We start from the raw sequence: 72089 nt of genomic DNA, 5'->3' as shown, positions 1-72089 counted from the left end.
GAATTTTACATTATGACATCATAATGGAATTTTACATTATGACATCATAATGGAATTTTGCATTATGACATCATAATGGAATTTTACATTATGACATCATAATGGAATTTTGCATTATGACATTGTAATGGAATTTTTACATTATGACATCATAATGGAATTTTGCATTATGACATCGTAATGGAATTTTTACATTATGACATCATAATGGAATTTTGCATTATGACATCATAATGGAATTTTACATTATGACATCATAATGGAATGTTGCATTATGACATCATAATGGAATTTTACATTATGACATCATAATGGAATGTTGCATTATGACATCATAATGGAATTTTACATTATGACATCATAATGGAATGTTGCATTACGACATCATAATGGAATTTTACATTATGACATCATAATGGAATGTTGCATTACGACATCATAATGGAATTTTACATTATGACATCATAATGGAATGCTGCATTATGACATCATAATGGAATGTTGCATTATGACATCATAATGGAATTTTACATTATGACATCATAATGGAATTTTACATTATGACATCATAATGGAATTTTGCATTATGCCATCATAATGGAATTTTTACATTATGACATCATAATGGAATTTTGCATTATGACATCATAATGGAATTTTACATTATGACATCATAATGGAATTTTACATTATGACATCATAATGGAATTTTGCATTATGATATCATAATAAAATTTTTACATTATGACATCATAATGGAATTTTGAATTATGACATCATAATGGAATGTTACATTATGACATCATAATGGAATGTTGCATTATGACATCATAATGGAATTTTACATTATGACATCATAATGGAATGTTGCATTATTACATCATAATGGAATTTTACATTATGCCATCATAATGGAATGTTGCATTATGACATCATAATGGAATTTTGCATTATGACATCATAATGGAATGTTGCATTATGACATCATAATGGAATTTTGCATTATGACATCATAATGGAATTTTACATTATGACATCATAATGGAATTTTACATTATGACATCATAATGGAATTTTGCATTATGCCATCATAATGGAATTTTTACATTATGACATCATAATGGAATGTTGCATTATTACATCATAATGGAATTTTACATTATGCCATCATAATGGAATGTTGCATTATGACATCATAATGGAATTTTGCATTATGACATCATAATGGAATGTTGCATTATGACATGATAATGGAATTTTGCATTATGACATCATAATGGAATGTTGCATTATGACATCATAATGGAATTTTGCATTATGACATCATAATGGAATTTTACATTATGACATCATAATGGAATTTTACATTATGACATCATAATGGAATTTTGCATTATGATATCATAATAAAATTTTTACATTATGACATCATAATGGAATTTTGCATTATGACATCATAATGGAATGTTACATTATGACATCATAATGGAATGTTGCATTATGACATCATAATGGAATTTTACATTATGACATCATAATGGAATGTTGCATTATTACATCATAATGGAATTTTACATTATGCCATCATAATGGAATGTTGCATTATGACATCATAATGGAATTTTGCATTATGACATCATAATGGAATGTTGCATTATGACATCATAATGGAATTTTGCATTATGACATCATAATGGAATTTTGCATTATGACATCATAATGGAATTTTTACATTGTGACATCATAATGGAATTTTACATTCTGACATCATAATGGAATTTTGCATTATGACATCATAATGGAATGTTACATTATGACATCATAATGGAATGTCACATTATGACATCATAATGGAATTTTGCATTATGACATCATTATGGAATGTTACATTATGACATCGTAATGGAATTTTACATTATGACATCATAATGGAATTTTGCATTATGACATCATAATGGAATTTTACATTATGACATCATAATGGAATTTTGCATTATGAGATCATAATGGAATTTTACATTATGACATCATAATGGAATTTTGCATTATGACATTGTAATGGAATTTTTACATTATGACATCGTAATGGAATTTTTACATTATGACATCATAATGGAATGTTGCATTATTACATCATAATGGAATTTTACATTATGCCATCATAATGGAATGTTGCATTATGACATCATAATGGAATTTTGCATTATGACATCATAATGGAATGTTGCATTATGACATGATAATGGAATTTTGCATTATGACATCATAATGGAATGTTGCATTATGACATCATAATGGAATTTTGCATTATGACATCATAATGGAACTTTACATTATGACATCATAATGGAATTTTACATTATGACATCATAATGGAATTTTGCATTATGATATCATAATAAAATTTTTACATTATGACATCATAATGGAATTTTGAATTATGACATCATTATGGAATGTTACATTATGACATCATAATGGAATGTCACATTATGACATCATAATGGAATTTTGCATTATGACATCATAATGGAATGTTACATTATGACATCGTAATGGAATTTTACATTATGACATCATAATGGAATTTTGCATTATGACATCATAATGGAATTTTACATTATGACATCATAATGGAATTTTGCATTATGACATCGTAATGGAATTTTACATTATGACATCATAATGGAATTTTGCATTATGACATCGTAATGGAATTTTACATTATGACATCATAATGGAATTTTGCATTATGACATCATAATGGAATTTTACATTATGACATCATAATGGAATTTTGCATTATGACATCATAGTGGAATTTTACATTATGACATCATAATGGAATTTTGCATTATGACATTGTAATGGAATTTTTACATTATGACATCATAATGGAATTTTGCATTATGACATCGTAATGGAATTTTTACATTATGACATCATAATGGAATTTTGCATTATGACATCATAATGGAATTTTACATTATGACATCATAATGGAATGTTGCATTATGACATCATAATGGAATTTTACATTATGACATCATAATGGAATGTTGCATTATGACATCATAATGGAATTTTACATTATGACATCATAATGGAATGTTGCATTACGACATCATAATGGAATTTTACATTATGACATCATAATGGAATGTTGCATTACGACATCATAATGGAATTTTACATTATGACATCATAATGGAATGCTGCATTATGACATCATAATGGAATGTTGCATTATGACATCATAATGGAATTTTACATTATGACATCATAATGGAATTTTACATTATGACATCATAATGGAATTTTGCATTATGCCATCATAATGGAATTTTTACATTATGACATCATAATGGAATGTTGCATTATGACATCATAATGGAATTTTACATTATGACATCATAATGGAATTTTACATTATGACATCATAATGGAATTTTGCATTATGACATCATAATGGAATTTTACATTATGACATCATAATGGAATTTTGCATTATGACATTGTAATGGAATTTTTACATTATGACATCATAATGGAATTTTGCATTATGACATCGTAATGGAATTTTTACATTATGACATCATAATGGAATTTTGCATTATGACATCATAATGGAATTTTACATTATGACATCATAATGGAATGTTGCATTATGACATCATAATGGAATTTTACATTATGACATCATAATGGAATGTTGCATTATGACATCATAATGGAATTTTACATTATGACATCATAATGGAATGTTGCATTACGACATCATAATGGAATTTTACATTATGACATCATAATGGAATGTTGCATTACGACATCATAATGGAATTTTACATTATGACATCATAATGGAATGCTGCATTATGACATCATAATGGAATGTTGCATTATGACATCATAATGGAATTTTACATTATGACATCATAATGGAATTTTACATTATGACATCATAATGGAATTTTGCATTATGCCATCATAATGGAATTTTTACATTATGACATCATAATGGAATTTTGCATTATGACATCATAATGGAATTTTACATTATGACATCATAATGGAATTTTACATTATGACATCATAATGGAATTTTGCATTATGATATCATAATAAAATTTTTACATTATGACATCATAATGGAATTTTGAATTATGACATCATAATGGAATGTTACATTATGACATCATAATGGAATGTTGCATTATGACATCATAATGGAATTTTACATTATGACATCATAATGGAATGTTGCATTATTACATCATAATGGAATTTTACATTATGCCATCATAATGGAATGTTGCATTATGACATCATAATGGAATTTTGCATTATGACATCATAATGGAATGTTGCATTATGACATCATAATGGAATTTTGCATTATGACATCATAATGGAATTTTACATTATGACATCATAATGGAATTTTACATTATGACATCATAATGGAATTTTGCATTATGCCATCATAATGGAATTTTTACATTATGACATCATAATGGAATGTTGCATTATTACATCATAATGGAATTTTACATTATGCCATCATAATGGAATGTTGCATTATGACATCATAATGGAATTTTGCATTATGACATCATAATGGAATGTTGCATTATGACATGATAATGGAATTTTGCATTATGACATCATAATGGAATGTTGCATTATGACATCATAATGGAATTTTGCATTATGACATCATAATGGAATTTTACATTATGACATCATAATGGAATTTTACATTATGACATCATAATGGAATTTTGCATTATGATATCATAATAAAATTTTTACATTATGACATCATAATGGAATTTTGCATTATGACATCATAATGGAATGTTACATTATGACATCATAATGGAATGTTGCATTATGACATCATAATGGAATTTTACATTATGACATCATAATGGAATGTTGCATTATTACATCATAATGGAATTTTACATTATGCCATCATAATGGAATGTTGCATTATGACATCATAATGGAATTTTGCATTATGACATCATAATGGAATGTTGCATTATGACATCATAATGGAATTTTGCATTATGACATCATAATGGAATTTTGCATTATGACATCATAATGGAATTTTTACATTGTGACATCATAATGGAATTTTACATTCTGACATCATAATGGAATTTTGCATTATGACATCATAATGGAATGTTACATTATGACATCATAATGGAATGTCACATTATGACATCATAATGGAATTTTGCATTATGACATCATTATGGAATGTTACATTATGACATCGTAATGGAATTTTACATTATGACATCATAATGGAATTTTGCATTATGACATCATAATGGAATTTTACATTATGACATCATAATGGAATTTTGCATTATGAGATCATAATGGAATTTTACATTATGACATCATAATGGAATTTTGCATTATGACATTGTAATGGAATTTTTACATTATGACATCGTAATGGAATTTTTACATTATGACATCATAATGGAATGTTGCATTATTACATCATAATGGAATTTTACATTATGCCATCATAATGGAATGTTGCATTATGACATCATAATGGAATTTTGCATTATGACATCATAATGGAATGTTGCATTATGACATGATAATGGAATTTTGCATTATGACATCATAATGGAATGTTGCATTATGACATCATAATGGAATTTTGCATTATGACATCATAATGGAACTTTACATTATGACATCATAATGGAATTTTACATTATGACATCATAATGGAATTTTGCATTATGATATCATAATAAAATTTTTACATTATGACATCATAATGGAATTTTGAATTATGACATCATTATGGAATGTTACATTATGACATCATAATGGAATGTTGCATTATGACATCATAATGGAATTTTACATTATGACATCATAATGGAATGTTGCATTATTACATCATAATGGAATTTTACATTATGCCATCATAATGGAATGTTGCATTATGACATCATAATGGAATTTTGCATTATGACATCATAATGGAATGTTGCATTATGACATCATAATGGAATTTTACATTATGACATCATAATGGAATTTTGCATTATGACATCGTAATGGAATTTTACATTATGACATCATAATGGAATTTTGCATTATGACATCGTAATGGAATTTTACATTATGACATCATAATGGAATTTTGCATTATGACATCATAATGGAATTTTACATTATGACATCATAATGGAATTTTGCATTATGACATCATAGTGGAATTTTACGTTATGACATCATAATGGAATTTTGCATTATGACATTGTAATGGAATTTTTACATTATGACATCATAATGGAATTTTGCATTATGACATCGTAATGGAATTTTTACATTATGACATCATAATGGAATTTTGCATTATGACATCATAATGGAATTTTACATTATGACATCATAATGGAATGTTGCATTATGACATCATAATGGAATTTTACATTATGACATCATAATGGAATGTTGCATTATGACATCATAATGGAATTTTACATTATGACATCATAATGGAATGTTGCATTACGACATCATAATGGAATTTTACATTATGACATCATAATGGAATGTTGCATTACGACATCATAATGGAATTTTACATTATGACATCATAATGGAATGCTGCATTATGACATCAAAATGGAATGTTGCATTATGACATCATAATGGAATTTTACATTATGACATCATAATGGAATTTTACATTATGACATCATAATGGAATTTTGCATTATGCCATCATAATGGAATTTTTACATTATGACATCATAATGGAATTTTGCATTATGACATCATAATGGAATTTTACATTATGACATCATAATGGAATTTTACATTATGACATCATAATGGAATTTTGCATTATGATATCATAATAAAATTTGTACATTATGACATCATAATGGAATTTTGAATTATGACATCATAATGATATGTTACATTATGACATCATAATGGAATGTTGCATTATGACATCATAATGGAATTTTACATTATGACATCATAATGGAATGTTGCATTATTACATCATAATGGAATTTTACATTATGCCATCATAATGGAATGTTGCATTATGACATCATAATGGAATTTTGCATTATGACATCATAATGGAATGTTGCATTATGACATCATAATGGAATGTTGCATTATGACATCATAATGGAATTTTGCATTATGACATCATAATGGAATTTTACATTATGACATCATAATGGAATTTTACATTATGACATCATAATGGATTTTTGCATTATGCCATCATAATGGAATTTTTACATTATGACATCATAATGGAATGTTGCATTATTACATCATAATGGAATTTTACATTATGCCATCATAATGGAATGTTGCATTATGACATCATAATGGAATTTTGCATTATGACATCATAATGGAATTTTTACATTATGACATCATAATGGAATTTTGCATTATGACATCATTATGGAATTTTACATTATGACATCATAATAGAATTTTTACATTATGACAGCATAATGGAATTTTGCATTATGACATCATAATGGAATTTTTACATTATGACATCATAATGGAATTTTGCATTATGACATCATAATGGAATTTTACATTATGACATCATAATAGAATGTTGCATTATGACATCATAATGGGATTTTACATTATGACATCATAATGGAATGTTGCATTATGACATCATAATGGAATTTTGCATTATGACATCATAATGGAATTTTGCATTAGGACATCATAATGGAATGTTACATTATGACATCATAATGGAATTTTGCATTATGACATCATAATTCAATTTTTACATTATGACATCATAATGGCATTTTGCATTATGACATCATAATTCAATTTTTACATTATGACATCATAATGGAATTTTGCATTATGACATCATAATTGAATTTTTACATTATGACATCATAATGGAATTTTACATTATGACGTCATAATGGAATTTTTACATTATGACATCATAATAAAATTTTGCATTATGACATCATAATGGAATTTTTACATTATGACATCATAATGGAATTTTGCATTATGACATCATAACGGAATGTTGCATTATGACATCATAACGGAATGTTGCATTATGACATCATAATGGAATTTTTACATTATGACATCATAATGGAATTTTGCATTATGACATCATAATGGAATGTTACATTATGACATCATAATGGAATTTTGCATTATGACATCATAATTCAATTTTTACATTATGACATCATAATGGCATTTTGCATTATGACATCATAATGGAATTTTTACATTATGACATCATAATGGAATTTTTACATTATGACATCATAATGGAATTTTGCATTATGACATCATAATAGACTTTTTACATTATGACATCATAATGGAATTTTGCATTATGACATCATAATGGAATTTTACATTATGACATCACAATGGAATTTTACATTATGACATCATAATGGAATTTTGCATTATGATATCATAATAAAATTTTTACATTATGACATCATAATGGAATTTTGCATTATGACATCATAATGGAATGTTACATTATGACATCATAATGGAATGTTGCATTATGACATCATAATGGAATTTTACATTATGACATCATAATGGAATGTTGCATTATTACATCATAATGGAATTTTACATTATGCCATCATAATGGAATGTTGCATTATGACATCATAATGGAATTTTGCATTATGACATCATAATGGAATGTTGCATTATGACATCATAATGGAATTTTGCATTATCACATCATAATGGAATTTTGCATTATGACATCATAATGGAATTTTTACATTATGCCATCATAATGGAATTTTACATTATGACATCATAATGGAATTTTGCATTATGACATCATAATGGAATGTTACATTATGACATCATAATGGAATGTCACATTATGACATCATAATGGAATTTTGCATTATGACATCATAATGGAATGTTACATTATGACATCGTAATGGAATTTTACATTATGACATCATAATGGAATTTTGCATTATGACATCATAATGGAATTTTACATTATGACATCATAATGGAATTTTGCATTATGACATCGTAATGGAATTTTACATTATGACATCATAATGGAATTTTGCATTATGACATCGTAATGGAATTTTACATTATGACATCATAATGGAATTTTGCATTATGACATCATAATGGAATTTTACATTATGACATCATAATGGAATTTTGCATTATGACATCATAGTGGAATTTTACATTATGACATCATAATGGAATTTTGCATTATGACATTGTAATGGAATTTTTACATTATGACATCATAATGGAATTTTGCATTATGACATCGTAATGGAATTTTTACATTATGACATCATAATGGAATTTTGCATTATGACATCATAATGGAATTTTACATTATGACATCATAATGGAATGTTGCATTATGACATCATAATGGAATTTTACATTATGACATCATAATGGAATGTTGCATTATGACATCATAATGGAATTTTACATTATGACATCATAATGGAATGTTGCATTACGACATCATAATGGAATTTTACATTATGACATCATAATGGAATGTTGCATTACGACATCATAATGGAATTTTACATTATGACATCATAATGGAATGCTGCATTATGACATCATAATGGAATGTTGCATTATGACATCATAATGGAATTTTACATTATGACATCGTAATGGAATTTTTACATTATGACATCATAATGGAATTTTGCATTATGACATCATAATGGAATTTTACATTATGACATCATAATGGAATGTTGCATTATGACATCATAATGGAATTTTACATTATGACATCATAATGGAATGTTGCATTATGACATCATAATGGAATTTTACATTATGACATCATAATGGAATGTTGCATTACGACATCATAATGGAATTTTACATTATGACATCATAATGGAATGTTGCATTACGACATCATAATGGAATTTTACATTATGACATCATAATGGAATGCTGCATTATGACATCAAAATGCAATGTTGCATTATGACATCATAATGGAATTTTACATTATGACATCATAATGGAATTTTACATTATGACATCATAATGGAATTTTGCATTATGCCATCATAATGGAATTTTTACATTATGACATCATAATGGAATTTTGCATTATGACATCATAATGGAATTTTACATTATGACATCATAATGGAATTTTACATTATGACATCATAATGGAATTTTGCATTATGATATCATAATAAAATTTGTACATTATGACATCATAATGGAATTTTGAATTATGACATCATAATGATATGTTACATTATGACATCATAATGGAATGTTGCATTATGACATCATAATGGAATTTTACATTATGACATCATAATGGAATGTTGCATTATTACATCATAATGGAATTTTACATTATGCCATCATAATGGAATGTTGCATTATGACATCATAATGGAATTTTGCATTATGACATCATAATGGAATGTTGCATTATGACATCATAATGGAATGTTGCATTATGACATCATAATGGAATTTTGCATTATGACACCATAATGGAATTTTACATTATGACATCATAATGGAATTTTACATTATGACATCATAATGGATTTTTGCATTATGCCATCATAATGGAATTTTTACATTATGACATCATAATGGAATGTTGCATTATTACATCATAATGGAATTTTACATTATGCCATCATAATGGAATGTTGCATTATGACATCATAATGGAATTTTGCATTATGACATCATAATGGAATTTTTACATTATGACATCATAATGGAATTTTGCATTATGACATCATTATGGAATTTTACATTATGACATCATAATAGAATTTTTACATTATGACAGCATAATGGAATTTTGCATTATGACATCATAATGGAATTTTTACATTATGACATCATAATGGAATTTTGCATTATGACATCATAATGGAATTTTACATTATGACATCATAATAGAATGTTGCATTATGACATCATAATGGGATTTTACATTATGACATCATAATGGAATGTTGCATTATGACATCATAATGGAATTTTGCATTATGACATCATAATGGAATTTTGCATTAGGACATCATAATGGAATGTTACATTATGACATCATAATGGAATTTTGCATTATGACATCATAATTCAATTTTTACATTATGACATCATAATGGCATTTTGCATTATGACATCATAATTCAATTTTTACATTATGACATCATAATGGAATTTTGCATTATGACATCATAATTGAATTTTTACATTATGACATCATAATGGAATTTTACATTATGACGTCATAATGGAATTTTTACATTATGACATCAGAATAAAATTTTGCATTATGACATCATAATGGAATTTTTACATTATGACATCATAATGGAATTTTGCATTATGACATCATAACGGAATGTTGCATTATGACATCATAACGGAATGTTGCATTATGACATCATAATGGAATTTTTACATTATGACATCATAATGGAATTTTGCATTATGACATCATAATGGAATGTTACATTATGACATCATAATGGAATTTTGCATTATGACATCATAATTCAATTTTTACATTATGACATCATAATGGCATTTTGCATTATGACATCATAATGGAATTTTTACATTATGACATCATAATGGAATTTTTACATTATGACATCATAATGGAATTTTGCATTATGACATCATAATAGACTTTTTACATTATGACATCATAATGGAATTTTGCATTATGACATCATAATGGAATTTTACATTATGACATCACAATGGAATTTTACATTATGACATCATAATGGAATTTTGCATTATGATATCATAATAAAATTTTTACATTATGACATCATAATGGAATTTTGCATTATGACATCATAATGGAATGTTACATTATGACATCATAATGGAATGTTGCATTATGACATCATAATGGAATTTTACATTATGACATCATAATGGAATGTTGCATTATTACATCATAATGGAATTTTACATTATGCCATCATAATGGAATGTTGCATTATGACATCATAATGGAATTTTGCATTATGACATCATAATGGAATGTTGCATTATGACATCATAATGGAATTTTGCATTATCACATCATAATGGAATTTTGCATTATGACATCATAATGGAATTTTTACATTATGCCATCATAATGGAATTTTACATTATGACATCATAATGGAATTTTGCATTATGACATCATAATGGAATGTTACATTATGACATCATAATGGAATGTCACATTATGACATCATAATGGAATTTTGCATTATGACATCATAATGGAATGTTACATTATGACATCGTAATGGAATTTTACATTATGACATCATAATGGAATTTTGCATTATGACATCATAATGGAATTTTACATTATGACATCATAATGGAATTTTGCATTATGACATCGTAATGGAATTTTACATTATGACATCATAATGGAATTTTGCATTATGACATCGTAATGGAATTTTACATTATGACATCATAATGGAATTTTGCATTATGACATCATAATGGAATTTTACATTATGACATCATAATGGAATTTTGCATTATGACATCATAGTGGAATTTTACATTATGACATCATAATGTAATTTTGCATTATGACATTGTAATGGAATTTTTACATTATGACATCATAATGGAATTTTGCATTATGACATCGTAATGGAATTTTTACATTATGACATCATAATGGAATTTTGCATTATGACATCATAATGGAATTTTACATTATGACATCATAATGGAATGTTGCATTATGACATCATAATGGAATTTTACATTATGACATCATAATGGAATGTTGCATTATGACATCATAATGGAATTTTACATTATGACATCATAATGGAATGTTGCATTACGACATCATAATGGAATTTTACATTATGACATCATAATGGAATGTTGCATTACGACATCATAATGGAATTTTACATTATGACATCATAATGGAATGCTGCATTATGACATCATAATGGAATGTTGCATTATGACATCATAATGGAATTTTACATTATGACATCATAATGGAATTTTACATTATGACATCATAATGGAATTTTGCATTATGCCATCATAATGGAATTTTTACATTATGACATCATAATGGAATTTTGCATTATGACATCATAATGGAATTTTACATTATGACATCATAATGGAATTTTACATTATGACATCATAATGGAATGTTACATTATGACATCATAATGGAATGTTGCATTATGACATCATAATGGAATTTTACATTATGACATCATAATGGAATGTTGCATTATTACATCATAATGGAATTTTACATTATGCCATCATAATGGAATGTTGCATTATGACATCATAATGGAATTTTGCATTATGACATCATAATGGAATGTTGCATTATGACATCATAATGGAATGTTGCATTATGACATCATAATGGAATTTTGCATTATGACATCATAATGGAATTTTACATTATGACATCATAATGGAATTTTACATTATGACATCATAATGGAATTTTGCATTATGCCATCATAATGGAATTTTTACATTATGACATCATAATGGAATGTTGCATTATTACATCATAATGGAATTTTACATTATGCCATCATAATGGAATGTTGCATTATGACATCATAATGGAATTTTGCATTATGACATCATAATGGAATTTTTACATTATGACATCATAATGGAATTTTGCATTATGACATCATTATGGAATTTTACATTATGACATCATAATAGAATTTTTACATTATGACAGCATAATGGAATTTTGCATTATGACATCATAATGGAATTTTTACATTATGACATCATAATGGAATTTTGCATTATGACATCATAATGGAATTTTACATTATGACATCATAATAGAATGTTGCATTATGACATCATAATGGGATTTTACATTATGACATCATAATGGAATGTTGCATTATGACATCATAATGGAATTTTGCATTATGACATCATAATGGAATTTTGCATTAGGACATCATAATGGAATGTTACATTATGACATCATAATGGAATTTTGCATTATGACATCATAATTCAATTTTTACATTATGACATCATAATGGCATTTTGCATTATGACATCATAATTCAATTTTTACATTATGACATCATAATGGAATTTTGCATTATGACATCATAATTGAATTTTTACATTATGACATCATAATGGAATTTTACATTATGACGTCATAATGGAATTTTTACATTATGACATCATAATAAAATTTTGCATTATGACATCATAATGGAATTTTTACATTATGACATCATAATGGAATTTTGCATTATGACATCATAACGGAATGTTGCATTATGACATCATAACGGAATGTTGCATTATGACATCATAATGGAATTTTTACATTATGACATCATAATGGAATTTTGCATTATGACATCATAATGGAATGTTACATTATGACATCATAATGGAATTTTGCATTATGACATCATAATAGACTTTTTACATTATGACATCATAATGGAATTTGCATTATGACATCATAATGGAATTTTACATTATGACATCACAATGGAATTTTACATTATGACATCATAATGGAATTTTGCATTATGATATCATAATAAAATTTTTACATTATGACATCATAATGGAATTTTGCATTATGACATCATAATGGAATGTTACATTATGACATCATAATGGAATGTTGCATTATGACATCATTATGGAATTTTACATTATGACATCATAATGGAATGTTGCATTATTACATCATAATGGAATTTTACATTATGCCATCATAATGGAATGTTGCATTATGACATCATAATGGAATTTTGCATTATGACATCATAATGGAATGTTGCATTATGACATCATAATGGAATTTTGCATTATGACATCATAATGGAATTTTGCATTATGACATCATAATGGAATTTTTACATTATGCCATCATAATGGAATTTTACATTATGACATCATAATGGAATTTTGCATTATGACATCATAATGGAATGTTACATTATGACATCATAATGGAATGTCACATTATGACATCATAATGGAATTTTGCATTATGACATCATAATGGAATGTTACATTATGACATCGTAATGGAATTTTACATTATGACATCATAATGGAATTTTGCATTATGACATCATAATGGAATTTTACATTATGACATCATAATGGAATTTTGCATTATGACATCGTAATGGAATTTTACATTATGACATCATAATGGAATTTTGCATTATGACATCGTAATGGAATTTTACATTATGACATCATAATGGAACTTTGCATTATGACATCATAATGGAATTTTACATTATGACATCATAATGGAATTTTGCATTATGACATCATAGTGGAATTTTACATTATGACATCATAATGGAATTTTGCATTATGACATTGTAATGGAATTTTTACATTATGACATCATAATGGAATTTTGCATTATGACATCGTAATGGAATTTTTACATTATGACATCATAATGGAATTTTGCATTATGACATCATAATGGAATGTTGCATTATGACATCATAATGGAATTTTACATTATGACATCATAATGGAATGTTGCATTATGACATCATAATGGAATTTTACATTATGACATCATAATGGAATGTTGCATTACGACATCATAATGGAATTTTACATTATGACATCATAATGGAATGTTGCATTACGACATCATAATGGAATTTTACATTATGACATCATAATGGAATGCTGCATTATGACATCATAATGGAATGTTGCATTATGACATCATAATGGAATTTTACATTATGACATCATAATGGAATTTTACATTATGACATCATAATGGAATTTTGCATTATGCCATCATAATGGAATTTTTACATTATGACATCATAATGGAATGTTGCATTATGACATCATAATGGAATTTTACATTATGACATCATAATGGAATTTTACATTATGACATCATAATGGAATTTTGCATTATGACATTGTAATGGAATTTTTACATTATGACATCATAATGGAATTTTGCATTATGACATCGTAATGGAATTTTTACATTATGACATCATAATGGAATTTTGCATTATGACATCATAATGGAATTTTACATTATGACATCATAATGGAATGTTGCATTATGACATCATAATGGAATTTTACATTATGACATCATAATGGAATGTTGCATTATGACATCATAATGGAATTTTACATTATGACATCATAATGGAATGTTGCATTACGACATCATAATGGAATTTTACATTATGACATCATAATGGAATGTTGCATTACGACATCATAATGGAATTTTACATTATGACATCATAATGGAATGCTGCATTATGACATCATAATGGAATGTTGCATTATGACATCATAATGGAATTTTACATTATGACATCATAATGGAATTTTACATTATGACATCATAATGGAATTTTGCATTATGCCATCATAATGGAATTTTTACATTATGACATCATAATGGAATTTTGCATTATGACATCATAATGGAATTTTACATTATGACATCATAATGGAATTTTACATTATGACATCATAATGGAATTTTGCATTATGATATCATAATAAAATTTTTACATTATGACATCATAATGGAATTTTGAATTATGACATCATAATGGAATGTTACATTATGACATCATAATGGAATGTTGCATTATGACATCATAATGGAATTTTACATTATGACATCATAATGGAATGTTGCATTATTACATCATAATGGAATTTTACATTATGCCATCATAATGGAATGTTGCATTATGACATCATAATGGAATTTTGCATTATGACATCATAATGGAATGTTGCATTATGACATCATAATGGAATTTTGCATTATGACATCATAATGGAATTTTACATTATGACATCATAATGGAATTTTACATTATGACATCATAATGGAATTTTGCATTATGCCATCATAATGGAATTTTTACATTATGACATCATAATGGAATGTTGCATTATTACATCATAATGGAATTTTACATTATGCCATCATAATGGAATGTTGCATTATGACATCATAATGGAATTTTGCATTATGACATCATAATGGAATGTTGCATTATGACATCATAATGGAATTTTGCATTATGACATCATAATGGAATGTTGCATTATGACATCATAATGGAATTTTGCATTATGACATCATAATGGAATTTTACATTATGACATCATAATGGAATTTTACATTATGACATCATAATGGAATTTTGCATTATGATATCATAATAAAATTTTTACATTATGACATCATAATGGAATTTTGCATTATGACATCATAATGGAATGTTACATTATGACATCATAATGGAATGTTGCATTATGACATCATAATGGAATTTTACATTATGACATCATAATGGAATGTTGCATTATTACATCATAATGGAATTTTACATTATGCCATCATAATGGAATGTTGCATTATGACATCATAATGGAATTTTGCATTATGACATCATAATGGAATGTTGCATTATGACATCATAATGGAATTTTGCATTATGACATCATAATGGAATTTTGCATTATGACATCATAATGGAATTTTTACATTGTGACATCATAATGGAATTTTACATTCTGACATCATAATGGAATTTTGCATTATGACATCATAATGGAATGTTACATTATGACATCATAATGGAATGTCACATTATGACATCATAATGGAATTTTGCATTATGACATCATTATGGAATGTTACATTATGACATCGTAATGGAATTTTACATTATGACATCATAATGGAATTTTGCATTATGACATCATAATGGAATTTTACATTATGACATCATAATGGAATTTTGCATTATGATATCATAATGGAATTTTACATTATGACATCATAATGGAATTTTGCATTATGACATTGTAATGGAATTTTTACATTATGACATCGTAATGGAATTTTTACATTATGACATCATAATGGAATGTTGCATTATTACATCATAATGGAATTTTACATTATGCCATCATAATGGAATGTTGCATTATGACATCATAATGGAATTTTGCCTTATGACATCATAATGGAATGTTGCATTATGACATGATAATGGAATTTTGCATTATGACATCATAATGGAATGTTGCATTATGACATCATAATGGAATTTTGCATTATGACATCATAATGGAACTTTACATTATGACATCATAATGGAATTTTACATTATGACATCATAATGGAATTTTGCATTATGATATCATAATAAAATTTTTACATTATGACATCATAATGGAATTTTGAATTATGACATCATTATGGAATGTTACATTATGACATCATAATGGAATGTTGCATTATGACATCATAATGGAATTTTACATTATGACATCATAATGGAATGTTGCATTATTACATCATAATGGAATTTTACATTATGCCATCATAATGGAATGTTGCATTATGACATCATAATGGAATTTTGCATTATGACATCATAATGGAATGTTGCATTATGACATCATAATGGAATTTTACATTATGACATCATAATGGAATTTTGCATTATGACATCGTAATGGAATTTTACATTATGACATCATAATGGAATTTTGCATTATGACATCGTAATGGAATTTTACATTATGACATCATAATGGAATTTTGCATTATGACATCATAATGGAATTTTACATTATGACATCATAATGGAATTTTGCATTATGACATCATAGTGGAATTTTACGTTATGACATCATAATGGAATTTTGCATTATGACATTGTAATGGAATTTTTACATTATGACATCATAATGGAATTTTGCATTATGACATCGTAATGGAATTTTTACATTATGACATCATAATGGAATTTTGCATTATGACATCATAATGGAATTTTACATTATGACATCATAATGGAATGTTGCATTATGACATCATAATGGAATTTTACATTATGACATCATAATGGAATGTTGCATTATGACATCATAATGGAATTTTACATTATGACATCATAATGGAATGTTGCATTACGACATCATAATGGAATTTTACATTATGACATCATAATGGAATGTTGCATTACGACATCATAATGGAATTTTACATTATGACATCATAATGGAATGCTGCATTATGACATCAAAATGGAATGTTGCATTATGACATCATAATGGAATTTTACATTATGACATCATAATGGAATTTTACATTATGACATCATAATGGAATTTTGCATTATGCCATCATAATGGAATTTTTACATTATGACATCATAATGGAATTTTGCATTATGACATCATAATGGAATTTTACATTATGACATCATAATGGAATTTTACATTATGACATCATAATGGAATTTTGCATTATGATATCATAATAAAATTTGTACATTATGACATCATAATGGAATTTTGAATTATGACATCATAATGGAATGTTACATTATGACATCATAATGGAATGTTGCATTATGACATCATAATGGAATTTTACATTATGACATCATAATGGAATGTTGCATTATTACATCATAATGGAATTTTACATTATGCCATCATAATGGAATGTTGCATTATGACATCATAATGGAATTTTGCATTATGACATCATAATGGAATGTTGCATTATGACATCATAATGGAATGTTGCATTATGACATCATAATGGAATTTTGCATTATGACATCATAATGGAATTTTACATTATGACATCATAATGGAATTTTACATTATGACATCATAATGGAATTTTGCATTATGCCATCATAATGGAATTTTTACATTATGACATCATAATGGAATGTTGCATTATTACATCATAATGGAATTTTACATTATGCCATCATAATGGAATGTTGCATTATGACATCATAATGGAATTTTGCATTATGACATCATAATGGAATTTTTACATTATGACATCATAATGGAATTTTGCATTATGACATCATTATGGAATTTTACATTATGACATCATAATAGAATTTTTACATTATGACAGCATAATGGAATTTTTACATTATGACATCATAATGGAATTTTGCATTATGACATCATAATGGAATTTTACATTATGACATCATAATAGAATGTTGCATTATGACATCATAATGGGATTTTACATTATGACATCATAATGGAATGTTGCATTATGACATCATAATGGAATTTTGCATTATGACATCATAATGGAATTTTGCATTAGGACATCATAATGGAATGTTACATTATGACATCATAATGGAATTTTGCATTATGACATCATAATTCAATTTTTACATTATGACATCATAATGGCATTTTGCATTATGACATCATAATTCAATTTTTACATTATGACATCATAATGGAATTTTGCATTATGACATCATAATTGAATTTTTACATTATGACATCATAATGGAATTTTACATTATGACATCATAATGGAATTTTGCATTATGACATTGTAATGGAATTTTTACATTATGACATCATAATGGAATTTTGCATTATGACATCGTAATGGAATTTTTACATTATGACATCATAATGGAATTTTGCATTATGACATCATAATGGAATTTTACATTATGACATCATAATGGAATGTTGCATTATGACATCATAATGGAATTTTACATTATGACATCATAATGGAATGTTGCATTATGACATCATAATGGAATTTTACATTATGACATCATAATGGAATGTTGCATTACGACATCATAATGGAATTTTACATTATGACATCATAATGGAATGTTGCATTACGACATCATAATGGAATTTTACATTATGACATCATAATGGAATGCTGCATTATGACATCATAATGGAATGTTGCATTATGACATCATAATGGAATTTTACATTATGACATCATAATGGAATTTTACATTATGACATCATAATGGAATTTTGCATTATGCCATCATAATGGAATTTTTACATTATGACATCATAATGGAATTTTGCATTATGACATCATAATGGAATTTTACATTATGACATCATAATGGAATTTTACATTATGACATCATAATGGAATTTTGCATTATGATATCATAATAAAATTTTTACATTATGACATCATAATGGAATTTTGAATTATGACATCATAATGGAATGTTACATTATGACATCATAATGGAATGTTGCATTATGACATCATAATGGAATTTTACATTATGACATCATAATGGAATGTTGCATTATTACATCATAATGGAATTTTACATTATGCCATCATAATGGAATGTTGCATTATGACATCATAATGGAATTTTGCATTATGACATCATAATGGAATGTTGCATTATGACATCATAATGGAATTTTGCATTATGACATCATAATGGAATTTTACATTATGACATCATAATGGAATTTTACATTATGACATCATAATGGAATTTTGCATTATGCCATCATAATGGAATTTTTACATTATGACATCATAATGGAATGTTGCATTATTACATCATAATGGAATTTTACATTATGCCATCATAATGGAATGTTGCATTATGACATCATAATGGAATTTTGCATTATGACATCATAATGGAATGTTGCATTATGACATCATAATGGAATTTTGCATTATGACATCATAATGGAATGTTGCATTATGACATCATAATGGAATTTTGCATTATGACATCATAATGGAATTTTACATTATGACATCATAATGGAATTTTACATTATGACATCATAATGGAATTTTGCATTATGATATCATAATAAAATTTTTACATTATGACATCATAATGGAATTTTGCATTATGACATCATAATGGAATGTTACATTATGACATCATAATGGAATGTTGCATTATGACATCATAATGGAATTTTACATTATGACATCATAATGGAATGTTGCATTATTACATCATAATGGAATTTTACATTATGCCATCATAATGGAATGTTGCATTATGACATCATAATGGAATTTTGCATTATGACATCATAATGGAATGTTGCATTATGACATCATAATGGAATTTTGCATTATGACATCATAATGGAATTTTGCATTATGACATCATAATGGAATTTTTACATTGTGACATCATAATGGAATTTTACATTCTGACATCATAATGGAATTTTGCATTATGACATCATAATGGAATGTTACATTATGACATCATAATGGAATGTCACATTATGACATCATAATGGAATTTTGCATTATGACATCATTATGGAATGTTACATTATGACATCGTAATGGAATTTTACATTATGACATCATAATGGAATTTTGCATTATGACATCATAATGGAATTTTACATTATGACATCATAATGGAATTTTGCATTATGATATCATAATGGAATTTTACATTATGACATCATAATGGAATTTTGCATTATGACATTGTAATGGAATTTTTACATTATGACATCGTAATGGAATTTTTACATTATGACATCATAATGGAATGTTGCATTATTACATCATAATGGAATTTTACATTATGCCATCATAATGGAATGTTGCATTATGACATCATAATGGAATTTTGCCTTATGACATCATAATGGAATGTTGCATTATGACATCATAATGGAATTTTGCATTATGACATCATAATGGAATGTTGCATTATGACATCATAATGGAATTTTGCATTATGACATCATAATGGAACTTTACATTATGACATCATAATGGAATTTTACATTATGACATCATAATGGAATTTTGCATTATGATATCATAATAAAATTTTTACATTATGACATCATAATGGAATTTTGAATTATGACATCATTATGGAATGTTACATTATGACATCATAATGGAATGTTGCATTATGACATCATAATGGAATTTTACATTATGACATCATAATGGAATGTTGCATTATTACATCATAATGGAATTTTACATTATGCCATCATAATGGAATGTTGCATTATGACATCATAATGGAATTTTGCATTATGACATCATAATGGAATGTTGCATTATGACATCATAATGGAATTTTACATTATGACATCATAATGGAATTTTGCATTATGACATCGTAATGGAATTTTACATTATGACATCATAATGGAATTTTGCATTATGACATCGTAATGGAATTTTACATTATGACATCATAATGGAATTTTGCATTATGACATCATAATGGAATTTTACATTATGACATCATAATGGAATTTTGCATTATGACATCATAGTGGAATTTTACGTTATGACATCATAATGGAATTTTGCATTATGACATTGTAATGGAATTTTTACATTATGACATCATAATGGAATTTTGCATTATGACATCGTAATGGAATTTTTACATTATGACATCATAATGGAATTTTGCATTATGACATCATAATGGAATTTTACATTATGACATCATAATGGAATGTTGCATTATGACATCATAATGGAATTTTACATTATGACATCATAATGGAATGTTGCATTATGACATCATAATGGAATTTTACATTATGACATCATAATGGAATGTTGCATTACGACATCATAATGGAATTTTACATTATGACATCATAATGGAATGTTGCATTACGACATCATAATGGAATTTTACATTATGACATCATAATGGAATGCTGCATTATGACATCAAAATGGAATGTTGCATTATGACATCATAATGGAATTTTACATTATGACATCATAATGGAATTTTACATTATGACATCATAATGGAATTTTGCATTATGCCATCATAATGGAATTTTTACATTATGACATCATAATGGAATTTTGCATTATGACATCATAATGGAATTTTACATTATGACATCATAATGGAATTTTACATTATGACATCATAATGGAATTTTGCATTATGATATCATAATAAAATTTGTACATTATGACATCATAATGGAATTTTGAATTATGACATCATAATGGAATGTTACATTATGACATCATAATGGAATGTTGCATTATGACATCATAATGGAATTTTACATTATGACATCATAATGGAATGTTGCATTATTACATCATAATGGAATTTTACATTATGCCATCATAATGGAATGTTGCATTATGACATCATAATGGAATTTTGCATTATGACATCATAATGGAATGTTGCATTATGACATCATAATGGAATGTTGCATTATGACATCATAATGGAATTTTGCATTATGACATCATAATGGAATTTTACATTATGACATCATAATGGAATTTTACATTATGACATCATAATGGAATTTTGCATTATGCCATCATAATGGAATTTTTACATTATGACATCATAATGGAATGTTGCATTATTACATCATAATGGAATTTTACATTATGCCATCATAATGGAATGTTGCATTATGACATCATAATGGAATTTTGCATTATGACATCATAATGGAATTTTTACATTATGACATCATAATGGAATTTTGCATTATGACATCATTATGGAATTTTACATTATGACATCATAATAGAATTTTTACATTATGACAGCATAATGGAATTTTTACATTATGACATCATAATGGAATTTTGCATTATGACATCATAATGGAATTTTACATTATGACATCATAATAGAATGTTGCATTATGACATCATAATGGGATTTTACATTATGACATCATAATGGAATGTTGCATTATGACATCATAATGGAATTTTGCATTATGACATCATAATGGAATTTTGCATTAGGACATCATAATGGAATGTTACATTATGACATCATAATGGAATTTTGCATTATGACATCATAATTCAATTTTTACATTATGACATCATAATGGCATTTTGCATTATGACATCATAATTCAATTTTTACATTATGACATCATAATGGAATTTTGCATTATGACATCATAATTGAATTTTTACATTATGACATCATAATGGAATTTTACATTATGACGTCATAATGGAATTTTTACATTATGACATCATAATAAAATTTTGCATTATGACATCATAATGGAATTTTTACATTATGACATCATAATGGAATTTTGCATTATGACATCATAACGGAATGTTGCATTATGACATCATAACGGAATGTTGCATTATGACATCATAATGGAATTTTTACATTATGACATCATAATGGAATTTTGCATTATGACATCATAATGGAATGTTACATTATGACATCATAATGGAATTTTGCATTATGACATCATAATTCAATTTTTACATTATGACATCATAATGGCATTTTGCATTATGACATCATAATGGAATTTTTACATTATGACATCATAATGGAATTTTTACATTATGACATCATAATGGAATTTTGCATTATGACATCATAATAGACTTTTTACATTATGACATCATAATGGAATTTTGCATTATGACATCATAATGGAATTTTACATTATGACATCACAATGGAATTTTACATTATGACATCATAATGGAATTTTGCATTATGATATCATAATAAAATTTTTACCACATGACATCATAATGGAATTTTGCATTATGACATCATAATGGAATGTTACATTATGACATCATAATGGAATGTTGCATTATGACATCATAATGGAATTTTACATTATGACATCATAATGGAATGTTGCATTATTACATCATAATGGAATTTTACATTATGCCATCATAATGGAATGTTGCATTATGACATCATAATGGAATTTTGCATTATGACATCATAATGGAATGTTGCATTATGACATCATAATGGAATTTTGCATTATCACATCATAATGGAATTTTGCATTATGACATCATAATGGAATTTTTACATTATGCCATCATAATGGAATTTTACATTATGACATCATAATGGAATTTTGCATTATGACATCATAATGGAATGTTACATTATGACATCATAATGGAATGTCACATTATGACATCATAATGGAATTTTGCATTATGACATCATAATGGAATGTTACATTATGACATCGTAATGGAATTTTACATTATGACATCATAATGGAATTTTGCATTATGACATCATAATGGAATTTTACATTATGACATCATAATGGAATTTTGCATTATGACATCGTAATGGAATTTTACATTATGACATCATAATGGAATTTTGCATTATGACATCGTAATGGAATTTTACATTATGACATCATAATGGAATTTTGCATTATGACATCATAATGGAATTTTACATTATGACATCATAATGGAATTTTGCATTATGACATCATAGTGGAATTTTACATTATGACATCATAATGGAATTTTGCATTATGACATTGTAATGGAATTTTTACATTATGACATCATAATGGAATTTTGCATTATGACATCGTAATGGAATTTTTACATTATGACATCATAATGGAATTTTGCATTATGACATCATAATGGAATTTTACATTATGACATCATAATGGAATGTTGCATTATGACATCATAATGGAATTTTACATTATGACATCATAATGGAATGTTGCATTATGACATCATAATGGAATTTTACATTATGACATCATAATGGAATGTTGCATTACGACATCATAATGGAATTTTACATTATGACATCATAATGGAATGTTGCATTACGACATCATAATGGAATTTTACATTATGACATCATAATGGAATGCTGCATTATGACATCATAATGGAATGTTGCATTATGACATCATAATGGAATTTTACATTATGACATCATAATGGAATTTTACATTATGACATCATAATGGAATTTTGCATTATGCCATCATAATGGAATTTTTACATTATGACATCATAATGGAATTTTGCATTATGACATCATAATGGAATTTTACATTATGACATCATAATGGAATTTTACATTATGACATCATAATGGAATTTTGCATTATGATATCATAATAAAATTTTTACATTATGACATCATAATGGAATTTTGAATTATGACATCATAATGGAATGTTACATTATGACATCATAATGGAATGTTGCATTATGACATCATAATGGAATTTTACATTATGACATCATAATGGAATGTTGCATTATTACATCATAATGGAATTTTACATTATGCCATCATAATGGAATGTTGCATTATGACATCATAATGGAATTTTGCATTATGACATCATAATGGAATGTTGCATTATGACATCATAATGGAATGTTGCATTATGACATCATAATGGAATTTTGCATTATGACATCATAATGGAATTTTACATTATGACATCATAATGGAATTTTACATTATGACATCATAATGGAATTTTGCATTATGCCATCATAATGGAATTTTTACATTATGACATCATAATGGAATGTTGCATTATTACATCATAATGGAATTTTACATTATGCCATCATAATGGAATGTTGCATTATGACATCATAATGGAATTTTGCATTATGACATCATAATGGAATTTTTACATTATGACATCATAATGGAATTTTGCATTATGACATCATTATGGAATTTTACATTATGACATCATAATAGAATTTTTACATTATGACAGCATAATGGAATTTTGCATTATGACATCATAATGGAATTTTTACATTATGACATCATAATGGAATTTTGCATTATGACATCATAATGGAATTTTACATTATGACATCATAATAGAATGTTGCATTATGACATCATAATGGGATTTTACATTATGACATCATAATGGAATTTTGCATTAGGACATCATAATGGAATGTTACATTATGACATCATAATGGAATTTTGCATTATGACATCATAATTCAATTTTTACATTATGACATCATAATGGCATTTTGCATTATGACATCATAATTCAATTTTTACATTATGACATCATAATGGAATTTTGCATTATGACATCATAATTGAATTTTTACATTATGACATCATAATGGAATTTTACATTATGACGTCATAATGGAATTTTTACATTATGACATCATAATAAAATTTTGCATTATGACATCATAATGGAATTTTTACATTATGACATCATAATGGAATTTTGCATTATGACATCATAACGGAATGTTGCATTATGACATCATAACGGAATGTTGCATTATGACATCATAATGGAATTTTTACATTATGACATCATAATGGAATTTTGCATTATGACATCATAATGGAATGTTACATTATGACATCATAATGGAATTTTGCATTATGACATCATAATTCAATTTTTACATTATGACATCATAATGGCATTTTGCATTATGACATCATAATGGAATTTTTACATTATGACATCATAATGGAATTTTTACATTATGACATCATAATGGAATTTTGCATTATGACATCATAATGGAATTTTACATTATGACATCACAATGGAATTTTACATTATGACATCATAATGGAATTTTGCATTATGATATCATAATAAAATTTTTACATTATGACATCATAATGGAATTTTGCATTATGACATCATAATGGAATGTTACATTATGACATCATAATGGAATGTTGCATTATGACATCATAATGGAATTTTACATTATGACATCATAATGGAATGTTGCATTATTACATCATAATGGAATTTTACATTATGCCATCATAATGGAATGTTGCATTATGACATCATAATGGAATTTTGCATTATGACATCATAATGGAATGTTGCATTATGACATCATAATGGAATTTTGCATTATGACATCATAATGGAATTTTGCATTATGACATCATAATGGAATTTTTACATTATGCCATCATAATGGAATTTTACATTATGACATCATAATGGAATTTTGCATTATGACATCATAATGGAATGTTACATTATGACATCATAATGGAATGTCACATTATGACATCATAATGGAATTTTGCATTATGACATCATAATGGAATGTTACATTATGACATCGTAATGGAATTTCACATTATGACATCATAATGGAATTTTGCATTATGACATCATAATGGAATTTTACATTATGACATCATAATGGAATTTTGCATTATGACATCGTAATGGAATTTTACATTATGACATCATAATGGAATTTTGCATTATGACATCGTAATGGAATTTTACATTATGACATCATAATGGAATTTTGCATTATGACATCATAATGGAATTTTACATTATGACATCATAATGGAATTTTGCATTATGACATCATAGTGGAATTTTACATTATGACATCATAATGGAATTTTGCATTATGACATCATAATGGAATTTTACATTATGACATCATAATGGAATTTTGCATTATGAGATCATAATGGAATTTTACATTATGACATCATAATGGAATTTTGCATTATGACATTGTAATGGAATTTTTACATTATGACATCGTAATGGAATTTTTACATTATGACATCATAATGGAATGTTGCATTATTACATCATAATGGAATTTTACATTATGCCATCATAATGGAATGTTGCATTATGACATCATAATGGAATTTTGCCTTATGACATCATAATGGAATGTTGCATTATGACATGATAATGGAATTTTGCATTATGACATCATAATGGAATGTTGCATTATGACATCATAATGGAATTTTGCATTATGACATCATAATGGAACTTTACATTATGACATCATAATGGAATTTTACATTATGACATCATAATGGAATTTTGCATTATGATATCATAATAAAATTTTTACATTATGACATCATAATGGAATTTTGAATTATGACATCATTATGGAATGTTACATTATGACATCATAATGGAATGTTGCATTATGACATCATAATGGAATTTTACATTATGACATCATAATGGAATGTTGCATTATTACATCATAATGGAATTTTACATTATGCCATCATAATGGAATGTTGCATTATGACATCATAATGGAATTTTGCATTATGACATCATAATGGAATGTTGCATTATGACATCATAATGGAATTTTACATTATGACATCATAATGGAATTTTGCATTATGACATCGTAATGGAATTTTACATTATGACATCATAATGGAATTTTGCATTATGACATCGTAATGGAATTTTACATTATGACATCATAATGGAATTTTGCATTATGACATCATAATGGAATTTTACATTATGACATCATAATGGAATTTTGCATTATGACATCATAGTGGAATTTTACGTTATGACATCATAATGGAATTTTGCATTATGACATTGTAATGGAATTTTTACATTATGACATCATAATGGAATTTTGCATTATGACATCGTAATGGAATTTTTACATTATGACATCATAATGGAATTTTGCATTATGACATCATAATGGAATTTTACATTATGACATCATAATGGAATGTTGCATTATGACATCATAATGGAATTTTACATTATGACATCATAATGGAATGTTGCATTATGACATCATAATGGAATTTTACATTATGACATCATAATGGAATGTTGCATTACGACATCATAATGGAATTTTACATTATGACATCATAATGGAATGTTGCATTACGACATCATAATGGAATTTTACATTATGACATCATAATGGAATGCTGCATTATGACATCAAAATGGAATGTTGCATTATGACATCATAATGGAATTTTACATTATGACATCATAATGGAATTTTACATTATGACATCATAATGGAATTTTGCATTATGCCATCATAATGGAATTTTTACATTATGACATCATAATGGAATTTTGCATTATGACATCATAATGGAATTTTACATTATGACATCATAATGGAATTTTACATTATGACATCATAATGGAATTTTGCATTATGATATCATAATAAAATTTGTACATTATGACATCATAATGGAATTTTGAATTATGACATCATAATGGAATGTTACATTATGACATCATAATGGAATGTTGCATTATGACATCATAATGGAATTTTACATTATGACATCATAATGGAATGTTGCATTATTACATCATAATGGAATTTTACATTATGCCATCATAATGGAATGTTGCATTATGACATCATAATGGAATTTTGCATTATGACATCATAATGGAATGTTGCATTATGACATCATAATGGAATGTTGCATTATGACATCATAATGGAATTTTGCATTATGACATCATAATGGAATTTTACATTATGACATCATAATGGAATTTTACATTATGACATCATAATGGAATTTTGCATTATGCCATCATAATGGAATTTTTACATTATGACATCATAATGGAATGTTGCATTATTACATCATAATGGAATTTTACATTATGCCATCATAATGGAATGTTGCATTATGACATCATAATGGAATTTTGCATTATGACATCATAATGGAATTTTTACATTATGACATCATAATGGAATTTTGCATTATGACATCATTATGGAATTTTACATTATGACATCATAATAGAATTTTTACATTATGACAGCATAATGGAATTTTTACATTATGACATCATAATGGAATTTTGCATTATGACATCATAATGGAATTTTACATTATGACATCATAATAGAATGTTGCATTATGACATCATAATGGGATTTTACATTATGACATCATAATGGAATGTTGCATTATGACATCATAATGGAATTTTGCATTATGACATCATAATGGAATTTTGCATTAGGACATCATAATGGAATGTTACATTATGACATCATAATGGAATTTTGCATTATGACATCATAATTCAATTTTTACATTATGACATCATAATGGCATTTTGCATTATGACATCATAATTCAATTTTTACATTATGACATCATAATGGAATTTTGCATTATGACATCATAATTGAATTTTTACATTATGACATCATAATGGAATTTTACATTATGACGTCATAATGGAATTTTTACATTATGACATCATAATAAAATTTTGCATTATGACATCATAATGGAATTTTTACATTATGACATCATAATGGAATTTTGCATTATGACATCATAACGGAATGTTGCATTATGACATCATACCGGAATGTTGCATTATGACATCATAATGGAATTTTTACATTATGACATCATAATGGAATTTTGCATTATGACATCATAATGGAATGTTACATTATGACATCATAATGGAATTTTGCATTATGACATCATAATTCAATTTTTACATTATGACATCATAATGGCATTTTGCATTATGACATCATAATGGAATTTTTACATTATGACATCATAATGGAATTTTTACATTATGACATCATAATGGAATTTTGCATTATGACATCATAATAGACTTTTTACATTATGACATCATAATGGAATTTTGCATTATGACATCATAATGGAATTTTACATTATGACATCACAATGGAATTTTACATTATGACATCATAATGGAATTTTGCATTATGATATCATAATAAAATTTTTACCACATGACATCATAATGGAATTTTGCATTATGACATCATAATGGAATGTTACATTATGACATCATAATGGAATGTTGCATTATGACATCATAATGGAATTTTACATTATGACATCATAATGGAATGTTGCATTATTACATCATAATGGAATTTTACATTATGCCATCATAATGGAATGTTGCATTATGACATCATAATGGAATTTTGCATTATGACATCATAATGGAATGTTGCATTATGACATCATAATGGAATTTTGCATTATCACATCATAATGGAATTTTGCATTATGACATCATAATGGAATTTTTACATTATGCCATCATAATGGAATTTTACATTATGACATCATAATGGAATTTTGCATTATGACATCATAATGGAATGTTACATTATGACATCATAATGGAATGTCACATTATGACATCATAATGGAATTTTGCATTATGACATCATAATGGAATGTTACATTATGACATCGTAATGGAATTTTACATTATGACATCATAATGGAATTTTGCATTATGACATCATAATGGAATTTTACATTATGACATCATAATGGAATTTTGCATTATGACATCGTAATGGAATTTTACATTATGACATCATAATGGAATTTTGCATTATGACATCGTAATGGAATTTTACATTATGACATCATAATGGAATTTTGCATTATGACATCATAATGGAATTTTACATTATGACATCATAATGGAATTTTGCATTATGACATCATAGTGGAATTTTACATTATGACATCATAATGGAATTTTGCATTATGACATTGTAATGGAATTTTTACATTATGACATCATAATGGAATTTTGCATTATGACATCGTAATGGAATTTTTACATTATGACATCATAATGGAATTTTGCATTATGACATCATAATGGAATTTTACATTATGACATCATAATGGAATGTTGCATTATGACATCATAATGGAATTTTACATTATGACATCATAATGGAATGTTGCATTATGACATCATAATGGAATTTTACATTATGACATCATAATGGAATGTTGCATTACGACATCATAATGGAATTTTACATTATGACATCATAATGGAATGTTGCATTACGACATCATAATGGAATTTTACATTATGACATCATAATGGAATGCTGCATTATGACATCATAATGGAATGTTGCATTATGACATCATAATGGAATTTTACATTATGACATCATAATGGAATTTTACATTATGACATCATAATGGAATTTTGCATTATGCCATCATAATGGAATTTTTACATTATGACATCATAATGGAATTTTGCATTATGACATCATAATGGAATTTTACATTATGACATCATAATGGAATTTTACATTATGACATCATAATGGAATTTTGCATTATGATATCATAATAAAATTTGTACATTATGACATCATAATGGAATTTTGAATTATGACATCATAATGGAATGTTACATTATGACATCATAATGGAATGTTGCATTATGACATCATAATGGAATTTTACATTATGACATCATAATGGAATGTTGCATTATTACATCATAATGGAATTTTACATTATGCCATCATAATGGAATGTTGCATTATGACATCATAATGGAATTTTGCATTATGACATCATAATGGAATGTTGCATTATGACATCATAATGGAATGTTGCATTATGACATCATAATGGAATTTTGCATTATGACATCATAATGGAATTTTACATTATGACATCATAATGGAATTTTACATTATGACATCATAATGGAATTTTGCATTATGCCATCATAATGGAATTTTTACATTATGACATCATAATGGAATGTTGCATTATTACATCATAATGGAATTTTACATTATGCCATCATAATGGAATGTTGCATTATGACATCATAATGGAATTTTGCATTATGACATCATAATGGAATTTTTACATTATGACATCATAATGGAATTTTGCATTATGACATCATTATGGAATTTTACATTATGACATCATAATAGAATTTTTACATTATGACAGCATAATGGAATTTTTACATTATGACATCATAATGGAATTTTGCATTATGACATCATAATGGAATTTTACATTATGACATCATAATAGAATGTTGCATTATGACATCATAATGGGATTTTACATTATGACATCATAATGGAATGTTGCATTATGACATCATAATGGAATTTTGCATTATGACATCATAATGGAATTTTGCATTAGGACATCATAATGGAATGTTACATTATGACATCATAATGGAATTTTGCATTATGACATCATAATTCAATTTTTACATTATGACATCATAATGGCATTTTGCATTATGACATCATAATTCAATTTTTACATTATGACATCATAATGGAATTTTGCATTATGACATCATAATTGAATTTTTACATTATGACATCATAATGGAATTTTACATTATGACGTCATAATGGAATTTTTACATTATGACATCATAATAAAATTTTGCATTATGACATCATAATGGAATTTTTACATTATGACATCATAATGGAATGTTGCATTATGACATCATACCGGAATGTTGCATTATGACATCATAATGGAATTTTTACATTATGACATCATAATGGAATTTTGCATTATGACATCATAATGGAATGTTACATTATGACATCATAATGGAATTTTGCATTATGACATCATAATTCAATTTTTACATTATGACATCATAATGGCATTTTGCATTATGACATCATAATGGAATTTTTACATTATGACATCATAATGGAATTTTTACATTATGACATCATAATGGAATTTTGCATTATGACATCATAATAGACTTTTTACATTATGACATCATAATGGAATTTTGCATTATGACATCATAATGGAATTTTACATTATGACATCACAATGGAATTTTACATTATGACATCATAATGGAATTTTGCATTATGATATCATAATAAAATTTTTACCACATGACATCATAATGGAATTTTGCATTATGACATCATAATGGAATGTTACATTATGACATCATAATGGAATGTTGCATTATGACATCATAATGGAATTTTACATTATGACATCATAATGGAATGTTGCATTATTACATCATAATGGAATTTTACATTATGCCATCATAATGGAATGTTGCATTATGACATCATAATGGAATTTTGCATTATGACATCATAATGGAATGTTGCATTATGACATCATAATGGAATTTTGCATTATCACATCATAATGGAATTTTGCATTATGACATCATAATGGAATTTTTACATTATGCCATCATAATGGAATTTTACATTATGACATCATAATGGAATTTTGCATTATGACATCATAATGGAATGTTACATTATGACATCATAATGGAATGTCACATTATGACATCATAATGGAATTTTGCATTATGACATCATAATGGAATGTTACATTATGACATCGTAATGGAATTTTACATTATGACATCATAATGGAATTTTGCATTATGACATCATAATGGAATTTTACATTATGACATCATAATGGAATTTTGCATTATGACATCGTAATGGAATTTTACATTATGACATCATAATGGAATTTTGCATTATGACATCGTAATGGAATTTTACATTATGACATCATAATGGAATTTTGCATTATGACATCATAATGGAATTTTACATTATGACATCATAATGGAATTTTGCATTATGACATCATAGTGGAATTTTACATTATGACATCATAATGGAATTTTGCATTATGACATTGTAATGGAATTTTTACATTATGACATCATAATGGAATTTTGCATTATGACATCGTAATGGAATTTTTACATTATGACATCATAATGGAATTTTGCATTATGACATCATAATGGAATTTTACATTATGACATCATAATGGAATGTTGCATTATGACATCATAATGGAATTTTACATTATGACATCATAATGGAATGTTGCATTATGACATCATAATGGAATTTTACATTATGACATCATAATGGAATGTTGCATTACGACATCATAATGGAATTTTACATTATGACATCATAATGGAATGTTGCATTACGACATCATAATGGAATTTTACATTATGACATCATAATGGAATGCTGCATTATGACATCATAATGGAATGTTGCATTATGACATCATAATGGAATTTTACATTATGACATCATAATGGAATTTTACATTATGACATCATAATGGAATTTTGCATTATGCCATCATAATGGAATTTTTACATTATGACATCATAATGGAATTTTGCATTATGACATCATAATGGAATTTTACATTATGACATCATAATGGAATTTTACATTATGACATCATAATGGAATTTTGCATTATGATATCATAATAAAATTTTTACATTATGACATCATAATGGAATTTTGAATTATGACATCATAATGGAATGTTACATTATGACATCATAATGGAATGTTGCATTATGACATCATAATGGAATTTTACATTATGACATCATAATGGAATGTTGCATTATTACATCATAATGGAATTTTACATTATGCCATCATAATGGAATGTTGCATTATGACATCATAATGGAATTTTGCATTATGACATCATAATGGAATGTTGCATTATGACATCATAATGGAATGTTGCATTATGACATCATAATGGAATTTTGCATTATGACATCATAATGGAATTTTACATTATGACATCATAATGGAATTTTACATTATGACATCATAATGGAATTTTGCATTATGCCATCATAATGGAATTTTTACATTATGACATCATAATGGAATGTTGCATTATTACATCATAATGGAATTTTACATTATGCCATCATAATGGAATGTTGCATTATGACATCATAATGGAATTTTGCATTATGACATCATAATGGAATTTTTACATTATGACATCATAATGGAATTTTGCATTATGACATCATTATGGAATTTTACATTATGACATCATAATAGAATTTTTACATTATGACAGCATAATGGAATTTTGCATTATGACATCATAATGGAATTTTTACATTATGACATCATAATGGAATTTTGCATTATGACATCATAATGGAATTTTACATTATGACATCATAATAGAATGTTGCATTATGACATCATAATGGGATTTTACATTATGACATCATAATGGAATTTTGCATTAGGACATCATAATGGAATGTTACATTATGACATCATAATGGAATTTTGCATTATGACATCATAATTCAATTTTTACATTATGACATCATAATGGCATTTTGCATTATGACATCATAATTCAATTTTTACATTATGACATCATAATGGAATTTTGCATTATGACATCATAATTGAATTTTTACATTATGACATCATAATGGAATTTTACATTATGACGTCATAATGGAATTTTTACATTATGACATCATAATAAAATTTTGCATTATGACATCATAATGGAATTTTTACATTATGACATCATAATGGAATTTTGCATTATGACATCATAACGGAATGTTGCATTATGACATCATAACGGAATGTTGCATTATGACATCATAATGGAATTTTTACATTATGACATCATAATGGAATTTTGCATTATGACATCATAATGGAATGTTACATTATGACATCATAATGGAATTTTGCATTATGACATCATAATTCAATTTTTACATTATGACATCATAATGGCATTTTGCATTATGACATCATAATGGAATTTTTACATTATGACATCATAATGGAATTTTTACATTATGACATCATAATGGAATTTTGCATTATGACATCATAATGGAATTTTACATTATGACATCACAATGGAATTTTACATTATGACATCATAATGGAATTTTGCATTATGATATCATAATAAAATTTTTACATTATGACATCATAATGGAATTTTGCATTATGACATCATAATGGAATGTTACATTATGACATCATAATGGAATGTTGCATTATGACATCATAATGGAATTTTACATTATGACATCATAATGGAATGTTGCATTATTACATCATAATGGAATTTTACATTATGCCATCATAATGGAATGTTGCATTATGACATCATAATGGAATTTTGCATTATGACATCATAATGGAATGTTGCATTATGACATCATAATGGAATTTTGCATTATGACATCATAATGGAATTTTGCATTATGACATCATAATGGAATGTTTACATTATGCCATCAAAATGGAATTTTACATTATGACATCATAATGGAATTTTGCATTATGACATCATAATGGAATGTTACATTATGACATCATAATGGAATGTCACATTATGACATCATAATGGAATTTTGCATTATGACATCATAATGGAATGTTACATTATGACATCATAATGGAATTTCACATTATGACATCATAATGGAATTTTGCATTATGACATCATAATGGAATTTTACATTATGACATCATAATGGAATTTTGCATTATGACATCGTAATGGAATTTTACATTATGACATCATAATGGAATTTTGCATTATGACATCGTAATGGAATTTTACATTATGACATCATAATGGAATTTTGCATTATGACATCATAATGGAATTTTACATTATGACATCATAATGGAATTTTGCATTATGACATCATAGTGGAATTTTACATTATGACATCATAATGGAATTTTGCATTATGACATCATAATGGAATTTTACATTATGACATCATAATGGAATTTTGCATTATGAGATCATAATGGAATTTTACATTATGACATCATAATGGAATTTTGCATTATGACATTGTAATGGAATTTTTACATTATGACATCGTAATGGAATTTTTACATTATGACATCATAATGGAATGTTGCATTATGACATGATAATGGAATTTTGCATTATGACATCATAATGGAATGTTGCATTATGACATCATAATGGAATTTTGCATTATGACATCATAATGGAACTTTACATTATGACATCATAATGGAATTTTACATTATGACATCATAATGGAATTTTGCATTATGATATCATAATAAAATTTTTACATTATGACATCATAATGGAATTTTGAATTATGACATCATTATGGAATGTTACATTATGACATCATAATGGAATGTTGCATTATGACATCATAATGGAATTTTACATTATGACATCATAATGGAATGTTGCATTATTACATCATAATGGAATTTTACATTATGCCATCATAATGGAATGTTGCATTATGACATCATAATGGAATTTTGCATTATGACATCATAATGGAATGTTGCATTATGACATCATAATGGAATTTTACATTATGACATCATAATGGAATTTTGCATTATGACATCGTAATGGAATTTTACATTATGACATCATAATGGAATTTTGCATTATGACATCGTAATGGAATTTTACATTATGACATCATAATGGAATTTTGCATTATGACATCATAATGGAATTTTACATTATGACATCATAATGGAATTTTGCATTATGACATCATAGTGGAATTTTACGTTATGACATCATAATGGAATTTTGCATTATGACATTGTAATGGAATTTTTACATTATGACATCATAATGGAATTTTGCATTATGACATCGTAATGGAATTTTTACATTATGACATCATAATGGAATTTTGCATTATGACATCATAATGGAATTTTACATTATGACATCATAATGGAATGTTGCATTATGACATCATAATGGAATTTTACATTATGACATCATAATGGAATGTTGCATTATGACATCATAATGGAATTTTACATTATGACATCATAATGGAATGTTGCATTACGACATCATAATGGAATTTTACATTATGACATCATAATGGAATGTTGCATTACGACATCATAATGGAATTTTACATTATGACATCATAATGGAATGCTGCATTATGACATCAAAATGGAATGTTGCATTATGACATCATAATGGAATTTTACATTATGACATCATAATGGAATTTTACATTATGACATCATAATGGAATTTTGCATTATGCCATCATAATGGAATTTTTACATTATGACATCATAATGGAATTTTGCATTATGACATCATAATGGAATTTTACATTATGACATCATAATGGAATTTTACATTATGACATCATAATGGAATTTTGCATTATGATATCATAATAAAATTTGTACATTATGACATCATAATGGAATTTTGAATTATGACATCATAATGGAATGTTACATTATGACATCATAATGGAATGTTGCATTATGACATCATAATGGAATTTTACATTATGACATCATAATGGAATGTTGCATTATTACATCATAATGGAATTTTACATTATGCCATCATAATGGAATGTTGCATTATGACATCATAATGGAATTTTGCATTATGACATCATAATGGAATGTTGCATTATGACATCATAATGGAATGTTGCATTATGACATCATAATGGAATTTTGCATTATGACATCATAATGGAATTTTACATTATGACATCATAATGGAATTTTACATTATGACATCATAATGGAATTTTGCATTATGCCATCATAATGGAATTTTTACATTATGACATCATAATGGAATGTTGCATTATTACATCATAATGGAATTTTACATTATGCCATCATAATGGAATGTTGCATTATGACATCATAATGGAATTTTGCATTATGACATCATAATGGAATTTTTACATTATGACATCATAATGGAATTTTGCATTATGACATCATTATGGAATTTTACATTATGACATCATAATAGAATTTTTACATTATGACAGCATAATGGAATTTTTACATTATGACATCATAATGGAATTTTGCATTATGACATCATAATGGAATTTTACATTATGACATCATAATAGAATGTTGCATTATGACATCATAATGGGATTTTACATTATGACATCATAATGGAATGTTGCATTATGACATCATAATGGAATTTTGCATTATGACATCATAATGGAATTTTGCATTAGGACATCATAATGGAATGTTACATTATGACATCATAATGGAATTTTGCATTATGACATCATAATTCAATTTTTACATTATGACATCATAATGGCATTTTGCATTATGACATCATAATTCAATTTTTACATTATGACATCATAATGGAATTTTGCATTATGACATCATAATTGAATTTTTACATTATGACATCATAATGGAATTTTACATTATGACGTCATAATGGAATTTTTACATTATGACATCATAATAAAATTTTGCATTATGACATCATAATGGAATTTTTACATTATGACATCATAATGGAATTTTGCATTATGACATCATAACGGAATGTTGCATTATGACATCATAACGGAATGTTGCATTATGACATCATAATGGAATTTTTACATTATGACATCATAATGGAATTTTGCATTATGACATCATAATGGAATGTTACATTATGACATCATAATGGAATTTTGCATTATGACATCATAATTCAATTTTTACATTATGACATCATAATGGCATTTTGCATTATGACATCATAATGGAATTTTTACATTATGACATCATAATGGAATTTTTACATTATGACATCATAATGGAATTTTGCATTATGACATCATAATAGACTTTTTACATTATGACATCATAATGGAATTTTGCATTATGACATCATAATGGAATTTTACATTATGACATCACAATGGAATTTTACATTATGACATCATAATGGAATTTTGCATTATGATATCATAATAAAATTTTTACCACATGACATCATAATGGAATTTTGCATTATGACATCATAATGGAATGTTACATTATGACATCATAATGGAATGTTGCATTATGACATCATAATGGAATTTTACATTATGACATCATAATGGAATGTTGCATTATTACATCATAATGGAATTTTACATTATGCCATCATAATGGAATGTTGCATTATGACATCATAATGGAATTTTGCATTATGACATCATAATGGAATGTTGCATTATGACATCATAATGGAATTTTGCATTATCACATCATAATGGAATTTTGCATTATGACATCATAATGGAATTTTTACATTATGCCATCATAATGGAATTTTACATTATGACATCATAATGGAATTTTGCATTATGACATCATAATGGAATGTTACATTATGACATCATAATGGAATGTCACATTATGACATCATAATGGAATTTTGCATTATGACATCATAATGGAATGTTACATTATGACATCGTAATGGAATTTTACATTATGACATCATAATGGAATTTTGCATTATGACATCGTAATGGAATTTTACATTATGACATCATAATGGAATTTTGCATTATGACATCGTAATGGAATTTTACATTATGACATCATAATGGAATTTTGCATTATGACATCGTAATGGAATTTTACATTATGACATCATAATGGAATTTTGCATTATGACATCATAATGGAATTTTACATTATGACATCATAATGGAATTTTGCATTATGACATCATAGTGGAATTTTACATTATGACATCATAATGGAATTTTGCATTATGACATTGTAATGGAATTTTTACATTATGACATCATAATGGAATTTTGCATTATGACATCGTAATGGAATTTTTACATTATGACATCATAATGGAATTTTGCATTATGACATCATAATGGAATTTTACATTATGACATCATAATGGAATGTTGCATTATGACATCATAATGGAATTTTACATTATGACATCATAATGGAATGTTGCATTATGACATCATAATGGAATTTTACATTATGACATCATAATGGAATGTTGCATTACGACATCATAATGGAATTTTACATTATGACATCATAATGGAATGTTGCATTACGACATCATAATGGAATTTTACATTATGACATCATAATGGAATGCTGCATTATGACATCATAATGGAATGTTGCATTATGACATCATAATGGAATTTTACATTATGACATCATAATGGAATTTTACATTATGACATCATAATGGAATTTTGCATTATGCCATCATAATGGAATTTTTACATTATGACATCATAATGGAATTTTGCATTATGACATCATAATGGAATTTTACATTATGACATCATAATGGAATTTTACATTATGACATCATAATGGAATTTTGCATTATGATATCATAATAAAATTTTTACATTATGACATCATAATGGAATTTTGAATTATGACATCATAATGGAATGTTACATTATGACATCATAATGGAATGTTGCATTATGACATCATAATGGAATTTTACATTATGACATCATAATGGAATGTTGCATTATTACATCATAATGGAATTTTACATTATGCCATCATAATGGAATGTTGCATTATGACATCATAATGGAATTTTGCATTATGACATCATAATGGAATGTTGCATTATGACATCATAATGGAATGTTGCATTATGACATCATAATGGAATTTTGCATTATGACATCATAATGGAATTTTACATTATGACATCATAATGGAATTTTACATTATGACATCATAATGGAATTTTGCATTATGCCATCATAATGGAATTTTTACATTATGACATCATAATGGAATGTTGCATTATTACATCATAATGGAATTTTACATTATGCCATCATAATGGAATGTTGCATTATGACATCATAATGGAATTTTGCATTATGACATCATAATGGAATTTTTACATTATGACATCATAATGGAATTTTGCATTATGACATCATTATGGAATTTTACATTATGACATCATAATAGAATTTTTACATTATGACAGCATAATGGAATTTTGCATTATGACATCATAATGGAATTTTTACATTATGACATCATAATGGAATTTTGCATTATGACATCATAATGGAATTTTACATTATGACATCATAATAGAATGTTGCATTATGACATCATAATGGGATTTTACATTATGACATCATAATGGAATTTTGCATTAGGACATCATAATGGAATGTTACATTATGACATCATAATGGAATTTTGCATTATGACATCATAATTCAATTTTTACATTATGACATCATAATGGCATTTTGCATTATGACATCATAATTCAATTTTTACATTATGACATCATAATGGAATTTTGCATTATGACATCATAATTGAATTTTTACATTATGACATCATAATGGAATTTTACATTATGACGTCATAATGGAATTTTTACATTATGACATCATAATAAAATTTTGCATTATGACATCATAATGGAATTTTTACATTATGACATCATAATGGAATTTTGCATTATGACATCATAACGGAATGTTGCATTATGACATCATAACAGAATGTTGCATTATGACATCATAATGGAATTTTTACATTATGACATCATAATGGAATTTTGCATTATGACATCATAATGGAATGTTACATTATGACATCATAATGGAATTTTGCATTATGACATCATAATTCAATTTTTACATTATGACATCATAATGGCATTTTGCATTATGACATCATAATGGAATTTTTACATTATGACATCATAATGGAATTTTTACATTATGACATCATAATGGAATTTTGCATTATGACATCATAATGGAATTTTACATTATGACATCACAATGGAATTTTACATTATGACATCATAATGGAATTTTGCATTATGATATCATAATAAAATTTTTACATTATGACATCATAATGGAATTTTGCATTATGACATCATAATGGAATGTTACATTATGACATCATAATGGAATGTTGCATTATGACATCATAATGGAATTTTACATTATGACATCATAATGGAATGTTGCATTATTACATCATAATGGAATTTTACATTATGCCATCATAATGGAATGTTGCATTATGACATCATAATGGAATTTTGCATTATGACATCATAATGGAATGTTGCATTATGACATCATAATGGAATTTTGCATTATGACATCATAATGGAATTTTGCATTATGACATCATAATGGAATTTTTACATTATGCCATCATAATGGAATTTTACATTATGACATCATAATGGAATTTTGCATTATGACATCATAATGGAATGTTACATTATGACATCATAATGGAATGTCACATTATGACATCATAATGGAATTTTGCATTATGACATCATAATGGAATGTTACATTATGACATCGTAATGGAATTTTACATTATGACATCGTAATGGAATTTTACATTATGACATCATAATGGAATTTTGCATTATGACATCATAATGGAATTTTACATTATGACATCATAATGGAATTTTGCATTATGACATCGTAATGGAATTTTACATTATGACATCATAATGGAATTTTGCATTATGACATCGTAATGGAATTTTACATTATGACATCATAATGGAATTTTGCATTATGACATCATAATGGAATTTTACATTATGACATCATAATGGAATTTTGCATTATGACATCATAGTGGAATTTTACATTATGACATCATAATGGAATTTTGCATTATGACATTGTAATGGAATTTTTACATTATGACATCATAATGGAATTTTGCATTATGACATCGTAATGGAATTTTTACATTATGACATCATAATGGAATTTTGCATTATGACATCATAATGGAATTTTACATTATGACATCATAATGGAATGTTGCATTATGACATCATAATGGAATTTTACATTATGACATCATAATGGAATGTTGCATTATGACATCATAATGGAATTTTACATTATGACATCATAATGGAATGTTGCATTACGACATCATAATGGAATTTTACATTATGACATCATAATGGAATGTTGCATTATGACATCATAATGGAATTTTACATTATGACATCATAATGGAATGCTGCATTATGACATCATAATGGGATGTTGCATTATGACATCATAATGGAATTTTACATTATGACATCATAATGGAATTTTACATTATGACATCATAATGGAATTTTGCATTATGCCATCATAATGGAATTTTTACATTATGACATCATAATGGAATTTTGCATTATGACATCATAATGGAATTTTACATTATGACATCATAATGGAATTTTACATTATGACATCATAATGGAATTTTGCATTATGATATCATAATAAAATTTTTACATTATGACATCATAATGGAATTTTGAATTATGACATCATAATGGAATTTTTACATTATGACATCATAATGGAATTTTGCATTATGACATCATAATGGAATTTTACATTATGACATCATAATAGAATGTTGCATTATAACATCATAATGGGATTTTACATTATGACATCATAATGGAATGTTGCATTATGACATCATAATGGAATTTTGCATTATGACATCATAATGGAATTTTGCATTAGGACATCATAATGGAATGTTACATTATGACATCATAATGGAATTTTGCATTATGACATCATAATTCAATTTTTACATTATGACATCATAATGGCATTTTGCATTATGACATCATAATTCAATTTTTACATTATGACATCATAATGGAATTTTGCATTATGACATCATAATTGAATTTTTACATTATGACATCATAATGGAATTTTACATTATGACGTCATAATGGAATTTTTACATTATGACATCATAATAAAATTTTGCATTATGACATCATAATGGAATTTTTACATTATGACATCATAATGGAATTTTGCATTATGACATCATAACGGAATGTTGCATTATGACATCATAACGGAATGTTGCATTATGACATCATAATGGAATTTTTACATTATGACATCATAATGGAATTTTGCATTATGACATCATAATGGAATGTTACATTATGACATCATAATGGAATTTTGCATTATGACATCATAATTCAATTTTTACATTATGACATCATAATGGCATTTTGCATTATGACATCATAATGGAATTTTTACATTATGACATCATAATGGAATTTTTACATTATGACATCATAATGGAATTTTGCATTATGACATCATAATAGACTTTTTACATTATGACATCATAATGGAATTTTGCATTATGACATCATAATGGAATTTTACATTATGACATCACAATGGAATTTTACATTATGACATCATAATGGAATTTTGCATTATGATATCATAATAAAATTTTTTACATTATGACATCATAATGGAATTTTGCATTATGACATCATAATGGAATGTTACATTATGACATCATAATGGAATGTTGCATTATGACATCATAATGGAATTTTACATTATGACATCATAATGGAATGTTGCATTATTACATCATAATGGAATTTTACATTATGCCATCATAATGGAATGTTGCATTATGACATCATAATGGAATTTTGCATTATGACATCATAATGGAATGTTGCATTATGACATCATAATGGAATTTTGCATTATGACATCATAATGGAATTTTGCATTATGACATCATAATGGAATTTTTACATTATGCCATCATAATGGAATTTTACATTATGACATCATAATGGAATTTTGCATTATGGCATCATAATGGAATGTTACATTATGACATCATAATGGAATGTCACATTATGACATCATAATGGAATTTTGCATTATGACATCATAATGGAATGTTACATTATGACATCGTAATGGAATTTTACATTATGACATCATAATGGAATTTTGCATTATGACATCATAATGGAATTTTACATTATGACATCATAATGGAATTTTGCATTATGACATCGTAATGGAATTTTACATTATGACATCATAATGGAATTTTGCATTATGACATCGTAATGGAATTTTACATTATGACATCATAATGGAATTTTGCATTATGACATCATAATGGAATTTTACATTATGACATCATAATGGAATTTTGCATTATGACATCATAGTGGAATTTTACATTATGACATCATAATGGAATTTTGCATTATGACATTGTAATGGAATTTTTACATTATGACATCATAATGGAATTTTGCATTATGACATCGTAATGGAATTTTTACATTATGACATCATAATGGAATTTTGCATTATGACATCATAATGGAATTTTACATTATGACATCATAATGGAATTTTACATTATGACATCATAATGGAATGTTGCATTATGACATCATAATGGAATTTTACATTATGACATCATAATGGAATGTTGCATTACGACATAATAATGGAATTTTACATTATGACATCATAATGGAATGCTGCATTATGACATCATAATGGAATGTTGCATTATGACATCATAATGGAATTTTACATTATGACATCATAATGGAATTTTACATTATGACATCATAATGGAATTTTGCATTATGCCATCATAATGGAATTTTTACATTATGACATCATAATGGAATTTTGCATTATGACATCATAATGGAATTTTACATTATGACATCATAATGGAATTTTACATTATGACATCATAATGGAATTTTGCATTATGATATCATAATAAAATTTTTACATTATGACATCATAATGGAATTTTGAATTATGACATCATAATGGAATGTTACATTATGACATCATAATGGAATGTTGCATTATGACATCATAATGGAATTTTACATTATGACATCATAATGGAATGTTGCATTATTACATCATAATGGAATTTTACATTATGCCATCATAATGGAATGTTGCATTATGACATCATAATGGAATTTTGCATTATGACATCATAATGGAATGTTGCATTATGACATCATAATGGAATGTTGCATTATGACATCATAATGGAATTTTGCATTATGACATCATAATGGAATTTTACATTATGACATCATAATGGAATTTTACATTATGACATCATAATGGAATTTTGCATTATGCCATCATAATGGAATTTTTACATTATGACATCATAATGGAATGTTGCATTATTACATCATAATGGAATTTTACATTATGCCATCATAATGGAATGTTGCATTATGACATCATAATGGAATTTTGCATTATGACATCATAATGGAATTTTTACATTATGACATCATAATGGAATTTTGCATTATGACATCATTATGGAATTTTACATTATGACATCATAATAGAATTTTTACATTATGACAGCATAATGGAATTTTGCATTATGACATCATAATGGAATTTTTACATTATGACATCATAATGGAATTTTGCATTATGACATCATAATGGAATTTTACATTATGACATCATAATAGAATGTTGCATTATGACATCATTATGGGATTTTACATTATGACATCATAATGGAATGTTGCATTATGACATCATAATGGAATTTTGCATTATGACATCATAATGGAATTTTGCATTAGGACATCATAATGGAATGTTACATTATGACATCATAATGGAATTTTGCATTATGACATCATAATTCAATTTTTACATTATGACATCATAATGGCATTTTGCATTATGACATCATAATTCAATTTTTACATTATGACATCATAATGGAATTTTGCATTATGACATCATAATTGAATTTTTACATTATGACATCATAATGGAATTTTACATTATGACGTCATAATGGAATTTTTACATTATGACATCATAATAAAATTTTGCATTATGACATCATAATGGAATTTTTACATTATGACATCATAATGGAATTTTGCATTATGACATCATAACGGAATGTTGCATTATGACATCATAACGGAATGTTGCATTATGACATCATAATGGAATTTTTACATTATGACATCATAATGGAATTTTGCATTATGACATCATAATGGAATGTTACATTATGACATCATAATGGAATTTTGCATTATGACATCATAATTCAATTTTTACATTATGACATCATAATGGCATTTTGCATTATGACATCATAATGGAATTTTTACATTATGACATCATAATGGAATTTTTACATTATGACATCATAATGGAATTTTGCATTATGACATCATAATGGAATTTTACATTATGACATCACAATGGAATTTTACATTATGACATCATAATGGGATTTTGCATTATGATATCATAATAAAATTTTTACATTATGACATCATAATGGAATTTTGCATTATGACATCATAATGGAATGTTACATTATGACATCATAATGGAATGTTGCATTATGACATCATAATGGAATTTTACATTATGACATCATAATGGAATGTTGCATTATTACATCATAATGGAATTTTACATTATGCCATCATAATGGAATGTTGCATTATGACATCATAATGGAATTTTGCATTATGACATCATAATGGAATGTTGCATTATGACATCATAATGGAATTTTGCATTATGACATCATAATGGAATGTTGCATTATGACATCATAATGGAATTTTGCATTATGACATCATAATGGAATTTTGCATTATGACATCATAATGGAATTTTTACATTATGCCATCATAATGGAATTTTACATTATGACATCATAATGGAATTTTGCATTATGACATCATAATGGAATGTTACATTATGACATCATAATGGAATGTTGCATTACGACATCATAATGGAATTTTACATTATGACATCATAATGGAATGTTGCATTACGACATCATAATGGAATTTTACATTATGACATCATAATGGAATGCTGCATTATGACATCATAATGGGATGTTGCATTATGACATCATAATGGAATTTTACATTATGACATCATAATGGAATTTTACATTATGACATCATAATGGAATTTTGCATTATGCCATCATAATGGAATTTTTACATTATGACATCATAATGGAATTTTGCATTATGACATCATAATGGAATTTTACATTATGACATCATAATGGAATTTTACATTATGACATCATAATGGAATTTTGCATTATGATATCATAATAAAATTTTTACATTATGACATCATAATGGAATTTTGAATTATGACATCATAATGGAATGTTACATTATGACATCATAATGGAATGTTGCATTATGACATCATAATGGAATTTTACATTATGACATCATAATGGAATGTTGCATTATTACATCATAATGGAATTTTACATTATGCCATCATAATGGAATGTTGCATTATGACATCATAATGGAATTTTGCATTATGACATCATAATGGAATGTTGCATTATGACATCATAATGGAATGTTGCATTATGACATCATAATGGAATTTTGCATTATGACATCATAATGGAATTTTACATTATGACATCATAATGGAATTTTGCATTATGCCATCATAATGGAATTTTTACATTATGACATCATAATGGAATGTTGCATTATTACATCATAATGGAATTTTACATTATGCCATCATAATGGAATTTTTACATTATGACATCATAATGGAATTTTGCATTATGACATCATAATAGAATTTTTACATTATGACAGCATAATGGAATTTTGCATTATGACATCATAATGGAATTTTTACATTATGACATCATAATGGAATTTTGCATTATGACATCATAATGGAATTTTACATTATGACATCATAATAGAATGTTGCATTATGACATCATAATGGGATTTTACATTATGACATCATAATGGAATTTTACATTATGACATCATAATAGAATGTTGCATTATGACATCATAATGGGATTTTACATTATGACATCATAATGGAATTTTACATTATGACATCATAATGGAATTTTGCATTATGCCATCATAATGGAATTTTTACATTATGACATCATAATGGAATTTTGCATTATGACATCATAATGGAATTTTACATTATGACATCATAATGGAATTTTACATTATGACATCATAATGGAATTTTGCATTATGATATGATAATAAAATTTTTACATTATGACATCATAATGGAATTTTGAATTATGACATCATAATGGAATGTTACATTATGACATCATAATGGAATGTTGCATTATGACATCATAATGGAATTTTACATTATGACATCATAATGGAATGTTGCATTATTACATCATAATGGAATTTTACATTATGCCATCATAATGGAATGTTGCATTATGACATCATAATGGAATTTTGCATTATGACATCATAATGGAATGTTGCATTATGACATCATAATGGAATGTTGCATTATGACATCATAATGGAATTTTGCATTATGACATCATAATGGAATTTTACATTATGACATCATAATGGAATTTTGCATTATGCCATCATAATGGAATTTTTACATTATGACATCATAATGGAATGTTGCATTATTACATCATAATGGAATTTTACATTATGCCATCATAATGGAATTTTTACATTATGACATCATAATGGAATTTTGCATTATGACATCATAATAGAATTTTTACATTATGACAGCATAATGGAATTTTGCATTATGACATCATAATGGAATTTTTACATTATGACATCATAATGGAATTTTGCATTATGACATCATAATGGAATTTTACATTATGACATCATAATAGAATGTTGCATTATGACATCATAATGGGATTTTACATTATGACATCATAATGGAATTTTACATTATGACATCATAATAGAATGTTGCATTATGACATCATAATGGGATTTTACATTATGACATCATAATGGAATTTTACATTATGACATCATAATAGAATTTTTACATTATGACAGCATAATGGAATTTTGCATTATGACATCATAATGGAATTTTTACATTATGACATCATAATGGAATTTTGCATTATGACATCATAATGGAATTTTACATTATGACATCATAATAGAATGTTGCATTATGACATCATAATGGGATTTTACATTATGACATCATAATGGAATGTTGCATTATGACATCATAATGGAATTTTGCATTATGACATCATAATGGAATTTTGCATTAGGACATCATAATGGAATGTTACATTATGACATCATAATGGAATTTTGCATTATGACATCATAATTCAATTTTTACATTATGACATCATAATGGCATTTTGCATTATGACATCATAATTCAATTTTTACATTATGACATCATAATGGAATTTTGCATTATGACATCATAATTGAATTTTTACATTATGACATCATAATGGAATTTTACATTATGACGTCATAATGGAATTTTTACATTATGACATCATAATAAAATTTTGCATTATGACATCATAATGGAATTTTTACATTATGACATCATAATGGAATTTTGCATTATGACATCATAACGGAATGTTGCATTATGACATCATAATGGAATTTTTACATTATGACATCATAATGGAATTTTGCATTATGACATCATAATGGAATGTTACATTATGACATCATAATGGAATTTTGCATTATGACATCATAATTCAATTTTTACATTATGACATCATAATGGCATTTTGCATTATGACATCATAATGGAATTTTTACATTATGACATCATAATTGAATTTTTACATTATGACATCATAATGGAATTTTGCATTATGACATCATAATAGACTTTTTACATTATGACATCATAATGGAATTTTGCATTATGACATCATAACGGAATTTTTACATTATGACATCATAATGGAATTTTGCATTATGACATCATAACGGAATGTTGCATTATGACATCATAATGGAATTTTTACATTATGACATCATAATGGAATGTTACATTATGACATCATAATGGAATTTTTACATTATGACATCATAATGGAATTTTTACATTATGACATCATAATGGAATTTTGCATTATGACATCATAATGGAATGTAACATTATGACATCATAATGGAATGTTGCATTATGACATCATAATGGAATGTTGCATTATGACATCATAATGGAATGTTGCATTATGACATCATAATGGAATTTTACATTATGACATCATAATGGAATTTTGCATTATGCCATCATAATGGAATTTTTACATTATGACATCATAATGGAATGTTACATTATGACATCATAATGGAATTTTTACATTATGACATCATAATGGAATTTTTACATTATGACATCATAATGGAATTTTGCATTATGACATCATAATGGAATGTAACATTATGACATCATAATGGAATGTTGCATTATGACATCATAATGGAATGTTGCATTATGACATCATAATGGAATGTTGCATTATGACATCATAATGGAATTTTACATTATGACATCATAATGGAATTTTGCATTATGCCATCATTATGGAATTTTTACATTATGACATCATAATGGAATGTTGCATTATTACATCATAATGGAATTTTACATTATGCCATCATAATGGAATGTTGCATTATGACATCATAATGGAATTTTGCATTATGACATCATAATGGAATGTTGCATTATGACATGATAATGGAATTTTGCATTATGACATCATAATGGAATGTTGCATTATGACATGATAATGGAATTTTGCATTATGACATCATAATGGAATGTTGCATTATGACATCATAATGGAATTTTGCATTATGACATCATAATGGAATTTTACATTATGACATCATAATGGAATTTTGCATTATGATATCATAATAAAATTTTTACATTATGACATCATAATGGAATTTTGCATTATGACATCATAATGGAATGTTACATTATGACATCATAATGGAATGTTGCATTATGACATCATAATGGAATTTTACATTATGACATCATAATGGAATGTTGCATTATTACATCATAATGGAATTTTACATTATGCCATCATAATGGAATTTTGCATTATGACATCATAATGGAATTTTACATTATGACATCATAATGGAATTTTACATTATGACATCATAATGGAATTTTGCATTATGATATCATAATAAAATTTTTACATTATGACATCATAATGGAATTTTGCATTATGACATCATAATGGAATGTTACATTATGACATCATAATGGAATGTTGCATTATGACATCATAATGGAATTTTACATTATGACATCATAATGGAATGTTGCATTATTACATCATAATGGAATTTTACATTATGCCATCATAATGGAATGTTGCATTATGACATCATAATGGAATTTTGCATTATGACATCATAATGGAATGTTGCATTATGACATCATAATGGAATTTTGCATTATGACATCATAATGGAATTTTGCATTATGACATCATAATGGAATTTTTACATTATGACATCATAATGGAATTTTTACATTATGACATCATAATGGAATTTTGCATTATGACATCATAATGGAATGTTACATTATGACATCATAATGGAATGTCACATTATGACATCATAATGGAATTTTGCATTATGACATCATAATGGAATGTTACATTATGACATCGTAATGGAATTTTACATTATGACATCATAATGGAATTTTGCATTATGACATCATACTGGAATTTTACATTACAACATCATAATGGAATTTTGCATTATGACATCATAATGGAATTTTGCATTATGACATCGTAATGGAATTTTACATTATGACATCATAATGGAATTTTGCATTATGACATCATAATGGAATTTTACATTATGACATCATAATGGAATTTTGCATTATGACATCATAATGGAATTTTACATTATGACATCATAATGGAATTTTGCATTATGACATTGTAATGGAATTTTTACATTATGACATCATAATGGAATTTTGCATTATGACTTCGTAATGGAATTTTTACATTATGACATCATAATGGAATTTTGCATTATGACATCATAATGGAATTTTACATTATGACATCATAATGGAATGTTGCATTATGACATCATAATGGAATTTTACATTATGACATCATAATGGAATGTTGCATTATGACATCATAATGGAATTTTACATTATGACATCATAATGGAATGTTGCATTACGACATCATAATGGAATTTTACATTATGACATCATAATGGAATGTTGCATTACGACATCATAATGGAATTTTACATTATGACATCATAATGGAATGCTGCATTATGACATCATAATGGAATGTTGCATTATGACATCATAATGGAATTTTACATTATGACATCATAATGGAATTTTACATTATGACATCATAATGGAATTTTGCATTATGCCATCATAATGGAATTTTTACATTATGACATCATAATGGAATTTTGCATTATGACATCATAATGGAATTTTACATTATGACATCATAATGGTATTTTACATTATGACATCATAATGGAATTTTACATTATGACATCATAATGGAATTTTGCATTATGCCATCATAATGGAATTTTTACATTATGACATCATAATGGAATGTTGCATTATTACATCATAATGGAATTTTACATTATGCCATCATAATGGAATGTTGCATTATGACATCATAATGGAATTTTGCATTATGACATCATAATGGAATTTTTACATTATGACATCATAATGGAATTTTGCATTATGACATCATAATAGAATTTTTACATTATGACAGCATAATGGAATTTTGCATTATGACATCATAATGGAATTTTTACATTATGACATCATAATGGAATTTTGCATTATGACATCATAATGGAATTTTACATTATGACATCATAATAGAATGTTGCATTATGACATCATAATGGGATTTTACATTATGACATCATAATGGAATTTTACATTATGACATCATAATAGAATTTTTACATTATGACAGCATAATGGAATTTTGCATTATGACATCATAATGGAATTTTTACATTATGACATCATAATGGAATTTTGCATTATGACATCATAATGGAATTTTACATTATGACATCATAATAGAATGTTGCATTATGACATCATAATGGGATTTTACATTATGACATCATAATGGAATGTTGCATTATGACATCATAATGGAATTTTGCATTATGACATCATAATGGAATTTTGCATTAGGACATCATAATGGAATGTTACATTATGACATCATAATGGAATTTTGCATTATGACATCATAATTCAATTTTTACATTATGACATCATAATGGCATTTTGCATTATGACATCATAATTCAATTTTTACATTATGACATCATAATGGAATTTTGCATTATGACATCATAATTGAATTTTTACATTATGACATCATAATGGAATTTTACATTATGACGTCATAATGGAATTTTTACATTATGACATCATAATAAAATTTTGCATTATGACATCATAATGGAATTTTTACATTATGACATCATAATGGAATTTTGCATTATGACATCATAACGGAATGTTGCATTATGACATCATAACGGAATGTTGCATTATGACATCATAATGGAATTTTTACATTATGACATCATAATGGAATTTTGCATTATGACATCATAATGGAATGTTACATTATGACATCATAATGGAATTTTGCATTATGACATCATAATTCAATTTTTACATTATGACATCATAATGGCATTTTGCATTATGACATCATAATGGAATTTTTACATTATGACATCATAATTGAATTTTTACATTATGACATCATAATGGAATTTTGCATTATGACATCATAATAGACTTTTTACATTATGACATCATAATGGAATTTTGCATTATGACATCATAACGGAATTTTTACATTATGACATCATAATGGAATTTTGCATTATGACATCATAACGGAATGTTGCATTATGACATCATAATGGAATTTTTACATTATGACATCATAATGGAATGTTACATTATGACATCATAATGGAATTTTTACATTATGACATCATAATGGAATTTTTACATTATGACATCATAATGGAATTTTGCATTATGACATCATAATGGAATGTAACATTATGACATCATAATGGAATGTTGCATTATGACATCATAATGGAATGTTGCATTATGACATCATAATGGAATGTTGCATTATGACATCATAATGGAATTTTACATTATGACATCATAATGGAATTTTGCATTATGCCATCATAATGGAATTTTTACATTATGACATCATAATGGAATGTTACATTATGACATCATAATGGAATTTTTACATTATGACATCATAATGGAATTTTTACATTATGACATCATAATGGAATTTTGCATTATGACATCATAATGGAATGTAACATTATGACATCATAATGGAATGTTGCATTATGACATCATAATGGAATGTTGCATTATGACATCATAATGGAATGTTGCATTATGACATCATAATGGAATTTTACATTATGACATCATAATGGAATTTTGCATTATGCCATCATTATGGAATTTTTACATTATGACATCATAATGGAATGTTGCATTATTACATCATAATGGAATTTTACATTATGCCATCATAATGGAATGTTGCATTATGACATCATAATGGAATTTTGCATTATGACATCATAATGGAATGTTGCATTATGACATGATAATGGAATTTTGCATTATGACATCATAATGGAATGTTGCATTATGACATGATAATGGAATTTTGCATTATGACATCATAATGGAATGTTGCATTATGACATCATAATGGAATTTTGCATTATGACATCATAATGGAATTTTACATTATGACATCATAATGGAATTTTGCATTATGATATCATAATAAAATTTTTACATTATGACATCATAATGGAATTTTGCATTATGACATCATAATGGAATGTTACATTATGACATCATAATGGAATGTTGCATTATGACATCATAATGGAATTTTACATTATGACATCATAATGGAATGTTGCATTATTACATCATAATGGAATTTTACATTATGCCATCTTAATGGAATTTTGCATTATGACATCATAATTGAATTTTTACATTATGACATCATAATGGAATTTTACATTATGACGTCATAATGGAATTTTTACATTATGACATCATAATAAAATTTTGCATTATGACATCATAATGGAATTTTTACATTATGACATCATAATGGAATTTTGCATTATGACATCATAACGGAATGTTGCATTATGACATCATAACGGAATGTTGCATTATGACATCATAATGGAATTTTTACATTATGACATCATAATGGAATTTTTACATTATGACATCATAATGGAATTTTGCATTATGACATCATAATGGAATGTTACATTATGACATCATAATGGAATTTTGCATTATGACATCATAATTCAATTTTTACATTATGACATCATAATGGCATTTTGCATTATGACATCATAATGGAATTTTTACATTATGACATCATAATTGAATTTTTACATTATGACATCATAATGGAATTTTGCATTATGACATCATAATAGACTTTTTACATTATGACATCATAATGGAATTTTGCATTATGACATCATAACGGAATTTTTACATTATGACATCATAATGGAATTTTGCATTATGACATCATAATGGAATGTTACATTATGACATCATAATGGAATTTTGCATTATGACATCATAACGGAATTTTTACATTATGACATCATAATGGAATTTTACATTATGACATCATAATGGAATTTTGCATTATGACATCATACTGGAATTTTACATTACAACATCATAATGGAATTTTGCATTATGACATCATAATGGAATTTTGCATTATGACATCGTAATGGAATTTTACATTATGACATCATAATGGAATTTTGCATTATGACATCATAATGGAATTTTACATTATGACATCATAATGGAATTTTGCATTATGACATCATAATGGAATTTTACATTATGACATCATAATGGAATTTTGCATTATGACATTGTAATGGAATTTTTACATTATGACATCATAATGGAATTTTGCATTATGACTTCGTAATGGAATTTTTACATTATGACATCATAATGGAATTTTGCATTATGACATCATAATGGAATTTTACATTATGACATCATAATGGAATGTTGCATTATGACATCATAATGGAATTTTACATTATGACATCATGATGGAATGTTGCATTATGACATCATAATGGAATTTTACATTATGACATCATAATGGAATGTTGCATTACGACATCATAATGGAATTTTACATTATGACATCATAATGGAATGTTGCATTACGACATCATAATGGAATTTTACATTATGACATCATAATGGAATGCTGCATTATGACATCATAATGGAATGTTGCATTATGACATCATAATGGAATTTTACATTATGACATCATAATGGAATTTTACATTATGACATCATAATGGAATTTTGCATTATGCCATCATAATGGAATTTTTACATTATGACATCATAATGGAATTTTGCATTATGACATCATAATGGAATTTTACATTATGACATCATAATGGAATTTTACATTATGACATCATAATGGAATTTTGCATTATGATATCATAATAAAATTTTTACATTATGACATCATAATGGAATTTTGAATTATGACATCATAATGGAATGTTACATTATGACATCATAATGGAATGTTGCATTATGACATCATAATGGAATTTTACATTATGCCATCATAATGGAATGTTGCATTATGACATCATAATGGAATTTTGCATTATGACATCATAATGGAATGTTGCATTATGACATCATAATGGAATTTTGCATTATGACATCATAATGGAATTTTGCATTATGACATCATAATGGAATTTTACATTATGACATCATAATGGAATTTTACATTATGACATCATAATGGAATTTTGCATTATGCCATCATAATGGAATTTTTACATTATGACATCATAATGGAATGTTGCATTATTACATCATAATGGAATTTTACATTATGCCATCATAATGGAATGTTGCATTATGACATCATAATGGAATTTTGCATTATGACATCATAATGGAATTTTACATTATGCCATCATAATGGAATGTTGCATTATGACATCATAATGGAATTTTGCATTATGACATCATAATGGAATGTTGCATTATGACATGATAATGGAATTTTGCATTATGACATCATAATGGAATGTTGCATTATGACATGATAATGGAATTTTGCATTATGACATCATAATGGAATGTTGCATTATGACATCATAATGGAATTTTGCATTATGACATCATAATGGAATTTTACATTATGACATCATAATGGAATTTTGCATTATGATATCATAATAAAATTTTTACATTATGACATCATAATGGAATTTTGCATTATGACATCATAATGGAATGTTACATTATGACATCATAATGGAATGTTGCATTATGACATCATAATGGAATTTTACATTATGACATCATAATGGAATGTTGCATTATTACATCATAATGGAATTTTACATTATGCCATCATAATGGAATGTTGCATTATGACATCATAATGGAATTTTGCATTATGACATCATAATGGAATGTTGCATTATGACATCATAATGGAATTTTGCATTATGACATCATAATGGAATTTTGCATTATGACATAATGGAATTTTTACATTATGACATCATAATGGAATTTTACATTATGACATCATAATGGAATTTTGCATTATGACATCATAATGGAATGTTACATTATGACATCATTATGGAATGTTGCATTATTACATCATAATGGAATTTTACATTATGCCATCATAATGGAATGTTGCATTATGACATCATAATGGAATTTTGCATTATGACATCATAATGGAATGTTGCATTATGACATGATAATGGAATTTTGCATTATGACATCATAATGGAATGTTGCATTATGACATCATAATGGAATTTTACATTATGACATCATAATGGAATTTTACATTATGACATCATAATGGAATTTTGCATTATGCCATCATAATGGAATTTTTACATTATGACATCATAATGGAATTTTGCATTATGACATCATAATGGAATTTTACATTATGACATCATAATGGAATTTTACATTATGACATCATAATGGAATTTTGCATTATGATATCATAATAAAATTTTTACATTATGACATCATAATGGAATTTTGCATTATGACATCATAATGGAATGTTACATTATGACATCATAATGGAATGTTGCATTATGACATCATAATGGAATTTTACATTATGACATCATAATGGAATGTTGCATTATTACATCATAATGGAATTTTACATTATGCCATCATAATGGAATGTTGCATTATGACATCATAATGGAATTTTGCATTATGACATCATAATGGAATGTTGCATTATGACATCATAATGGAATTTTGCATTATGACATCATAATGGAATTTTGCATTATGACATCATAATGGAATTTTTACATTATGACATCATAATGGAATTTTTACATTATGACATCATAATGGAATTTTGCATTATGACATCATAATGGAATGTTACATTATGACATCATAATGGAATGTCACATTATGACATCATAATGGAATTTTGCATTATGACATCATAATGGAATGTTACATTATGACATCGTAATGGAATTTTACATTATGACATCATAATGGAATTTTGCATTATGACATCATACTGGAATTTTACATTACGACATCATAATGGAATTTTGCATTATGACATCATAATGGAATTTTGCATTATGACATCGTAATGGAATTTTACATTATGACATCATAATGGAATTTTGCATTATGACATCATAATGGAGTTTTACATTATGACATCATAATGGAATTTTGCATTATGACATCATAATGGAATTTTACATTATGACATCATAATGGAATTTTGCATTATGACATTGTAATGGAATTTTTACATTATGACATCATAATGGAATTTTGCATTATGACTTCGTAATGGAATTTTTACATTATGACATCATAATGGAATTTTGCATTATGACATCATAATGGAATTTTACATTATGACATCATAATGGAATGTTGCATTATGACATCATAATGGAATTTTACATTATGACATCATAATGGAATGTTGCATTATGACATCATAATGGAATTTTACATTATGACATCATAATGGAATGTTGCATTACGACATCATAATGGAATTTTACATTATGACATCATAATGGAATGTTGCATTACGACATCATAATGGAATTTTACATTATGACATCATAATGGAATGCTGCATTATGACATCATAATGGAATGTTGCATTATGACATCATAATGGAATTTTACATTATGACATCATAATGGAATTTTACATTATGACATCATAATGGAATTTTGCATTATGCCATCATAATGGAATTTTTACATTATGACATCATAATGGAATTTTGCATTATGACATCATAATGGAATTTTACATTATGACATCATAATGGAATTTTACATTATGACATCATAATGGAATTTTGCATTATGATATCATAATAAAATTTTTACATTATGACATCATAATGGAATTTTGAATTATGACATCATAATGGAATGTTACATTATGACATCATAATGGAATGTTGCATTATGACATCATAATAGAATTTTACATTATGCCATCATAGTGGAATGTTGCATTATGACATCATAATGGAATTTTGCATTATGACATCATAATGGAATGTTGCATTATGACATCATAATGGAATTTTGCATTATGACATCATAATGGAATTTTGCATTATGACATCATAATGGAATTTTACATTATGACATCATAATGGAATTTTACATTATGACATCATAATGGAATTTTGCATTATGCCATCATAATGGAATTTTTACATTATGACATCATAATGGAATGTTGCATTATTACATCATAATGGAATTTTACATTATGCCATCATAATGGAATGTTGCATTATGACATCATAATGGAATTTTGCATTATGACATCATAATGGAATGTTGCATTATGACATGATAATGGAATTTTGCATTATGACATCATAATGGAATTTTGCATTATGACATCATAATGGAATGTTGCATTATGACATCATAATGGAATTTTGCATTATGACATCATAATGGAATTTTACATTATGACATCATAATGGAATTTTACATTATGACATCATAATGGAATTTTGCATTATGATATCAAAATAAAATTTTTACATTATGACATCATAATGGAATTTTGCATTATGACACCATAATGGAATGTTACATTATGACATCATAATGGAATGTTGCATTATGACATCATAATGGAATTTTACATTATGACATCATAATGGAATGTTGCATTATTACATCATAATGGAATTTTACATTATGCCATCATAATGGAATGTTGCATTATGACATCATAATGGAATTTTGCATTATGACATCATAATGGAATGTTGCATTATGACATCATAATGGAATTTTGCATTATGACATCATAATGGAATTTTTACATTGTGACATCATAATGGAATTTTACATTCTGACATCATAATGGAATTTTGCATTATGACATCATAATGGAATGTTACATTATGACATCATAATGGAATGTCACATTATGACATCATAATGGAATTTTGCATTATGACATCATTATGGAATGTTACATTATGACATCGTAATGGAATTTTACATTATGACATCATAATGGAATTTTGCATTATGACATCATAATGGAATTTTACATTATGACATCATAATGGAATTTTGCATTATGAGATCATAATGGAATTTTACATTATGACATCATAATGGAATTTTGCATTATGACATTGTAATGGAATTTTTACATTATGACATCGTAATGGAATTTTTACATTATGACATCATAATGGAATGTTGCATTATTACATCATAATGGAATTTTACATTATGCCATCATAATGGAATGTTGCATTATGACATCATAATGGAATTTTGCATTATGACATCATAATGGAATGTTGCATTATGACATGATAATGGAATTTTGCATTATGACATCATAATGGAATGTTGCATTATGACATCATAATGGAATTTTGCATTATGACATCATAATGGAACTTTACATTATGACATCATAATGGAATTTTACATTATGACATCATAATGGAATTTTGCATTATGATATCATAATAAAATTTTTACATTATGACATCATAATGGAATTTTGAATTATGACATCATTATGGAATGTTACATTATGACATCATAATGGAATGTTGCATTATGACATCATAATGGAATTTTACATTATGACATCATAATGGAATGTTGCATTATTACATCATAATGGAATTTTACATTATGCCATCATAATGGAATGTTGCATTATGACATCATAATGGAATTTTGCATTATGACATCATAATGGAATGTTGCATTATGACATCATAATGGAATTTTGCATTATGACATCATAATGGAATTTTGCATTATGACATCATAATGGAATTTTTACATTATGCCATCATAATGGAATTTTACATTATGACATCATAATGGAATTTTGCATTATGACATCATAATGGAATGTTACATTATGACATCATAATGGAATGTCACATTATGACATCATAATGGAATTTTGCATTATGACATCATAATGGAATGTTACATTATGACATCGTAATGGAATTTTACATTATGACATCATAATGGAATTTTGCATTATGACATCATAATGGAATTTTACATTATGACATCATAATGGAATTTTGCATTATGACATCGTAATGGAATTTTACATTATGACATCGTAATGGAATTTTGCATTATGACATCGTAATGGAATTTTACATTATGACATCATAATGGAATTTTGCATTATGACATCATAATGGAATTTTACATTATGACATCATAATGGAATTTTGCATTATGACATCATAGTGGAATTTTACATTATGACATCATAATGGAATTTTGCATTATGACATTGTAATGGAATTTTTACATTATGACATCATAATGGAATTTTGCATTATGACATCGTAATGGAATTTTTACATTATGACATCATAATGGAATTTTGCATTATGACATCATAATGGAATTTTACATTATGACTAGAGATGAGCGAACGTGTCCGTAACGGACACATCCGCACCCGGACACCGGCTTTAGCGAACACTGCAGTGTTCGCGCGTAAGTGTCCGGGTGCCGCCGGGGGGCGGGGAGATGCGCGGCGGCGCGGGCGGCAGTAGCGGGGAACAGGGGGGAGCCCTCTCTCTCTCCCTCTCCCCCCCGCTCCCCGCCGCACCCCCCCGCGCTGCCACGGCGGCCCCCGAACTTTTTCGCCCGAACACCGAGGTGTTCGCAAAGTTCGGTGTTCGGGCGAAAAAGGGGCGGGGCCGAACGTGTTCGCTCATCTCTAATTATGACATCATAATGGAATGTTGCATTATGACATCATAATGGAATTTTACATTATGACATCATAATGGAATGTTGCATTATGACATCATAATGGAATTTTACATTATGACATCATAATGGAATGTTGCATTACGACATCATAATGGAATTTTACATTATGACATCATAATGGAATGTTGCATTACGACATCATAATGGAATTTTACATTATGACATCATAATGGAATGCTGCATTATGACATCATAATGGAATGTTGCATTATGACATCATAATGGAATTTTACATTATGACATCATAATGGAATTTTACATTATGACATCATAATGGAATTTTGCATTATGCCATCATAATGGAATTTTTACATTATGACATCATAATGGAATTTTGCATTATGCCATCATTATGGAATTTTTACATTATGACATCATAATGGAATGTTGCATTATTACATCATAATGGAATTTTACATTATGCCATCATAATGGAATGTTGCATTATGACATCATAATGGAATTTTGCATTATGACATCATAATGGAATGTTGCATTATGACATGATAATGGAATTTTGCATTATGACATCATAATGGAATGTTGCATTATGACATGATAATGGAATTTTGCATTATGACATCATAATGGAATGTTGCATTATGACATCATAATGGAATTTTGCATTATGACATCATAATGGAATTTTACATTATGACATCATAATGGAATTTTGCATTATGATATCATAATAAAATTTTTACATTATGACATCATAATGGAATTTTGCATTATGACATCATAATGGAATGTTACATTATGACATCATAATGGAATGTTGCATTATGACATCATAATGGAATTTTACATTATGACATCATAATGGAATGTTGCATTATTACATCATAATGGAATTTTACATTATGCCATCATAATGGAATGTTGCATTATGACATCATAATGGAATTTTGCATTATGACATCATAATGGAATGTTGCATTATGACATCATAATGGAATTTTGCATTATGGCATCATAATGGAATTTTGCATTATGACATCATAATGGAATTTTTACATTATGACATCATAATGGAATTTTACATTATGACATCATAATGGAATTTTGCATTATGACATCATAATGGAATTTTACATTATGACATCATAATGGAATTTTACATTATGACATCATAATGGAATTTTACATTATGACATCATAATGGAATTTTACATTATGACATCATAATGGAATTTTGCATTATGATATCATAATAAAATTTTTACATTATGACATCATAATGGAATTTTGCATTATGACATCATAATGGAATGTTACATTATGACATCATAATGGAATGTTGCATTATGACATCATAATGGAATTTTACATTATGACATCATAATGGAATGTTGCATTATTACATCATAATGGAATGTTGCATTATGACATCATAATGGAATTTTACATTATGACATCATAATGGAATTTTACATTATGACATCATAATGGAATTTTGCATTATGCCATCATAATGGAATTTTTACATTATGACATCATAATGGAATTTTGCATTATGCCATCATTATGGAATTTTTACATTATGACATCATAATGGAATGTTGCATTATTACATCATAATGGAATTTTACATTATGCCATCATAATGGAATGTTGCATTATGACATCATAATGGAATTTTGCATTATGACATCATAATGGAATGTTGCATTATGACATGATAATGGAATTTTGCATTATGACATCATAATGGAATGTTGCATTATGACATGATAATGGAATTTTGCATTATGACATCATAATGGAATGTTGCATTATGACATCATAATGGAATTTTGCATTATGACATCATAATGGAATTTTACATTATGACATAATGGAATTTTGCATTATGATATCATAATAAAATTTTTACATTATGACATCATAATGGAATTTTGCATTATGACATCATAATGGAATGTTACATTATGACATCATAATGGAATGTTGCATTATGACATCATAATGGAATTTTACATTATGACATCATAATGGAATGTTGCATTATTACATCATAATAGAATTTTACATTATGCCATCATAATGGAATGTTGCATTATGACATCATAATGGAATTTTGCATTATGACATCATAATGGAATGTTGCATTATGACATCATAATGGAATTTTGCATTATGACATCATAATGGAATTTTGCATTATGACATCATAATGGAATTTTTACATTATGACATCATAATGGAATTTTACATTATGACATCATAATGGAATTTTGCATTATGACATCATAATGGAATGTTACATTATGACATCATTATGGAATGTTGCAATATTACATCATAATGGAATTTTACATTATGCCATCATAATGGAATGTTGCATTATGACATCATAATGGAATTTTGCATTATGACATCATAATGGAATGTTGCATTATGACATGATAATGGAATTTTGCATTATGACATCATAATGGAATGTTGCATTATGACATCATAATGGAATTTTACATTATGACATCATAATGGAATTTTACATTATGACATCATAATGGAATTTTGCATTATGCCATCATAATGGAATTTTTACATTATGACATCATAATGGAATTTTGCATTATGACATCATAATGGAATTTTACATTATGACATCATAATGGAATTTTACATTATGACATCATAATGGAATTTTGCATTATGATATCATAATAAAATTTTTACATTATGACATCATAATGGAATTTTGCATTATGACATCATAATGGAATGTTACATTATGACATCATAATGGAATGTTGCATTATGACATCATAATGGAATTTTACATTATGACATCATAATGGAATGTTGCATTATTACATCATAATGGAATTTTACATTATGCCATCATAATGGAATGTTGCATTATGACATCATAATGGAATTTTGCATTATGACATCATAATGGAATGTTGCATTATGACATCATAATGGAATTTTGCATTAGGACATCATAATGGAATTTTGCATTATGACATCATAATGGAATTTTTACATTATGACATCATAATGGAATTTTTACATTATGACATCATAATGGAATTTTGCATTATGACATCATAATGGAATGTTACATTATGACATCATAATGGAATGTCACATTATGACATCATAATGGAATTTTGCATTATGACATCATAATGGAATGTTACATTATGACATCGTAATGGAATTTTACATTATGACATCATAATGGAATTTTGCATTATGACATCATACTGGAATTTTACATTACGACATCATAATGGAATTTTGCATTATGACATCATAATGGAATTTTGCATTATGACATCGTAATGGAATTTTACATTATGACATCATAATGGAATTTTGCATTATGACATCATAATGGAATTTTACATTATGACATCATAATGGAATTTTGCATTATGACATCATAATGGAATTTTACATTATGACATCATAATGGAATTTTGCATTATGACATTGTAATGGAATTTTTACATTATGACATCATAATGGAATTTTGCATTATGACTTCGTAATGGAATTTTTACATTATGACATCATAATGGAATTTTGCATTTTGACATCATAATGGAATTTTACATTATGACATCATAATGGAATGTTGCATTATGACATCATAATGGAATTTTACATTATGACATCATAATGGAATGTTGCATTATGACATCATAATGGAATTTTACATTATGACATCATAATGGAATGTTGCATTACGACATCATAATGGAATTTTACATTATGACATCATAATGGAATGTTGCATTACGACATCATAATGGAATTTTACATTATGACATCATAATGGAATGCTGCATTATGACATCATAATGGAATGTTGCATTATGACATCATAATGGAATTTTACATTATGACATCATAATGGAATTTTACATTATGACATCATAATGGAATTTTGCATTATGCCATCATAATGGAATTTTTACATTATGACATCATAATGGAATTTTGCATTATGACATCATAATGGAATTTTACATTATGACATCATAATGGAATTTTACATTATGACATCATAATGGAATGTTGCATTATTACATCATAATGGAATTTTACATTATGCCATCATAATGGAATGTTGCATTATGACATCATAATGGAATTTTGCATTATGACATCATAATGGAATGTTGCATTATGACATGATAATGGAATTTTGCATTATGACATCATAATGGAATGTTGCATTATGACATGATAATGGAATTTTGCATTATGACATCATAATGGAATGTTGCATTATGACATCATAATGGAATTTTGCATTATGACATCATAATGGAATTTTACATTATGACATCATAATGGAATTTTACATTATGACATCATAATGGAATTTTGCATTATGATATCATAATAAAATTTTTACATTATGACATCATAATGGAATTTTGCATTATGACATCATAATGGAATGTTACATTATGACATCATAATGGAATGTTGCATTATGACATCATAATGGAATTTTACATTATGACATCATAATGGAATGTTGCATTATTACATCATAATGGAATTTTACATTATGCCATCATAATGGAATGTTGCATTATGACATCATAATGGAATTTTGCATTATGACATCATAATGGAATGTTGCATTATGACATCATAATGGAATTTTGCATTATGACATCATAATGGAATTTTGCATTATGACATCATAATGGAATTTTTACATTATGACATCATAATGGAATTTTACATTATGACATCATAATGGAATTTTGCATTATGACATCATAATGGAATGTTACATAATGACATCATTATGGAATGTTGCATTATTACATCATAATGGAATTTTACATTATGCCTTCATAATGGAATTTTGCATTATGACATCATAATGGAATGTTGCATTATGACATGATAATGGAATTTTGCATTATGACATCATAATGGAATGTTGCATTATGACATCATAATGGAATTTTACATTATGACATCATAATGGAATTTTACATTATGACATCATAATGGAATTTTGCATTATGCCATCATAATGGAATTTTTACATTATGACATCATAATGGAATTTTGCATTATGACATCATAATGGAATTTTACATTATGACATCATAATGGAATTTTACATTAAGACATCATAATGGAATTTTGCATTATGATATCATAATAAAATTTTTACATTATGACATCATAATGGAATTTTGCATTATGACATCATAATGGAATGTTACATTATGACATCATAATGGAATGTTGCATTATGACATCATAATGGAATTTTACATTATGACATCATAATGGAATGTTGCATTATTACATCATAATGGAATTTTACATTATGCCATCATAATGGAATGTTGCATTATGACATCATAATGGAATTTTGCATTATGACATCATAATGGAATTTTACATTATGACATCATAATGGAATTTTACATTATGACATCATAATGGAATTTTGCATTATGCCATCATAATGGAATTTTTACATTATGACATCATAATGGAATTTTGCATTATGACATCATAATGGAATTTTACATTATGACATCATAATGGAATTTTACATTTTGACATCATAATGGAATTTTGCATTATGATATCATAATAAAATTTTTACATTATGACATCATAATGGAATTTTGCATTATGACATCATAATGGAATGTTACATTATGACATCATAATGGAATGTTGCATTATGACATCAT

The sequence above is a fragment of the Eleutherodactylus coqui genome, chromosome 6, assembly GCF_035609145.1.
Source record: "Eleutherodactylus coqui strain aEleCoq1 chromosome 6, aEleCoq1.hap1, whole genome shotgun sequence".
NCBI lineage: Eukaryota > Metazoa > Chordata > Amphibia > Anura > Eleutherodactylidae > Eleutherodactylus > Eleutherodactylus coqui.
The sequence above is the reverse complement of the archived record's forward strand: the minus strand, read 5'-3'. Positions refer to the sequence as shown.